This window comes from Nesoenas mayeri, assembly GCF_963082525.1.
Source record: "Nesoenas mayeri genome assembly, chromosome: 4".
In the NCBI taxonomy this organism is placed as follows: domain Eukaryota; kingdom Metazoa; phylum Chordata; class Aves; order Columbiformes; family Columbidae; genus Nesoenas; species Nesoenas mayeri.
The window spans coordinates 39755045-39827133 of NC_137540.1; the positions used below are offsets into that span (position 1 = coordinate 39755045).

The 72089-nt window shown below is 36.8% G+C and overlaps 1 protein-coding gene across 1 annotated transcript; it reads right to left on the bottom strand.

Annotated features, from left to right (window-relative positions):
• Positions 1–26090: 26090 nt before the first annotated feature.
• HPGD (15-hydroxyprostaglandin dehydrogenase) lies at positions 26091–50606 on the bottom strand (the record flags this gene model as incomplete). Its single annotated transcript, XM_080343591.1, has 7 exons — positions 26091–26265; positions 27361–27524; positions 29465–29541; positions 37393–37489; positions 46100–46206; positions 50238–50361; positions 50514–50606. The coding sequence occupies 7 exons, from the start codon at positions 50604–50606 to the stop codon at positions 26127–26129; spliced, it is 801 nt and encodes a 266-aa protein (XP_080199717.1). The 3' UTR covers positions 26091–26126.
• Positions 50607–72089: the final 21483 nt, after the last annotated feature.

The following is a 72089-nucleotide window of genomic DNA, read 5'->3' on the forward strand; positions in this document are numbered from 1 at the left end:
CACTGGTATGTGCTTCAGCTGGCTTTTGCATACAGTGCTTAGGAGTTTTCAGTTAAGGTAAGTGATCTTATTTGTAAAGTGTGAGTTGTTTAATTTTCTTGACTTTGATTAAAATATGCTCCCCCACCCATGTTCCCAAGTACCTGAAAAGGCAAACATGCAGCTGGAAGAGAATAAAGGTCAAACTATGGTCAGTATGCCTTGCCCAAAAAGGGCATTAAAAGCGTATTGAATCTCTAGTGAATTGTTTCTATTGTTTTCAGATTGTAGAATAAACATAGAAGTAGAAGTGATAGAAAGTTTCTTGAGGTTTTTTGGTTTTTTGAGGAATGGATGAGAACCAGATGATTGCTATAGAATGCAATCTGACAGTCTAACAGAAACTCAACTGTGTTTTAAAATCCCTTTAGTTTGTTAGGAAGCTGTTTTTCTCCAAAATGAGTGTAGTAGTAATGAAAAACCAAAATGTGAAAACTTAGGCTTCCTACAACTGGATTTGAGTGCAACCATGGGAAAGTGGAAAAAAATTGAAGGGAGCTTCAGTAAGAAGGAACCATCTATTGTCACCATGTAAAATATGATGGTGTTTATATGTATTGAATACCTTGCCATGTGGTAGCAATGCCCAAAAACTGTGTGACAGTCTTGGAGACCTAACAAGTTTTTATTTGTCCTTTTGGCCTGTTTCTTATCTGGTTGGCGCAGCCAAATCTGTGTGGGCTTGAGGGAAGTCTTGAGGCTTTTAGTGCTTTACACAGGTATGTTACTGATTAGCCCTACAGCTGTTTTGTGTGTTATACGTCTCTGTAAGTGTATTGAGATATGAAGGAAAGAACATCTTGCCAGTGTATGGAAGACCGCCAACAAAGAATATGCTTGGTTAATCCAAACAGCCAGTGATTTGGTGCAGATATGTTTACTATTTTGGTGCTTAGTAGGATTTGTGTTGTGTTACTTATGTTATTGAACAATTTCAATATGCTGCTTAAATTTCTATCAGCTTCTGAAGCTGATACAATGCTCAGGAATTTCTCTAGCTGGCTGGCAATTGCTGTAGTGAAAAGTGTTTGGCAGTCAGTGAAGTCATGGAAACTTACTGTACAGGTAACTACTGGTGTTTGTTTAGTAGAATTCAGTACCTTGTTGAGGTCTCAGTCACTGCCCTGAGGAATTTGCAATCGAAGATATGTAGAGATAACAAACCCACATTGAGTTTACTTGGCTGAAAATTGCTAGCCAAGGCAAACATGATACGTCAGGCATGACAGATACTATATACCTTGCATTCCAATATTAGTGAGCCAGAGAAAAAAAATTGATTATTTAAATTAAATACAAGAGGAATTAAATTGGAATTAGGACTGGAGGAATACAGTGGAAAGTGAAGTAACTTGCATTGGTCAGTGAAAGCTTTAAAAGGGGTGGATTTTTATGCATAAAAATCATATGGAAGTTGGAGATAGGATTATTTATTCTTCAGAGCAAACTGTTTACATAGAAAAGTGACACAGGAAGGGCTGAGCTTCCATATTGTATATGAAAGTCAGGGTGAGAGAAATAGGGTTTAATCCTGGAATATTTTCAATTACTCTTCAGCATTTTGAAGACGAAAGAACAGATATGAACTTTATGTGGGAATTTACTTATCTGACTGCCTTCAGAATTGATTTTTTTTTTTCTTGAAAGCAATTTGTTTCATTTGGTTTATTGATTCAATGACAGCCAGGTCTTGAAGCTGAGTCACCAAGTGTGTCAATGACTTGGCAAGCTCAGTGCTAGCTGGCTCTATGCTCAGTTTTTGCTATTTCAAAACACTCTACTTCGTCACGTCAGTGTCAGTACTTCATCACGTCAGTGTCCATATTTTGTCACATTGGTGTCAGTACATCACTGAGTCTTTTCTGAAAAAAAAAAAAAATCAGCTCTGGTGTATGCAAGGGGGAAGGTGAGGATAAGAGGCATGTTGGAACTGTCAGAAGGGCAGACACATTTATGTATAAGTTATAGGAACCAAAACCAATTAAAAAGCCAAGGTCCTGAGATTTCATGACTAGCACTTTAGAGTATGAAAATATTCTCTGCTTTGAACAGGATTTTACCTTGGTTAATTATTGTGTAGATTATTAACTCACGAAGTAACATGAAGCATCCTATATTGTAGTTTCTTTTTGACATGCTTTCTAAGGTGAAATTTTCTATGCAAAAAATCTGCATAAGCAGTTCTCGTGTCTGGATTAGCCTTTGGCAGGCCATAAAGAACATTAAAAATAAATTATTATTGAATGATACAGAGCACGAGAATGTATGCATAGGGTCCTTGCACAGAACAGTACATCAGACTCAGTGATGGTTATTTCTTAGAATAAAATAAAATTTTCTGGTTTTGACTGTGAGAGGGAAGAGGGCTGATTACCAGTAATCAGGTTTATCCTCTATATAACTATGTTTGTGAATATTGAGTGTAACAGTGCAGATGAACCATCCTGTCTGGTAATCACACTTTGTGTTAAATACAGTAGGAAGTTTTTAACATTTCGTTTACTAAAGGGAGGTAAGAGATGTAGGAAAAAGTATCTTTTTGTAGTTAAGAATAGAAGTTATTTATTCTCTCTATCTTATCCTTTCCAACTCCAAGTTTAATAAAAATAGAATTACTTTCTTTTGTTTTATTTGGTTTTTTTTTTTATTTTTTTTTTACATTGAGATAATTTCAATTAGAATAACACTTCCAAGGGGTCTGTGCTTTACAGTCTAAGCAAGCTCAGGAGTATCTTTTAATTCAGATGAACTCCCCAACTTATGTATTGACAGACCCATGGATTATTCTCCTGTCCAATTTCCTAGTAGCAAAAACTAGACGGAGGAACAGCAAAGGTAAATGTCACTTGAGGGAAAACAAAACAAAACAACACCCCCCAAAACAAACAAACAAACCAAACAAAATCAACCAACCAACCAACAAGCCCCAACAAACCTCCACAGTAGTGGGAAGCTGCTTTAGAGTAGAGGCAGCAGACCACATGATTGGTTTGTTATAGAGCTGGGTAGGAGTTGGGTCTGTGTTACTTGTGACCTGGATACAAACTTTGTGCTGATGGGAGACACAGCGAAGTATTTGTAACCTGAAGCTAAACAGTCCATTAAGGGATCATGCTACTGCATTATTACTTCTACTGTCTCTGAAATCCTTAGGAAAGGTGTATTTAACTAATAGGTTTAATGAATAGCACCTGTAAAATATTGCATGTTTCTAGTGAGGTAGTTCTGCAGTTGTAAAGACTACACGTGAAGCCCAGACAATCCTGACTTGCTCTGGATCTCACTATAAGCACCAGTCACATATGACAATGGGAAGCTCATAGCAACATACTTTAGTGGATTGATTACCAGGTATGCACACATTTAAAATAGGATCTGGAAGATTCTGAAGGAACCTGAATGAGGAAAAGGTCCCTAGATGACAGAGTTCCTTTCCTCTTTTTCTCTTGTGGCAAGAACACAAATGAGGAAGCTCTCAGTCAATGATGCGCTGCCTGCAAGTGAATGATTTCCTTAGGGCTTCATAGGGCTCTTGTACCTTCTAATTTGATCTAAATCACCCAAGCAGTGATGTATTGTTGAGAGCTATCAAATGCCTTGTCCATTTGCTAATTTTTAGCAAAAATATTTCAGATTTCTGATTTTGTATTTCCATTGTTGTATACATCCTGGGATCATACTGTGCTCACTGGCAATATGCTGTTTGTAATGAATCAGGTATGTGTTATGGCACTAGTAATATGGACCGGAGTATCTCACTGGAGTCCTCATAATAATAATAACAATAATAGTGAGTATGAGTCAGTGCAGGAGTGGCTAAGATTAACTCAGAGTTTCGGGGAGCCAAGAGATGATTCATCCTTTGAAATAAAGAGAAGCTGCTAATAAACATTAATGGACATTTTCGGTTGTGTTTGCAGCATACCAGCACTTGCTGTAGATATTGGGGAAGCAACACGAGGAACTGAGAATAACATACCAACAGCAGCTGTGTAAGCAATGACTCAGTGGATGCACATTGACTTGTCACTGCTGTGGATTTTGTACTCTCTAGTGCCAACATACAGTGACAAAATTTACTGTTTTTTGCTACTGCAGCAGCTGACTTTTTTTCCCAGTCTTAGTGCTGTTGTTTCATCCTTGAGATTTGCTGGTTATTTCCTTGAATTACTGTATCTAAGTGAATTTTGTCAATGACAAATATGTTTAATTTAATGTATTTACAGTGGCAATTGACTCAGGAAAGCCCCTCTGAAGTAGATTAACTGGGCAGGAGAATGATTTTGCTCTTCATAGCATAGATGTGTTTGCTCCTCCAGCTTACAGGAGTTGCATATCTGCCAAATCATTTTAACTGGGACCTCATGCTACACTGCCTGCTGGGACAGTCACTCTGAACCCCCTACTACCTTGAAGCCATCTTCACAATTCAATGCCGAACCATACGCGCCTTTGTCCCACACACTTCCAGCTCATGGAGAACTCGCTTGCTTCTGGTGAACAACAGTGTGACACTTATTTTGCTCTGCTGTCAGACAATTTCTTGGACTTCCTCACTTGTGTATCTGCTACTAGGAGAGCTTGTATGCTTTCTAGTTGCAGCAGATGTTCAGGTTGTTTTTATCTGGTCAAAGGGAAGAGAGAGGTGAGAGTCAGATTCAAAAGTATCACGATGAACTTCTTTTGGTATCCAATTTGATACAGAGCTTTCTGCCTTCGGGGATTTTCTTCCTCCCTACACGTTGCTTAAAGCGGAAGCTAACCTGTGTGTCACAAATTGTTATCCTTTCCTGGCATTCTTAAAGCACATACAACTGCTACTTTTGTTGTCTGTGCAGTGCCTCAGGCCATGGTGGCCACTGCTTTTCCTTTGTCCAGCCAAAATAGTTTCATCCTGTGAACTAAGAAGTTACATTTATTTCAGGAGCAGAGACAGCAAAGCAAGCTCCAAGGATACTTCTATTGGCCATGTTTGTTCATGTCCTTGATTTTTTTTAATTATTTATTCATTTTTTTTTCCAGTATTGGATGTTTAATTGGGCCAAGACCTACTTCACAGACATTTCCAGAAAAAAAGCTTTGTCAGGCACTTTTCTTAACACACGTACACTCCTCTCCTCTGAGTAACTGTAAAATTAATGTTTTCGATGCATACTCTGAAACAGCATTTTTTGCTATTTTTTTAATTGAGAACAAAAAATACTTAATTTTCATTGCAATTTATCTTCAGTATTTTTGGGTTATCATTGACCTTCTACCTGCTTTGAGGTCACCATTCACACAACCAGTCCTCCAACATTTTTCTCAGCTTTCCTATTTGTCTTTTTGAAAAGAATATTCCTGTACACAAGAAATTGGGAGGAGACACAGCTGGGACAGGTGACCTCAACTGATCAAAGGGATATCCCACACCATATGATGTTTGCACTCAGCAATAAAAGCTGAAGGAAGAATGAGGAAGGGGAACATCTGCAATTCTCAGTGTTTGCGTTCCCAAGTAATCATTACAAGTGATGAAGCCCTGCTTTCCTGGAAATGACTAAACAGCTTCGTGCTGATGGTAAATAGTGAATTAATTCCTTATTTTGATTTATTTGCACATGCAGGTATTGTTTTACCTGTTAAGCTGTCTTTATGTCACTACAGGAGTTTCCCAATCTTGCCCTTTTGATTCTCTCCTTCGTCCCACTGTGGGGGGTAATGAGTGAGTGGCTGCATGGGGCTTGGCTGCCTACTGGGGTTAAACCGTAATGGTAAGTTGTTTTGCTCCAAACTTTTTGTACCCATTAATGAACTTGGGAGTACTGTGCTGCATGTAAAAATTTTATTGATCTGTCCTTCTTACCTATTCAAAAGTGGATAATCCTTGACTTCAAGTGAATAATCTGCTTATACGGAAAACATTGAGATGACACTGTATGGATAGCTACCACGTGAGGCAGCACAATGGCGTTGTCTAAAAGACAGATGGAATTAAGAACATGTGTGTTTACATTGCATTTTGTTAAATCAATAAGGCAACTGACTATTTATGTCTCATCTAGCCACTCCTCTGAAAAGAGAGTTGTATTATTGTAATAACGTGTAATCTCAGTGAATTTCTATCCACCACATGCACCAGGAATCTTTCTACCTTGGAAGCTGAATTATTTTGTACAAATACTTTGTTTTTCTTTCTCACACTATGCGTTTATTACATAGTACTTCTATGACATTCAAGGAGATTAACTTTCCTTTCAGATTTGAGTACACACACATAATATTTGTCTCTTTCCCAGGTGGAACTGGTAAGCTTTGGATAAATCAGATACTTCCTAAAACTGAATGTTACTCAAGAAAACTACACAAGTTTTCCCAAGTCGAGACATCTTTCTCCATACCTTACAAAAGTTGTGTGAACTCTATTTAATTAGCATTGACGTGATATCAACTGACGGTTGTACAGGTTGTTCAGAGACCTTTGTGTTGCAATGCGGTGTTCCTTTTCATTGCGGAATGACTAGATAGCTCTGCAGTAGTGGCCTCCATCATAACACAATAAAATTTAACCCATTCATGTTCTGGAAATACTGAGGTTTGCCAGATACCACTACACTCCTGTTCAGTGGTAGAAACCTTCCTTTGTGGAAAGCTTGCAGCTTGAATAATTTGATAGGAAAAATTGTAACCATTTTAGACGGTGGTTAACAACATCTGTATGTACAACAAAGTTCTGATTGTTGGACATGGAATGAGAAGAGAAAGAAAGGGAAAGAACAGAAAAGGCAGATGAGAATCTGTTTGTCTTTATGCTGAAGCCATTTCAAGTTCTTAGTAAGGTAGAGGAATAATTGAAAAATTACGAGATAATTTACTATTGAGCCCAGTATCCTAAAAAGTACTGAGATCTCAAGCAGACGAGGTCTATTGTGTTTTTCTTCTACTCTAAACAGCTGATGAATTAATTCCAATTAAATGTACATTTCAGTGTAGGAACATTCCTGTGGCCTTGCGAAAGCCAGCCCAACTTGAGGTGATTCATAGTAACACTCTCCTTTGTTAGGATCCTGAATTAATCAAAATACTATGGAGAAAATAATGCAGATATGCAATGTCCCAAAAGACCGAACAGTTTTGTTCAAATTCTTTTATACGGTCTGCTATTTTAATTCATCTAATACTACATGTACACCATACATAAAATGATATTGCTACATGGAAAGAATGTAAACATTATGCTTTCCCTCTTCCTGTTGTGTAATAAGTCTTGACATTGTTTTTAGCTTGAAAAATTAAAGTAGATTAGTCAGTTAGTAATTATTTATTAATCAGAATAGTTGGCAGTGTAAGTTATTTTGAAAGTTTGCATCTCTGTGCTGGCTCACAGTGTATCTGACACTAACTGGGAGCTATTTCCCTCTACTTTAAGAGCACTTGATGGCCTCTCTCTTCACTGTCCCTCCTCTTTCACACTCAGCTGTGACATGGCCTTCATCTCTGTCCTGATATTGATTTTTAGTTCAGAAAAGTGGTGGAAAAAATAAACAAAAACACCAGAAAAAAACAAACAAATGAACAAACAAAAATCAACTTGTAGTTGCTTATGTTTTTGCATGTACAGATAAAAAGAAGAGGAGTTATTTACTATAATCCACTGAGCTAGAGAGCAATACAACAGGATGAAATCTGTAAAGTAAAATTAAGATTTGACTATGTGAAAGCTTCTTAAGAATGAAACCAATAAAGAAAAGACATTTGATAGAAGTTGTGGAAATACCAATGTGGCGGATATTTATAGAACAAACTACACCAAATCTTGTCTGTAAAGAACCAAGTGTATTAAGATATGCTGGAGGATCTAATCCAGCAGTTCTGTCTAGGTTTTTTTTGAATGGCATAGAAGAACTGGATGCCAGTGATAAAGAAGAAGAGTTAATTTTGTAATCCTATACTAATGTTCTAATTAGCTGATAATAACCAGCAACAAGAGGAACATAAGGTGGTATTAAGGTGAACTGCAAAACGAAAATTCACTCCAAAGTTTCATCTCAATCCTCCTACTAGGTCATTTGTTTCCCACTCAATACAAGAACACAGTTTCATTGTAACTTTTCATTATCTCCTTTGAAAACTGTAACTTTTTCATAAGAAATTGGATTTATGTGACTTCAGATGTTAGAAAATAGCATTTTTGAAGCTTTTGATTGAGCAAGTTAAATGAGTTTACAAAGGACAATATTATTGTAAAGCTTATTTAAACTTATTTTATGCTGAATTTTCTTTGCAGTTTGCCCAGTGGGAATATTCAACACTCACACTGAAAAAGCTCCTTTTTCGATTTTCTCTTTCAATTCGCATTTGAGACTACTTTGAAGAAAAACATGACTTCTTACAGGTAAACAGAATACCAGAGCTGTGGAAAAAAAAAAATGGAATCATCCTTTTGATTGATTTCACAGCGTGTCTTAAAAATCTGAAGCATTTTAGGAAGGTCAAAATGACTTTTCCCAATTATGTTGTCTGATGCTGAGAAACAGCACTAGGTTGACTAAAGGCTTGTAGATAGTTACTGATAAACTAAAGAACGTAAGTAAAACTACTTGGATATTGCTAGTACATTTCTGTAGAAGGTTGCATAATAATTCATTCTGAATTTTAATGATGACCAAACACACTGTGTAATTTGAACCACATTGATATATTTTTGAGGTTGGTTGTAGAGAAGAAGCTGTACAATTTGTTTCTGTTGGCTGCCATTGGCAATCCTGCACTAGAAGCGCGTGTGCTTTGGCTGGGAAAAAGAACGATCTTCTATCATTAGGCAATAGAATTGAGCAAGAGATGGGATCTTGTGCCGTGATGGAGAAATGAGATGTTTTCTTGGAAATGCACCAGAAGGTCAAGTACTTTTATGTAACTTCAAAGCCAAAGGAGTAAAGAACATGCTGCTGCTTTGTAGAGGTAACAAGATTATTCATATTTTTTACAGTTATTTTGAGGATAGGTATCTTCTAAGCATGAATCAATTTCAGATGGTGGGAACAGCTTTCCATGTTGATAGGGATAACTTGTTGTTGTCATCTGCTTTCTTCTGTTAGCGATAGCGGCTGCTATCAGAGACAGGATGTGGAAGTTTGACAGTTCCTGTGTACTCTCTGATACAGTCACTGTTTACATAAAGCAGAGAGAAATACTTTCATTCTACATTGCTTTTAGTTTTAATGGATAAAACAGATGCAAAAAGATGAGATGAAAAGTCTGTGTGCCAGAGAAGTACTTCATAAAACATGCAGGAGAAGCTGCATGCATTTCAGACATGTAATTTTTTTATTAATTTTTATTTCCTCACCCTGTCGGCAGAAGGAACAGAAAATACTATGCTGTCCCACTTTTGAGGCTTTCATAACAATTTTAATCCCTGTTTTTCTGACAAAACACCATAAACCAGCTATTGAATGTTCCCAGTTATGTCATCTGCCTGACTACAGTCAGTTCTGGGGTTCAGGATCTGCTCTGCTTACAGTGACTGAAATTGATAGATTTTCCTAGTTTATTTGATTTGTTTCTAACAGTGAAAATACTCCTGCATCACAATCCATTTATTTTATGTGAAGTGTTTTAGGAAAAAGGACAAGATTAGAGTTATCACTATACAAAGTGTTCCCAAAAAGCCCAGCAAACAAAAGGAAGCCAAGATTGTGACAGATAAGGAATGTCTTTACGAACATAGTTTGGGACTGTTATGACTTGTGGCCCTAAATGCAGGAATTCATTTTCCTCCTGGATCTTTTTAAAATATAGGAACAAAATAAGAGTCTGGTGATTGTAGGTATGGTGCATGGGAAATACTGAAAGGTCATGTAAATGCCTGGGCAATAGAATGGAGGTATCCTCATATTTAGGTATGTCCTTTTGGAAAGTTGAATTGTTTTTGTTTGCATGTATATGAATTCATAACTCCTGTTAATTTTTTTTAGGATGTTAGTAGTAATATACCAGCATCTGAGACAGAATGACTCAACTTCTTAACAGCACTTCCTTTCTTAACAATCAAATAGTGTGGTAGGATGTCCCCTGTTCTTATGCTCTGAACAGTATGTTCACAGAATTGCATAGAAAACCTTTTCACTTCTGTTTCCATTATGTCAGCTACAAGAAGTACATGCAGAAGCTTTAGACATTTCAGTAATTAACTGGAGAACTGTTTAGATTGTTCCAAAAGCCCAGACAAATACCACGTATATGAAAGAAATTAAGCCTGCTAGGATAAGAAATCAAATAATTTAATTTCCAGAACGTTACCTTCTTCTTTAGTAGAGATCAAATAGTGTATATGTTTATCTCTACATGTGTTATTTTCTATGATTAATAGGTAATTTTCAGCTTTTATTTACAGTTCAGCTAACAGTACTTTCACTCTCTCAAGACTTTATTAGTATTTATATTTGTATATTATACACATGTTCTTTACTCCCTCTATACATGTATTCTTCATAAGGACTTTTTTTGGTGATAAAGTTCAGCTAAGTATCTTGCTATTGGGTTTTTGACTCAACCACGTTTTTCATATTGTATTTCAAAGTTAATTCTTGTGAACTCACCCTGGTATAATGTTCAGCAAAAAAATATAGTTTATTGCTTATCTGGCCATCTTACTTTCTAGCTGCATATTTCCTGCACTTCACTGATTTTTCTTGGATATTCTGAAAAATGAAGTGTTATCTGTAAATATTCTTCCCTTACTACTTGTTTTGCATTAAATTAATTCTTCCCCAAATCTTTGTTTGTACTGAAACTTGAGGGTTACACATTGCAGGAACTCTTCCTTTAAAATTCAATCTGGAAATCCAAGTTCTTAGAATATGAAATTACAACACTTGGAGTGAAATATTCTTCTGTACGGTAGCTAGGAATGGGGTTGAGGTTGGTGGTAATCTTGCAGGTTGTTTCATTTCATGGTGTTCCCTAGAGAAAGTGTTATTTTGCTTTTCTCCACTAGTGAAATGTTTGGTAGATACAATGGGCAGCACTGCTTTGTATAAAAAGGACAGGTCAAGTGGTTAGAGCCACCCAGAAGTTTATTTCAAGGGCACTGAGCCGTCAAGTGCCCATATGAATTTTGCCATACAAAATACTGTCACCATTACAGAAAATTGTAAAATCCCATAGCCCATAATGGTTTTAATATTAATATTAATATTTAATATTGAATAAAGTCTCCCTGTTTCAGCTGTAGATTGTAGCCATTCTTTACTGCATGATGAAGCATATAAAATAAAGAATATTCTTCATTCATACAAGAATGGGAACTGTAGTAAAACATAACATACCATTGTGGAATGTGATTGCAAGACTAGACTTTCTATAATGTATTTCATTTTGCTTCAATTTCTCTCTGTACAGATCCCCAGCAGGATTATTTATAGTGCAGAGAAAAACCATGAAGTAATCAGCATTCCAGAAATCCTGCAGTGGACAGTGAGGAAAGCATGGAAGCAAATTAAGTAACACATATTTCATTTCATTAGTGGTTAGAAATTATGTTGATTTATAACAATACAAACAAAAGCGGACAGTTGACAAATTCTGTGTCAAAGGGAACCTAATGTTTAAGTAGAAGTACTTAAATAAAAAAACCCTCTTATTTGTTGAAAGGAAATGTTTTAAAAGTTACACTTAAAACATTTCATTTCAATTTTTTTTCATAATTTATAAATACTTTTCCAAACAAATAAGCTGACAAAATTAATGTTTTCCACACATTTTTATAGTACCCCTATCAAATTCTGTGGGGAAAATTTAATTTGGGTCTCAATGTTAAAAGGAGATAAGGTAGTTTACAGCAAAACCGTAAGTCAAGATTAACTTGCTAAATATAACAATGTAAAGTTAACATATTCAAGGTCTTGTAGAAGTGGTGGTAAGTCTTCTGAAAACTAGCCCAAGATGCTGCCTTTTGGGAAACTTGCCACTGGACTGTAAAATCATCACTAAAAGTTTTACCACACTTCTTGTGAAAAGATTTGCTTTTTTCCTCTAGGCTGCTTTTCCTAGAAGATGCTCACCTGCAGAACCCATATTCAGCAAAAGTCAAGTTTTTGAGAGAGAGGTAAGTGTTTTGAGAAGCATTTTTTGTTCTGCTGTGGTATTAGTCATGTAAATATTTAGAGACTATGTCAAAACAAGAGCTGAATAAAAGTTGAAAACAGAAAACATTGTGTAATGTCTCAATTGTATCTTTTTATTATTTGGAATGTCAGTTTTATTTAGTATGACATTTATTATTAATTCTTTGGTTTCCAGTTTGATTTTTAAATCCCTTTGTCAATTCCAGCCATAAGCTGCTGGGTACTGTTAACTTCTGGAAGTCCCTCTTCTTCAGTGTGGGCAGTTTAAGAGGTTTAGGATCAAGGTCAATGGTTTAGTGGACTCAAGGACAGAGTAAGAGGCTCCAAGAAGCTCCTGGATTAAAGAGGCATTTGAGTGTTTTCTAGCAAGGAACAGAAGAGAAAGAATGACGTTCAGAATCACCTGCCCCTGTAAACACAAACCATTTTTCATGTTCTTGTTCTTTCTTTCACTGAGAGGAGCAAAACCACTTAGTACTTCATCAGTTCTCCCTGGTTTCCCCCCGCCACATTCTAAGGCCTTGTCTGCAAACCTTCTTGTAGAAGGAAATCAGGTCTTAATTATAACGAATGATTTTTTTTTTCTGCAGCAAACTTTCTCAACTAAATTAGGGCTACTGATTTTACACTGTACTATTTCTGCTGAGAATAAATTTCACATAGAAGTGTCCCAGGAAGTAGAAATTTCACAGGGCATTTTACTTGCAATGTTTCTCTCCATCTTCTCCTGAAATTTGGTTCATACACATTTCATATTCTTCTGTAGCACTGGCTGGTACAAGGTTTCTAGTGAGAGAAAGGACATCCATATTTATTGAAAAATGGTTTCATAGCATGCCAGAAATCACAAAGTGTTTGGAAAGGACACATGGAATCCTATGATTCAAATCATACTAGTGCAGAGAAACGAAATAATTTTTTATAACAAACTGGCAACTGACAGCTAAAAGGCAGAGAAAAAACATGAGCCAAAAGAGAGAAAATTATAAAGGTACAGTTTAATTGCCCCCAAAATTCAGCAGCTGCACATTGGCAAGTGCCCTCTGTGATTTGGAAGTTAAATATTATTTAAAAAGTTAATCCAGTAGGCTTTCCTCCTCAGGCCAAGTGTAAGAAATAAAAGCAGAACATGCATGCCTGGTCATGTACCCATGAACGTCTTCCTGCACAGCCAGGATGTGGACTTGTGCATCATCCTCATGCCTCCATTGTCCCACACCAGTCCTGGTGCTGATAGTCCCTAGTGGTATGAACTGTCTCAACCTTCTGAAAGCTGAGTCACTCATATTGTGTGGTACAAAATACTGTGGACAAACTCTTGGACAACTCGTGTTGCTTTATCAGCAGCTGACTTGTTTACAGGAACATCTCATTGAGAAAGGCTGTAACGTGACCAAATGGGATGAACGTCTGGCAATGAAGGCACAGGGGCAGCGTAAGCATAGTCAGGTTTTTGATTCTACTTTCTTTTCCCTTTTAACTTGTCATCCTGATTTTCAGGCCTATCTGTGTATTTAACCGTGACCTCCAAAGCTGTGGTATTTCAATAAGCTTACTTTTGCTACTCTTGTTTTACACAAGAAACAGAAGGCAGTATACATTTGTTCCAGTTTTTCTCATGGAGCCTGTGTAGTAAAAGTGATTATAAGTAGGTTGGAAAAAAAACCCAAACCAGTAAGCACACACATGGAGCTATCTATAGGGTGTTTATTTTAAAAAAAACTTATGAATTACAGGATCTGTGGTACAGGTCACCTCCTTGATATTACATATTGCCACATGTGATATCAGAAGCATTGCAATTTAGCCTTTTTCTGGACCTTCATCCATGATAATGTGACCTTCAAAAAAACCTACCTGGCTACTTTGTGTTTACAAGAGAGTAAGGTAGTTATGGTGTGCCCTATTATACAGGTGTTTTAAAATATATATATAATAATATATAAATAAATGATCTTTCAGTTCTTTCCCAATCAGTTTCTTCCTTCTAAAATATATTATACATTGAAGTACAATCTGTTTGTAATGTAGTATGATAAATGTATGACAACTAGTGTTCATGAGAAAATAGAAGGCTTATTTGAATATCAGTTACTAGTTAAAAACCAAAATTGCTACCACTACTCAGTAGGGTAGTCACAATACCTATTTATCCAGGTTCAAAGTGAGTTTCAGTTCCAAACAGGTCACATATTCTTGAGAATAAATAATATGAGCTCTGGCTAGTAATGATGGAACTACTTTCCATGATGTTAGCAGCATATATTGTCTTTGTCATAGAAATATTTTGCCCTGAACTCCCTCCCTGCCAAGGAAAATAAGGTAAGTACATCTAATACTCCTAGTCTCAAATAGACTGAACAAATTCAGGATTGTGTTTGTCACTGACAACAAAGTTTTTGTATGAAGAATTTTTTTATGTTTTGGATAAAATGAAACTTCTACTTTTGCTTTTAATGATAGCAAATATTAAAAGTCTTTTGAACGTGATGCTAGAACAACTAACAATGCATTCTGAGAAATAAGAGGTTACAGGGAAATTAGAGGTATGAGAATGTTGTACTAATTAACAATTCAATCTTTTTATGTGAGGAAGCCTGTCTTACTAAAGTAATCCCATTTAATTGGCCTTCCATCTTTAAAACTGCCTGTTTTTGCAAAACCAAAAGGTACTGTATCTCAGTAAATGCTGCAGGCAGGGACCTGTAAGTTCCCTCCCTGGCCTTTCAGGCTATTTTGCCAGCTTGTTTTCTAAGCTTGCAGCTGTGTTTCTGACATAATTTGCAAGCTGTAGAATTAGGAACAGACACGAATGCACTTCCTGCATACTCCAGATCAGCTGATCAATTATTGCTGGTGCACAGGCCAAGAAAGGAAGGCAGGTTCAGTAACGTCCCAGACCTCCCCTGGGCAGAGCTGATGTTGGAGGGGTATATAAGCATTCAGATTATTCTAGTCCATTCCAACCTGTCAAGTCTGGAGTTTCCTTAATGTAGCAAAGTATCACTAGCCAGGAAGCCCTTTGAAATGCTGGGTACCTCCTCTTCACAGCTGATTCCAGGCCAGCTTAGGAAAACAACTCCTCCTTTTGTCAAACTGAATTAGATGTGTACTTTCTGTCCATCAAGGGTAGCTCAGAAAATATGAAGGCACTGTGCATGGTGTCCTCACATTGCTAGCAACACTTTTTATTTTTTTTTCTACCATAAACAGAAGTTTCCCTTCCTTCACCAAGATGTGCACACAGAAGCAGGACTCTACTGTTTCAGGCAGTGGCCATCCTCACAACTGGTTTCAGGTTGGTGTGGTGGTGTGGTGTTGTGCTGTGGTGTCCTGTTACACTACAGTTAGCACTGTTACCAGTTCCTTGGTATGAGATAAAATCCTGCAGCCCATTCTTCTGTGTATAATTTCCAGACCTCTAGATCTAGCACGGGAAGTGGAATTTTGCAGCCACACTCAGTGATTGCAAGAGAAACAAAGATCTTTGCATGCAAAAAGGCATTTTGCCCTTCTCTTTCTTTTGACCTAAAACCTAGAATTTAGTACTTGAGAAGTTCCAGAAGCACCGTAGTATGGCTCATGTAGAACGTGTTAAAGAAGTAATGTACAGAACCACAGAACAGGCCATGTTGGACAGGATCTTGAAAGATCACCTGGTCCAACCTTTCATGGGAAAGGGAGTTTAGATATGATTATTTAGATGATCTAGAACATCATAGAGTTCTCTGTCCCAGAGGAGATGCCTCTAAGAAAGCTTTCCTGAGCTTGAGTGGACTTTTGTCTGTCTCCTTACCCTTTACTCTTTTCACTGGAACTGGTTCATGCTCTTCCCCAATAGGAATTTTGACACTTCATCTCTTGGACTCTGGACCGATCTCCAGCCAGTGGGTAACAAGTTTCGGTTCAAGTTTTCTATTTAGTCATCTTGTAACTGTGCTTCACCAGAATTCAAGTGAAACTAACCCGATACCAGTCTGATTCTAAATATGGGGGGAAACACTCCAATTCTGTGTCTGCTAAGGTGACCCCAAGCTTTACAGATTCCCTTCCTTAATGACTACCTTTACTTCACCTTCTCATCCTTGACCATCCGACACCTAACCTCGAAGGGTAAAAACATGAAGTTGCAGGTGTGGAAAGGTCAAATATGAAAAATAATAATGTAATTTCAGCCTGGCGTTAACAGAACATGAAATTAAAAACAGTGTTTTGCTAGATAAGGAAAAATTGATGCATGTCGAGAGGCCCCAGTCCTCAACTATCAAATCTTCCATCTGCCTCTAACCCACATCATTTAGAACGGGAAGCCCAGAAAAATCTGTTTCCTCCAGATCATATTGATGTAATGGTATACAAGGTAATTAATATTCTGGATTTCAACATGGACCACTGGAATCCTCAAAGGCAAAATGAGACAAGAAAGCAAACAAAACATTTCCTTTCTTTTCCAGAGAAAGATAAATAGAAACAGCTAAGCAAGCTCTGACAAGCTTTAAAGTCTGATATGAAACTGGATTGTATTATACCACTCCAGGTGGTATAATACAATGCTGGATGTCATCAATTTGATAAGAGCTTGTTGTTCCGCTAAATAAACCCCTGTTTTAAGAGGAAAAACAAAACAAAACAAAACTAACAGTTGGTGACTAGAAAGTCTCTTCATCCAGAGCTGAAATGCTGTCTATAGGACTAAAAGCTGATGGTTTTAAAAATCTAAACATTTGCTAAACAGTAAAGGAAGCAAAGCAAATAATTTCTCAAAACTTTTTGTTTGGTTGATTTGGTTTTTTTTTTTTTTTTTTTTTTTTTTTGGTACTATCAGAGAAGATACAGTATCCTGGTCTATTTTAAAGCTGTTCTTTTAATCAAAAAATGTGATGTGTGGCAAGAGGTTTGCTTTTCATCAGCTTCAAGTTTTTCTCCTTTCTTTGGCCACCAGGTAAGAGGGTGGTGCAGAACGTAAAAAAAAATACACTGATCTCCACTGGATTTAATGAGTACAGTTTTAAAACTAATTTCAAACAAATTTATCACACCATTTCATTTTTTTTGATATGTGAGTAGAGTTATGTATCCAACAACAGATATGCAAAATCCTCAAATGCTGCCAAAGAATACAAGTTATACAAGCGGGCATGTCGCAGGCTGACTTAGTGACTCAAGCCTTGGCAGCTGGCCTATAAACAAAGCTACTGAATTGGTTTGAATCTGTCTAATCATAGAGCTTCTTATGCAGCTCACTTTCAACGATATGCTTTAAAGAATTACTAGAGAGTGAAAATTTGATCAAAATGCATGAATTACTAATGAGTTGAAAAATTAGAGTCAGCTTTAGAAATCCAATTATAATAATTGTGTTTCAGTCTCTGAGTTTTAACCAGATATGAATACATGCTAAATTTAAAGCAAAGGTTTGCAAATCAAAATGCATTATCTCTATTACTATAATTTGCATTATTGCTTTGGGACTCAGACTCCAGCTTCTGTACCAAACACCACTGTCAGAACTGCTGATCACCTACAAAAACTGATTTTGAATATCAGTCAAATGAGGATCCAATAGTGTGGGTTGCTGTATGGATAATTGGAGGCCTGTTCATACATTCTAGATATACAGAAAATAACAGCATGCAAGGAGAAAGTAAAGTAAGTAATTAGAAACCAGTAACTCCGATTCTGCAGGTCAGAACTTTCCTCAGAATTATAATTTTATAGAGGTAGCTGAGTTCCAAGAGAGTATAGTCATGCTGCTTATGATTGTTATTTGGCAGTTTATAAAAGTGTAAAATGTATTTATATTCCAGAGTTCCATAGCAATGAGTGTTAAGTATTAATATTTGAGGATACTTCTCCTAGCATAAAATTTCCTGCTTAACAGATAACAAGTCCTCTTAAGCAAATTTCTATAAATACTGAAAATGTAGAATGATTACTGTACTAGAGTCTTTATACGTAGATTTGTGCTAATCTGCACTTGTGACTCCAAAGTCTCATGACAGCTCTTTCTATTTTCATTTCTTCTACTACATTATTTGTTGACTTCCAGAACCGGGAACTCTGTCACCTCTCCCTGTGGAGGAGGGAAAGAGTATTAGCATTTCATTTAGAAAGGGAACATGACATCTCAGTTTATGCATATTTTCAACTACTATTAGCAAATCTGGATGGTTTGTCACATGTTCTGGAGCAGCATTTACAGTTTGTTAGTGCCCAAGTCCATGTAAATTAGCACTTTCTTCTGCATTTTCTCCAGAATTGTGCAGCTCAGAAGCTGTGACCCAGTAGATTTGGAGATGAACTTTAGTTTTCTGGTATAGACCAAAAATTACTTTTAACTGAATCTTTCTCTGAGTATCCAGCAATTAAGGGAAGCTGGAGGCAAAGAGTTTAACTAAGACTAGGACAGCTAACAAAACCCGCTTTTCTCTAGAAGGTGGAGAGCAATGTCACGCAGGATGTGTTGGAGTGAGGCAGAAAATTCCAACTATTTTTTTTTTTTTTGGGAATTCTTTGTTGTTGCCTTCCTTGCTTACAAGTGCTGTCCAAAATGCTTAGTCCTCACAGGAAGCTTTGGCAAGGAGGGGCAAAACTCCAACCCTGCAGGACATATATGCAGTTAATGCCCCAGTGCTATATGCTGTCTCATAACTTTCTGTCTACAGCACAGAGTTAGGCTCTGATTCAGTTGACTAGTATGCTGGCTTCAGTCTCACTGAAGTGGATAGGATCTAAGCATTTCCCTGCTGAGCGTGCATTTTCAAATATTGCTTTACATACAGATCTTTCTGCAAAATGACTGATGTTTCAGTGCCAAAGTTCCATTTAATTTGAGAAAAAAAAAATGTAAATGCAGTACCAAGGCTTGAGAAATTAAACACATTTAGTTTTTTTAAACAACTATGATTGCTTTCAAACTGTCACTAATTGAAAATGCCATTAACAAAGTTTAATATGCTTTTAGTCCCTGTGTCTGGGAAACAGACCCTGCAGATGTTTTTTTGGCAACCTGTAGTGTTTTAATTAATGCTACCGACATATTTTCCTGGTTAAATGTTCTAAGAAACTCTCCTTGGAAATGACTTTTGAATTTCATTCCTATGTGTAGAGTGATTAATGAACCATTTTTCTTCCTTAAGCTGTATAAATATTTTTTCCAACAGTTTATGGTATGATGACAACATGAGGGAAAATTAGTGGCCAAAAGCAACCTTACTATTCATTCCAATATGTATACAGATTCTTTGTTGCTCATACAAATGAATCTCATTCTTTTAGCCACAGAGTTTGCACCATAGACAAGTATTCTGGAAGAAATAGCTACTTATCTTCAATTCAGGTTAGTAATACAAACTTTAATTTATGGAAATGTTTTTTACCTCTTTTTTTTTTTTTTTTTTTTTGAATGGTTGACATATTAGACAAAATGAGGAATGGCAGGGAATAATTAGACTACTCAGATGATACATACGATGATTTTTCAAGGAACACAGTCTCAGAGATGAGCCTCCTGAATACATTTTTGGTTTTGGTCACATTGTAACATAATCATTAGTTTAATTTTTTTTTAGGCAGAACTCACTGTGGCACCCAGTGGACAGTTCTGCTTTTTTACTTACCATTTTTCTTTGGATGGGTAGCTTTCAAAGGGGAGTTTGGTTTTGGAGGGTTTTGGTGTTGTTTTGTTTTGTTTTTGCTTTCTGCTAGTAAAAAGTAATACTAGCAGCTCAGATACCAGGAGGAGAAAAACCCATATAAAAAAAAAAGGAAATTCCTCCTGCCACAAAGACTGTCATGAAATATTCAGGAAATGTCCTGTGCACCAAATCACAAATATTTCAGTGACTATGAAATTGATCCATCTATGATAAAATATAAAATAAGATATAAGAGAGGCAATAGATTTGCCTCAGCAGGTGGAATTTTAGAGATGCATAATATGTCAAAGATTATACACCAGTTAGTGTGTGAGTGTTTAAATGAAAGACCAAATATAATTTTGGTATAATTTGGGAACTGAGTCAAACTGCAAATTGGAATTAGACTAGGTAAAACCTGCTCAATGACATGTAGTTTATAGAGATTTAAGCATATTTCATGAACTTCACAGAACAGATTTGGCAGATGAACATCACTGAAAAACAGTGCTTTAAACTTAAAAGTAACTAGCTTCAGGTGTGTGCATACATAGTGTATGTTGCTGCAGAACAAAACATAATTTTTATTGTATGTGTATTCCGTGAGTGTGTAGATATGCATATATGTATATCCACATGTATATATATAGATATATATATATAAATAAAATAGTAATGTACGAAGAATATAAAAATGGAAGTGTAGTAGTCCTTGTATGAAGTCAATATGTACTGTTCTTTCTCTATGAAAATGTGAGTACAAGTCAAAGTGCTAGTGTCGCATCAGGTGTGTAGAATCCCTAGCTGCGTTTTCTCTAGCCTTGCATTAATACATTTGTGTGTCCTTCCTGAGAGCTGCAGCATTCATGTGTACATGAGGTTAACTGCTTCTAGTGATAATTGCAGCAATACCTTTTCAAGGTCAAACACTGTACAAGATTCTGAAGTGTTAGTCGTTTATGTAAATAGGAATGGCTAGATGAGCTAAAATACAACTATTTTTCTGAAGAATTTTACATTCCTATGTTCCAAAAATATCTTTACTTCCTCTTCTGTTTTGTGGGTTTTGTTTGTAGCTGTGGGAAAGTGCACTCGAAGCTGTCTTTTTGCTTTTTTTTCTGAAAGCAGGCAGAAGTGTGCTTGTTCTCATGTCTACAGTAAGGAGTTCAAAGCCATGTAACTGAGAGCCTTATTTCCTATTCTTCTTTAATTTCTCAATATTTCAGCTGCTGAGGAAAGCTCACATTGCAAAGATAAAAATGCTACTGAGATACCTTGGGCCATTTCTGTGGAGTGGAGCATAATCTGAGCTAATAAACTGGCCTTACAGTTTGTCTGAAATTAGTGAAATGAATGATATATCTAGTGAATATGCTCTTAGTGACTGCTGAAGAGGTGCCATTGTGTTTTGGTGTAACTGGAGTATTGTTCATTGCTGAAGTGCTTATGTTTAAGGTAGTCCAATGGAAACATGCAGAGGAGGTGGCAAGGTCCGGTTGACAGGTAAGGGTTTAGGTAAATATTTTGCATTCTTCTTGGATGTCACTACAATGAATTTCTGTTTCATGAGGCTAGATCTAGAGCCTTAGATCATCCAGAAATCCTGGACCAGATGTCAGATCTTTCACTAGATGATCATCCTGTCATATGTGGCCTCTCTTCTGGATGAAAGCTGAGGGCTAGAAACCCTCTGATGAAAGTAAAAGCTGAAGAAGTGCAATTCTGAAGCAAGAAATCAATTCTTCCTCTGCAATGGTAACAACCTCTTTGAGATTTTTCCAGCAGATGCTAGCAGTGAATTAACACAGATTTGTGGAAAAATAAAAGGAGCTGAATATGTAACTTAAAATAGATTATTTTTTTTTTCCTTGGGGTTAATTTTTATTCTCTGAATCCCTGAGCATAGTGTGTTAGACTGCCTCTGTATACAAGTCAGAAAAATTCAGGTTTAGATTTGGTCTACAGTTCCAAATAATGGCCTTCCAAATAAACAACAGGATCAAGTTGCTTATTTCAAAGGTGTTCTAGGTTTAGCCTTTTTTCATCTTTTATATTTTTACTTGACTGATTCTCTTCCTGTTTACTGTCTTCTTCGGAGTAAGAGCATAACTCTTCTTGTTTACTGCTTGTCTCAGTTTAAATTACAAATTTGACCTGACATTAAGCTGTTCCTTTTTGTACTGGAGGAAAAAAAAATAAAAAATTCAAAGTCGTATGGTATTATCCTTCACTTCCATTGAACCATCTGGACTCCTGGAGCCAGCGCTGAAAACTGTCAACATCTCTTGATGCAAAGCAAATAGACTGAGCTAAAAGGGAAGTTCAAGCTGGAGAATCATCCTGTAGAAAGTATAGAGCAGTTCAATACTGGAGGAAGGAAATAATTATCTGTCAGAAAAGCCCCATCCTGCCCAAAAGCTGTCGCATTAGATATCTAATGCTGTTCATTTAAAGACTAGGCTCATATTTAAGATTTCAGTGGAAATGAGATTTTGGTTTTACTAAAGCTTATTTTTGGTTTACTGTTTGCAAAACTCATGTTCCAAACAAGAGGAAGAGGTCTAGTCTGTCATATCAGAACTTCCTTAATTTAAGGAAACTACAAGGAGGACTTGTTACTGCATGCATCACCCCTTCAATAATAAAATTGATACACATATCATTTTATGGTACACATAATACAAGTCAATCCCAGGTCCTTCTGAACTGAACAGCATATATTTATATTGTGTTATCCTCATAATTATGCTGATGATTGTGGTTATGTACCTTTTTTTTTTTTTTTTCAGAAATATTTCCTTGAATCAAGGTGTTAAATAATATAAATAAAGTAACATACTCATGTCACAATGCAGTTGAAATGCCTTAAGATTTGAGCTTTAACATAGAATCATAAACTCTGAAAAAATGGAGTTCACTAGTAATATTTATTCTTTACCCTTAAAAAATTCCTCTTTGAAACTGTAAAGACCCACTGAAAAGTAAACTCATGTCACAGGGAACTGAATGCTCCTTACGAATAATGGTCATTTTATGAGCCTAGATTATTACTTCTCATGTTCTTGGCAATTAGAATCTCTCATTTAAAATATTTATTTTTCCTTTTGGCTGAGTTTCCCTACAAAACTGGAACCTTTGTCTTAAAAATGATGATATCACAGGCAAAATAAATTAGGTCTTGGAATTATGTCAAGACTTTTAACTGAAGATGAATTTTCAAAAAAATCTTTGTGCAGAAATAAAACTTGCTTTCTCCTTTTAACTTGTCTTGCTACCTACTGCTTCTCTGGGTGTTTCTTTCTGTGAATCAAACATATGCTCTTTTTATTGCTTTCTGGAAGACTTCCAAAGGTTGGGGGGAAGTCTTACAGGAAAGCTTTCCAAAACATATTTAGGACTTGTTCTTCCTGTGCAGATAAAACCCTCAGATGTGCGTTAGTATAGACTAACTGAAACTTGAATCTGTAATATTAAGTTTGGGGCTTTTTTTTTTTTAATTAAAAGGTGGAAGTTTGATGGTTATTTTTATCATTAGAATTTCCACAAAGAGTTTTACTTCATTGTTACTTCCTTGTTTCTTTCAGTGAGTTCCAGATGTGCTAATTATTTGAGATTTGTCTCAAAATAAAAGTTTATTTGATCAAATGAACATGTATTGCAGTCTGAGACTTCCTTATCTGATTATCAGAGGGAAGTGAATGCAGTCTCTGCCTTTCATGAGATTTTCTGTATGGCTTTGATTTGAAAATGTCTTTTAGTTACAAAAATAATCTAAAATAAAAGAACTATACATACAAGGAAATTCTTGTTTTAATTCTTTCCCAATTATAGGTTCAGATTTTCCAGGTGTCCTGAAGTCTAATTGTATATTTTATTAATCTAATTTTGTCTTGTGTGACTATTGATATCCCACATAAATGGAATCCATTCTCTTCACAGAATTAGAATTTTGTACCAGTGCAATACTACAAGCTAATTCTGTGATGTCTAAAGTGATTTGCTCTAACTAACTTTACTTTTCTTTGTGTCTTCCTTCCTCCATGGAGCATATATTGGACTTCTGACCTGTTATTAATAACATTCTTAAATTGTATATTCTTACGTCGATCCTTTGGAAAACTCTCAGAATCACAATGGTTAAGGTTCGAAGGGACTCTTGGAGATCATCTAGTCTAACCCACCTGCTAAAGCAGGTTCACCTAGAGTAGATTGCACAGGAATGTGTCCAGGTGGGTTTTGAACGTCTCTAGAGGAGACTCCACAACCTCTCTGGGCAGCCTGTTCCAGTACTCTGGGGCCCTCAGAGTAGTTTTTCCTAATATTCAGATGGAACCTCCTGTGCTTCAGTCTGTGCCTGTTGCATCTCACCCTATCATTGGGTACCACTGAAACATTCACCCTTGAGATACTGATAAATTCCCCTATCAGCCTTCTATTCTCCAGGCTGAACAGACTCAGCTCTCTCTCCTCATAAGAAAAATGCTCTAGACCACTAATCATCTTTGTAGCCCTCCACTGGACTCCTTCCAGTAGTTCCTTGTCCTTAAACTAGGGAGCCCATGACTGGATGCAGTACTCAAATCTCCATGTTGAACAAGTATTTCTTTTGGGGCAGCAAGGAGTAGAGAAGAACAAAAGCAGTCAAAACAACAATATATCCTCAATATACATACTGAAATTTGCAATATTCCCATTGTTATTTGAAGTACATTATTTATAGAAGCTGCTGAGTTATCTTAGTGTGGTGCTTGCTAGTTACATGGTTTGTGTATACTGTCATTATTATTAATCCTTCCCTTGTTTATAAAGGACGTTGAAATACTCCTTAACAAGGAGAGAAGCAGAAGTAGATGATTATCAGTGGTAGGACCTAACTAAAGCAGCATGCTGACTTTAAATTTACACCACATCTTTTGCACTACTCTGTCACGTATTCGCAAATGTTCTGATTTTGATTACGCAAAAATAGAAATTAATACAATCGAATCAGGTAATAGTTGTTACTTGTGAGGGATATACAGATGATTTCAGGGGTGCTGATGGTGTGGCTAGCATTGTGTGTGCATTCCAAATTGACTTTAAAAACAATGTTAACATAGCCAAAAATGGAGGCAGAGGGAGACTGATGAGTAATTCAAGGTATGTATGTCTGCTTCGTTTCTTCTACTCACAGTCTTATTATTCCCTGACTTCCATGGAAAGTGAATAATAATGTTCCCACTCTTTCAGCGGCAGTGCTGAGAAAAACAAGCCTTACATAGGTGAAATTAAGGTCAGTACTCCTCAGGAGGGTATACATTCACTTTTCTCAGATTTCCCAGGAGTTATTAAATCTTCTTATGTTATGAGCTTAAATAAATTACCATGCAAAAAATTTATTTTTGTCAGGCATGTAATTCACAGAGTACCAAGGTTTGTTTCATAAATGGAGCTGAGGGCTGACCTAGATTCAGAAGGTTCAGTGGCGCCCAAGAGGGAGAAAGCTCATTTTTTCTTTTAGTTGTCCCTATATGTCGCGCTCCATCTAAGAATATGTATTATGGTACCAAAATGGACGTGTATAAAACATGAAAAAACCCACAGGTTATTCTGGATTTAATAGAGGTTTTAATCAATCAAGGCAAGAAATTAAATTTAAAGGTTTAGAAAATGAGATTTAACAAGTAGATATTTCAATCAATGACAAAGTTTTCATCCTTATATATACAGAGAGAGAAAATTCACATATATATATATGAAAACAAAAATATTTCTGAACTATTTTATAAATAGCTAAAATCCAAGAAGATAAAAATCTGTACTTCTGTGATATGCAACATATTCAGTTGCATATACAAATGAGGAAATAACATTTTGCCTCTTGTTTTATTTTATATTTCTTAAGAAAATGTAAATTCTTAACTCCTTATTGGTAGATTTATGTGCTAGTTTGTCAAACTGAATTCCTGCTCTGAAAAGTTAAAGATGTAAATATGCAGATGCTTATGACAGTGAAAAGAATTATACAAAGTAAGTCGGGTCCACCAAAATACACTTGGGAGTATGTAGATCAGAACTACCAGAAGGAAAAAACTGGTTGCTATTACTACATAATCAAAAGTATTTAGAGCAGTCTGTTTATTCTACTGAATAAATAGTATTATTAGTACTTATAGAATAAAAATAAGATGGTAACTTCTTCCCACACCAAATTTTCTTGTCCATGTCGTCATTTTTAGGATGTGAATATCTGAACAATGCCACTGTTCTAGGTACAACACTAACCTTTTTTTCCAAAAATTGCTCTTTTCAAAATTATTTAATATTTAAGAAAAGTAAAAAATGATTAGCATAAAACAATTCTTTATCTCTTTGATGTTGTAAAAGGTGTTTGGTTGTATTGTTGAAAATGAATTCCTTGGGATGCTGTAATCTTCATAACTTCTCCATTTAGAGTATCGTCTTCAATTATTGTTATTAGTCCCTCAGCAATTCTTGATGGGCTGTAAAAAAAAAAAAAAAAAAAAAAATCTTTCAAAATCATGATGTAATAGAAGACGTGAAAAGGACAAGAAACTCAATGTAAATCTACCTACCTTGAAAATTAAACAATCTGGTATTTTAACACACTTATTTTCAAGAAAAGCAGAGATGGTATGAGTGTTTCAGGAGAGAAATTCACTCTCCTCAGTCAGGACATCCAATGTAAAGTGGCAACTTTACAAATCATCATTTGTTTGCTCTAGTTACTGCAAAATCCCTGTGGACATCCAGCTGCCACTGGGCTTCCTATCAAAGTGTCCTCTGTTAGGGCAATGGACAGAAGTAATCCTTAGACAATGCTCTGCAGCTCTTAGCTGTTGATTTATCCTGTTTCTGTAGCAGGACTGACATACAAATTAGTGTAAGGAGAATTTTGTCACATGAAGTTTGTTGTGGTCAATAGGTGTAATATATTTTATGCATTAAAAAGTATGGACAAAACAACACAGTTATACCACTTCCTTTGTGCAGAAGTATATGAGCAGCTAATTGCTAGACACCAAGAATGTATTAAAGAAATCACTTTATACTTGTCTTGTTCTCACACTCTTTCCTGGCTGTCTGCTTTTGGCCTTTGTTGGCAATACCATAATGGGCTGGGTAACTCTGTGATCTGATCCATCATCATCACTACTGTGCTCTTATGAACTTAGTCCAGTTTTGTCAGTTCTTGGTCTGATTTGTATCTTGGTTCACTTCCAAATTTTGTGGAAGTTTGATATAAATTATATACTCCATCTCACAACATGTTTGATTGAACAAATTTATGGAAGAACATCAAGGGTTATTAAAAACTAATACAGCATCTTTAACTTGGAAACTGGGTTTGCACTTTGCTGGAAAAAGGGGAATGCATAAAGGAAAACATCACTGTGTAGGTGATACTCTTAAAATAACCTTAAATATCTGCCATTGTTCATTCTATGTAGGATAACACATTGACAGTCTTTCATCTGAGGCAGCATTTCCCTTTTATTTTAATTTTGCTGGAAGTGCTATTGTGTGTGCGTGTTCTTCATTAACAAAAGGCAAAAAAACCACTCCATCTGACTTACTCCATCACGCCATAGAACTGCATCATATTTTTTATCTCATCCTTATATGAATAATACTGTCCCATATTCTCTTCTTTATCTATTGACTGAAGAATTGGTGTGTTGACAAATCCTGGACAAATTGTGTTGAGTCTCACACCGTAGTTTTCCATATTAGCAGCTAGCTAGAAAAGAGAAAGAGTTAGACATTCATCATCAACATTTTGAAACAGTATTGTTAAAGACATTTTTTAAAGAATGAGGTTTACCACTAAGTGCTCTTCAGCCTTGCCTAGTAAGCAAATTTTGCTGCTACTGATTGTTTTGTTTCAACAACTAAGTTTGAAGCACATTTTCTCTAGTAATAGTACTAGATTACTAGAAAGAAACGTTCATTTTGCTGGGAGAACAATTCTACAAGAAATCAACACTGCTCCTTCCTTGCAGGTTTTTTTTTTTTTCTGAATAGGTTTGCTATTAGTGCTCTTGGCATGTCATTTCCAGTATTCTAGGTTGATGATATGACTCATAAGCAAAAGCAAGTAAAAAATATCTCCCAAATTTATGCTTCAGATCTTATAGAAACTTTCTTATTAAAAGAAAACTATCTGAAATCAAATAATGATTGAACTCTAAGATTGTTATTTACCTCCCTCATGTCAGCAGAAATAGGATTTGGTCTCTACCCTTAGAACTGTAATATTAAACCTCTCCAGCTGCTCTGTTGTACCTGCCAGGGGATGACTCTCTCACTGAGTATACCCACAGGAAAGTCACTGTAAACTCCAGGAAAGAGGCAGGAGTTTTTTTCAGGAAGCAGTTCAGGAACATGGCGAAAGCAAGCAGCACAAACTGTGCTGGGAATGGTAGGACCCTTCATTCATAATGCTACCAATGTACGTGTGTAGCAAACAAGTCTGATCAACATCCAGGCGTTTGTTTAATGCTGGATGAACTTTCTTAGTGATGAAATCGAACTTATGAACTAAACATGAACTATCCAGGAATAACCATAATTGTTCAACACTGAATTCTATTTATTTTAACATTTAACAGGAATCCTTTCCGGTATTATGTAAATAATGGTAGCCTGCCATTTTGGTCCAGAGAAGAAAATAAACTGAAGTCCTAGATGTTTTGTATCATACCTGCCAAGTGCTAGGCTGTACTGCCTTTCCTGGTGAATATAGTGATTTGCTGTTGTTATTCTTTTTCTCCTTGGCATTCTCATGTTCCACAGAGACAATATTTCCTCTAATTTTCTAGCAGACCCTTTATTTTTGAACTTAGATGGTGATGTTTATGTTATCATGAGAAAACAAAAAATGGAAAAACAGGTGTCAGGTTTGTGCTGTGGTTAATGTGTTATATGCAACACTTATCCATACTATTCCGTTTTGATTAATCTGAAAAATAAGTTGGCTAAGTGGGGGGTGAGGGCGTAAAGTATGGATAAACTACCCAAATTATTATTTCAGGTACTTTATTCTGGAAACTAGATTGGAAAGCTTGTATGAGTAGACTGTCTTTAAACTTAGCCTATGAGAGTGTAATAATATTTGCTCCCTTAAAATTATTTTATCTTCCTACTTGTTCAGTTTAACTAGAAACTTTTGGAGTCAGAGGTTAAGACATGTTATATGGCCAAGTAACATCTAACATGTCCCATCGTGAATGTGACATTTTGCATTTTCAACTTATTAGGAGCTGGTAAGAATAAATAATGGTAAACATTTTCATGTTCAAGTAAATTTTTTTTGTATACTTTAGTGCATATTTATCATTAAAAAAGTCATCAACCTGATTTACAAATAATGTTAAACGACCGGGAGAGAGTTGTGAAAAATATTTTTAAAGCCTCGATAAGAATTGTACTTTTGAGCTACTCCTACTGTCCTTTGCAACACCTTTCTCACAGAATCTCAGGTTGGTCATAAATACATATATGCCTTACTTATTCCATCTTTGGCTTCCCTTTGTGAAAGGATGGAACCTCCACTGCTTCAGACACTTTGTTTTCTTTAAAAAAAAGTAGTTCCAGTTGGGTGACAATAGAAAGAGAACATGAGAAACCTCACATGTTCCCAAGGAGCTGCTGATACTCTTTTCAAAAACACATACTTACTGCTATTGACCGTGTGAATCCAATTACACCATGCTTTGTAGCACAGTACACAGGCTGGAATGCAGCAGGCATGAGTCCTTTAAAATAAAAAGGTAGCTGAATGAAGATGGTGGGTACTCCTATTTATGATTACCTTAAACACACTTATAGGTCCACAATGTAAAAAATATGTGATGCAGTTATAGAGATGCAACAAATTAGTAAAAATGTGTAAATTATATTTTGTAATCTGAGAAAATATATGAGTTGTATAAAAATAAGAGGAGGGATAATAAGAGTAGTAAAAAAAGTACAACTTTTCCTCTTAAAAATTGTATCTATAAAGGATGACTTAAAATGAAGGACAGGATGTAGAAGAAAACATTCAAGGGTGAGAGTTTTTGAGCCGTCTTCTATGAACCTGTAAAGTATTTAAAGTATATAAAGTACGTAAAGTATTTCAGATAAACTTTGATTGCTGACACTCTGGCTGCCGCTATATAAACTGGATGCCTGCAATCATTTACAGTGATTTCAGGGAGGAAGTTTGGGAAAATCTAAGGGAAACATCAAAATCCATTTTGACTACTGTAACTGATTTAATATTATCTTCATAATATATCAAAACATAAATATAATGTTTGATTTTAATCCCTTGCTTCTGTGGAATAGAAACAGAACTCAGCCTCAGATAAAAACTTTTCCCCTAAAACTAATGTGAGAAGTAAGAAGGAGTGTGCTTCACAGCTGAATGAAAAGCAGTCAGCCTATACATCTGCCTGGGCAATATTGCTACTGCTTATTTACTTGACAATGTACTTAGTACTATAAGAAATACATACTGTTTGCACAGTGGTTTTTGCTCAAATGAGCAACTATAAACAAAGTAATTCCGTCTTGATGCACCAATACTACTCTGGTAAAATTTCATAGGTGATAGTTTTCCTAAAGAGATTTAAATGAAACAGGGAAGGCATTTTGCAATAAGCATATGGAAAAAGCACTAAGAAGTGAATGCAGGACCTCAGTGCACAGAGAGAATAGAGATAAGTGAGTAAACACTGTGAATTGAATGATAAGATGAAGGTGTCAGATAATGAGCAGAAATAAATTAAATAAGAGATGTGGATAGGAAAGCTTATTGAAGCACTTTCTGGATTGAATTAGATTGGCTGAAAAGGAATTCACGGTATGGTACCTCCTACAGAGGGCCCTGTTCTGGAATAAAAAGCCAGGATGAAGATTTTTAGAAGGGAATTGGAAAAAGAGGTAACGCTCCTGTATATTATCATTGCTATCCTCTGTAAGGAAAAGGAGAAACAAAAAGAAAAATGACTGTTAATGTTGCAAACCTTTATGATAGGAGTGGGAGAGCATAAAATCATCATTTATAGTAGATGAAGAAGAGAGAACAGAGTTTTTAGAGCAAAATTAAGAACTTAATTGTAGAAAGACTGAGTTTGATGGCAGAAAGCTGGTCAAAAAGAGACGACAGATCATGGTTGTTTATATGTTTCTGCCCATTATGCCAACAAATTCCACTATTCAATGACAGCTGAGTTGGAACTTGTGGATGCTGTAGTTCCACATGTAAGCTAGGGTCTTGTGAACAGCAAACCACAGCCCATCCTAAAGGCAGAGGATAAAAATCGTCTGTGATCCCAAATGCAATATTGGAAAACCGCATTCTGATTTTGATGCATTAATGTTTGATTCTAATGGAAGTCACCCCAATTAACCACTCAGATGTGTTTTTCCATTTTTTCACATTTTCATGGGAAATGAAGGACTTAACCTCGTGGCTGGTTGTTCTCTTGAACTTGTATTTATCTGCTTAACTTGGAAAATGTGTTATGCTTCTGATTGAGAACTTGCTTCATGAAAAATGTTTTTTGTGTTGTCTCCTCTGGGTTGTGATCGCAACACATTCTCTGTTTGGTGACTTTGGATGGTCATCACCATTCTTCAAATAATTGGAAACATTGGAGTACTGGAATATTATGATACTATTTTTTTAAACTCCTAAGTAGTTTTACTTGTTTTAAAGAAAAAAAAAACCAAACCACAACCCCAAAACAAAACAACGAAAGACAAAATCTCCAGGGAAACACAGAGGGGGAATTTTATTTCTTTTTTAAACATAGTAAGAAAAATTACTTGTTACTTCAGAGAGAAGAGAAACAAAGTCAAGAAAAAAAGTAAACAAAGGAATGGCACAGCTCACAATAATGAAGTGGAATATGGTTCAAAGACTTACTTGAATGTCAAAAGACAGTAGGAATAACTAGGCAGGAAGGGAAGAATAACTAACTTTTTTTTTTTTTTTTTTTGAATCAAAGCATTATACCCCGTTCTTTTCTAACTGAAATTATTATTTTTAATAAAACGGAGAACCAAGAAGAAATCAGTTTGACTCACTTTCAGCCAAAGCAGCAGCAATGAAGACTAGCTCTAGCATCCTTCACCCAAAATAATGACAGTCCTGTCTCACTTTTTTTCCTGAGTTGGGTATTCAGCACCATTGTGCGGGATTTCCATCTCTGAGGCACTCCCCTGCCTCAGGGAGTGTGGAACCTCTGGCTATTGGCAGTGTGTCCTAGGTGCTCTGCTAGCACTTGTTTTGGGATCAGCCACTGTGTGACACTGATCCTGCTCTGCCCGAGTACTTATTCAAGCAGTGAGCAAAGATGAGTTTGCAGCATACTAGTTAAGGTACTAATTTGTTAGAAAATCTGGATTCTGTTTGCTGCTCCTGTGATTAGTTAATTATCTTATGTAAAGTGGAAAGATGAGGAAACAGGCTGGAGAACATTATACACAAAGCAAGGTGGAGAGGAATGGGAGGATGTTCAAATGGATGATGATGGGGCAGCATACTCCTGCAAAGCAATACAAGCAATTTTCAATTTCTTTTAGCAAGGGGAGGAAACTGTACCTAGGTTTTCCTCTCTCTGGGTGTTGATGCATCACTGAACAGTTATATGAAAGGGGACAGGAATCTTCCTTCTCCTCACAAACGATCTTCATCGAGAACTTGTTGGTGAATTGCAAATGATTTCCTGATGACTGAAGGTGCCCTTTGGTTTACCAAAACCAGATCAAGTGGACCAGCAGTAATTCTGTGTGTTGGTGTTAACTGTGCTCTTTTTTGTTTTTCTCAGCACCTGGCAGGTTGACCAAGACAGCTCTTGCCCCTGGTTATACTCTAGTCCCCTTACTGTTACAGTGTCAACACCACTCTACCATTTGAGAGGTGGTGTCAGGCTTCTCACTACAACTGCTTATTTATCATGGTCAATAGTATCAAAATCCACATTTCGAGAAATTAGTCATGGAGGATTGTATCAATAAACTTGAATTGTATCAGTAAACTTTGTTGAAACCACTATTTCCTTTCAGTCCACTGAAGAGCTTTGATGAACAAACAACTAAGCATTTTTACACCAGGTATGCTTTTCCACTGAAAACATAGCCCTCAGAGACTTGCATAAGTCTCCTTCTATAAGATTTATTAGCTTTTAGATGACCTTTCAACCCTCTGTTTTCTCCATGGGTGCACTGCTAGGCACCTTGAGACAAATGTATTTTCTGTTTGATAGTATCTTTAAGTTTCATTAATTCTTGGAACAGTACTCTTCATGTTTGGATGTGTGTGGCACAGAGAATGCAAGAACTGAAGTCTATTTTCTAATATGGCTGTTGATCTCATGGAGGCTCTGGGCTCATCAGAAAGCAGTGCTTCCACACTGTGACTATTCAGTGATTAAGCTTTATTCTCAGTTATACTTAAGACAAATACATTCACTATTAAAACATTTAAATATTCCATTAAAATATTTCAATTTTCTCTCACTAATGTGATAATCACAGCACCATGTGGCATACTAAAACTCTCAATTTTCTTTCTTTATGAAAAAGATATGTGAAAATGCTGAAAGGTAAGTCTTGGCAAACCAATGGAACGTATTCAAAAGCAAACCAAAAGTGTGTTCCTTCATATGTTGGGAAGTATCACCAGAGTAATTTGTTTTCCTTTCTATTTTAGGTTTGTTTTATAAAATATACTTAACCAAAGACTGTTGCAACACATATAATACTTAAAAATAAATAACATCACAAGATTTAACCATATTCATTTAAATTAAACATATTTCCAAACCACATTACAGAAGTTTTCTTTGTTGCCCTTAGGCAAAAGTATAGATAAACAATATGGAATACGCTTACAATGTTCTTTGAAGGCTAAAGCTTCTTTTGAAGAAGTAGCTAGGGAAATGAGTTAAGGGACTACAGAGTGATGAGAGAACTGATTCTCTCATTCTTTAGAATAGGGCGGGAGTACAGTTACAACGCTGTGATCTGTGTCAAAACAGAGGAGACACAGAAATCCCAGCAAAAATTCTAAGCCGTATCATTTCTATGAAATTTTTTAACAGTGAACTGAAGTCTCATGAGACTAGTTACTAAATTTTCTGACCTAATTTCCGTGAATTCTACTCAGGATCTTCTTTTTTTTTTACAAAGAAGAGACAACAGAAGCTTTTTCATGATGCCTAACTGAAGGTGCCAGCTGTGCAGCCATTTACACGTTTGCTCCACTGTATCACTGTGATGAAGTCTTGCCTTTATCCAGTGATGTTAACCGTAAGCTGAGCTTTGTTCTTGTTATATCTATATATATACACACACATATATATATATATGTATAAGATCAGGTCCTAAAGAAGCCTGTTTGCTGTGAGGAATACTTTATTTCCTTTGGCTAAAGCTTTCTATAGGAGGAGGACAAACTGGCTGCTTGTGGAGCTTGAGGGCTTGAAGTTCAGTGTAACTAAGCCACTGATATGGCTGTATAGCAGAAAGGTATCCAAATACACTGCACATTGAACAACCTCTCATAAAGAGCTAGCATGATCTGATACTAAAGATTTTACTAGTTTTTAAGCGCTCTACAAATACTTTGATTTTTTTAAAAAATCTGATAGAATCCAGATAGATACAAATTCAATTTTACAGAATACTTTATTGAAAGCATGAAGGCTATCAAAACAAAACTGCATGACACACATGAATACTCTTTTCCTCTTGCTTAATAAAGCGTATAAGTACCAGCCACCAAAAGGTAAGAGACAATGCCAAGTTTAGTTATGTAAATAATCTCAGGAGTTGAATTCAGTTTTATATGCTTTTTCTGTTGCTTGTAACTGTTCTGTTAAACAAAATTAAAATGAATGTACATAGTCTCCTACAGAAGAAATTTCAGAACGTTTTACCCTTTAAATTTGAGATGAAGTTTATTACAATGCAAAAACCTGCAGCCATTGGCATTACCTGTTATGGGGACAAGTTGGCAGTAAAACACATTTCCCGTTATCTCAGTTGTTTAGCAGCATTACTTCCTCTTGATATGAATGCATAAATCCCATAAAATTAAGAAAGTTTTATAGCTTTGACATGCAGTGGATTAGGAGTCCAGTGCTTGCTACATGTCCTTACTTATTTCTCTCCTTTTCTTATTTAGTTCTGTCTTGTGGAGACATTAAAGAAAGGGAGATTTAATACTGGAAAGAAAGGGTGGACGCTCTGGCTTTCATCCCGCTGAATGAACACTTTAAGCATCTACTTCGTAGGAAGCATTTAAGTAGTTACGTGGGTGTTAATAAATATAAAACAGCAAGACTTGCCTCTGTCCCTAGTTCAAATCTTTGGCAAAATTCCCATGGTGAAGAACTGGAAACTAATTAGTGGGTAAAGCAAATATTATTGAATGTTACGTAAGCACTAAGTATAACTCTTCTTGCTGCTCAGCAAGACATAAGGATATTTACTTTCTGCAGAGTATATCTGATAAAATCTTACAGCAGACTTGGACGTGGGGATCAAAACCACTCAAAAGTTTAATGATCAACAGAAGCTAGCTCTGAGAAAACACTAGAAGAGAATGTTAAACAAGCCAGTGGTAGCTTGCCTTTTGTGTATGGAATAAACTGCAGGACTTAGACCTTCAGACTGGAAAGGAGAACTAGAGTCACAAAGCACAAATAGTAGTAAATAAATAAACTATAAAAATTACTGTATGTCAGCTTTTCTAATGTGTTTGTTCTTTTGACCTTGGAAACAATTGATAAATACAAACTATGTAACAGGAAACGAAGCAAAGAACATTGTTTTTGACAGTTTACCACAATAATTATGGCACAATGTTGATGTTAAAAAACTTAAGTAAATAAATGCAAAGTTTAATAAAATAATTAAAATGGCTCTTATAAGTTCTTACCAAACAAAGAAAAGCCAAGCTCTTAGGTCTGAAGATCAAAATAATTTTGTTTTCGAGACTAGTTCAAAACAGAAACTACTTGCTACCGCTGCCCTTTCTTAAGCACTGCATGGGCATCTGCACTTCTGTGAAAATGTTTAATCTTTTACCTGTGTTGATGAACCCTTGTACTGCAGTAGGCGTTTCCTTCAAGTTAATTTGCTCCCACCACAATGTCCGTCTGAGCCAATAGAGATGAACTTATTGGCATCAGGAGACAATGTGCAGCATTGCAAGTGCTGACTTAAAGGTACATGGAGACTTTAAATAGTGGACTCCTCGCTTATTTGAGGCATGTGTATATATTAAGTCAGATCGTCAAGAATCACATGCGTTATGTCAATAGGGTGAACTGGACATCATCACAAAAGCCAAGGCTGTCAGGAGAATTTAATAGTACTCAGAACATTCACACCTATTGAGCACTAATCCCCATTCACATGCAGAAATTATGGCCCCTGCTTTCTAACTGGCTTTTTTTTTGTTTAAACACATAAGGATACCCCAGAATAAAATTACTATTGTTTGATATTCTGCATAGATCCTGAAGAAAGCACTGACAGTCCAAGTGTAAACCAGCATATGAATTATTTTTCCTAGACATTATGGCAGTAGCAAGAGAGAACAAATTTTTCAAGCAAACAAGAGAGAATGCAAGCATTTCTCTACAATTTTTTGAGGAAGGGCTTCAGGTGACATTGTTCTCTATTTACCATTTCCTTTACAGTTCTGCTTTTTTACTGTGAGCCCAGTCACTGCAACATGCATAGCTACAGAAAAGGGAAAAGGATTCTACCTCAAAACTGAACAGGAACAGCAAGAACCCTGACTTAGAAAACATATAATTCTATTTTTATGCCAATAAAATGAAATACAGTTATAGCATAGATAAGTAGAGAGCAAAGAATGTGTTGTCTTAAGCTCAGCAAAATATGAGTGTTAATTTTATGACTTCTTCAGCAGAGGCAGATCACATCTGAGAGCACTTGGAAAATGAACAGGGTTGGTGTGTGACAATCTTCATTAACACAGTAGTTACAGTCTAATCTTAAATATTCCTACAGCTGTTCTCCTATGGACTTGAATGGAAGACCTGCTACTGCTTCCTTGCTTTCTGTGGAAAAAGATTATCTGATTTTCTTTTTTAATGCCATATAAATAGTTTATAATATAAAAATTAATCAGATTTAATGTAACCCTAAATTCAAATTAGATATATATGTTAGACTTTGTTTCTTACACACAGTGTGGTGTAAATATTTTTTTTTAGTTCATCTGTGTTGTTGAATAGTGTTGAATAAGCATAATGAATTGAGGCTAGTTAGGTTTTGCTCAATGTGTGGCAGTACTGAAACCTGAAAAAAACCTATCTACATCAAACTCAAGATTATCAAATATGAGACTGATGGGTTAGGAAAATTACTAGGAAAGCTTTTCTTTAACTGAGTTTTAAAAGGCAAATGGAAGTTGTGGTCTTTTGATATTACTTTGGTTGTTATGGTGAAAATCAGGTCGAAATGGGAATAAACAGGGAAGAGCCATAAGAAAGAAGAAGTGTGACTGATCCGTATGATTAATTTATTTCAGAAATGAATCAGTGAGTAGAAAGTCTTTATACAGAAAATATTCTTACCTGCCAAAGATGAGATATTAATAATTACTCCTCCATCGCCTCCATTTCCTTTTCCCATGTATTCTAGGCCGAGGTAGGTTCCTCTAATCACAGATGTCTGATATAGGGTGGAAAGGGATGTTCATATTAAAAATATGTTTCTTTTGTGGTCCTAAAATCTGAATATTGCTTTAATTGTGGGGTCTAGAACCTGTATTTCTTTACCAGTGATCTTATTTATACTTGGAAGATTATGAACAGGGATGACATCCCATAGCAAAGCAACTCAGTAACTCCAGAAGCACAATTGCAATGCATAGAAATAATAACAGATCAATTATATTTCTTATTGAGATATCAATAATCAAACTAAAATATTACAATGTGAAATAAATGCTAATGAAGGAATTGAAACCCAGAATAAGAAAACAATTTAAAGATTGAAGAACACAATTTATCTGAGGATGTAAGTGGTGTATGAACTGATAGAGTTTCCAATGTTTTTACTGAGACAAACTGCTCTACATTATAAAAAATGTACAGACTGAATCTGAAGATAACTGTAACACTTGTAACTCCATTTGGCTCAAGGCATGAGATCCCTTTTTAGGTTTGAGTTATATGCTACATTTCTGGTCCTGAGTTACTGGAATTTTACCATTCCTCTCAAAAAAATGTTAGCCCAAACAGACAAATACAGACAAGGTACAAAAGCATTTGAAAAGGTGTGAAAACATGGTGTTACCATAATATTAGCTGCAGCATGTGATTTTTTTTTTAAGGAAGATCTTTGAGGAAGAAAATTTTACTGAGGCCCATATAAACTTGATTCCTTAAAATCTGTTTTTTGAACCCTTCTGCAGTCAGAACTTCTGCTGGGATTTATCTCACCAGACTTCAGACATTTAAACTAAGATGCCTAAAGATACACTGAGCCTGTGGTTATCAGCCTCCCAAATGAATCAAGTGGTTGAGTCTTTCCCGGGGAGTAAGTCACTTCAGCAGACTTTAACAAGAGCTGATAGAAAGGCAGCAGACAGTGCTGCTGGTGGGAGATACGAACTTTAGTGAAATGTTGCAATATTACTGCATTAGTGACGAGTTTCATAATTATTTACCGATTTTTGTTAGATCTCTCCAGTCAGTTCACATTTGGTTTACAATTTCTACTTAAAATGAACATATGTATTGAGTTACTTTAATTTTTATGGAAATATTATTTCAGTTTTTAAATCAGTACTCTATTTTATTACTGTTTATTGCTATTTATTTGACCCAAATAAATTAAGATGTTCAAAACATGAAGTGGCCCTATAAATATGTTCATGTCCACACGCAATTATTTCAATGAGAGTTTTGGTCACGGAAGGTATACAGAATTGTGAATCATGGAAAAGGAAATCTCCCAAAGTAATAAAAACCGCACCGTAAAAAAAAAAAAAAAAAAGTGTTTAAAGTGTATATGATTAAAATCTAATGGATAGTGGCTAGGTGTACTGGAAAGGAAAAGCTTTTAAAATGAGAACGTTAAGTATTTTTCTACCACTATCTAAGTTCCCAAACCAAAATTGGAATAATTTAAAGACATGTTTTACATTTTGTTTTTGGTAGCTGATAGTTTTAGACATACTTGTTATAAAGTATAAGTACTAATTCAAGTTCAGTTGCCCTTTGCGCTTATTGGTTTTGACATAAATCAGATTTGGAAGACTGCATGTCCTACTTTATTAATATTGCTTGTTTGTTGCCCAAGTAACATGAAATTAAGCTGCCCATTGACAGAGATACAACCACTTCATACCTCATTATTATGTTTCCTTTGGAATGTCAATGAATACTCAGCTTTTTTTCATTTTCTATAGTTGCAATATTTTATGTGATATTTTTAATATCATTGTATTTTCAGTATAACAATTTCCTGGAATAATGTAAAAAAAATCACAAAATTTGAATAGTTTAAAATTATGAAATAACATTTTACAGTTTTCTTAAACAAAAATTCCCATTAAAATGTGGTGGGAGTTTTTTGGTGTGTTTGTCTGTTGGTTTTGTTGTGTTTGTTTGTTTTGTGTTTTTTGTTGTTGTTGGTTTAGTTTTGGGTTTTTTCCTCTCCTGGAAAGTTTTCTCTTAAGTGACATACTTTTAAAAATTTAAAAATGCTATTGATTAAATTTTAACAGAAAATTTCCAAAGAACTGTCTTCAGTGGCTTGTAAAATACCAAACTAAGTGTGATTTCTCTCACATGTCCTGGAAAGTATTGTGCCAATACTCAAAGCATTTGCAGTTGGTTTTGGATGTACCATATCAGTAATCAGTAACTTATTTAACAAATCGTTAAATGGCAATTTAGGCATCAGTGTCAAAATCAGAAACCAAACTTACAAAATTTATTGTATTAATTGTATTAATACAATTAATTGTGTTGTTCTGAAAGAAATCATATATTGAAACTCTGATTCTAAGAAGACACCAAGTCTTCAATAGAGATCTATTTTTTTTTTTTTTTTCTGGCATTAGAAACCAGTGTTAGCCAGTGTTGTACAATATTCTCGTGTTCCAAAATTACATCTGTAAGTCAGTTTTCATACTCTGTGTTTCGTTTTAACTAGCTCTATTACAAAAGAAAAAAAAAATGTTCTTCAATGATGGTGCCCAGAACATCATTAGATGTCATCCTTTGTATGTGGCAATTGCTTTGGAAGTAATTTAGTGCATAGTGTTTTTTTTATAGTGTTTCAAGGCAGATGTTCAAACTGACACAGTTTCTTATACTTATTTAATAAGGTTTCCCTTGACACTTTTGTCTGATACTTCTTCTGTCTCCTTATGCGCTGTAATATTTCAGGCTGAGAAACTATACCTGCATTCCTAGAGCTGAAGATGACTACCTTATTGTTATCAAAGTGATAAGGCTATATTAATTCCTTTGAAATAACAAAATAGTAATCAGTAATCAGTCCTAACATTATATGTAGGTTTCTGAGCTAATCTAGTTCAGTGCTAGGGATTCTGAACAAAAAATAAATGAAAGAGCCATTGACTTGTGGTTTCATAAAGCAGGTTAGCACAGAGCTGGAATTTGACCCAAGATCATTTGACTTTCATACTGTGATGTTGTAAATTGATGGCTATCTATAAGGAAACATTTCAAAGTACTTTATGAACTGTGAAAGATGAACTTCAAAAGTATGAAACTAAGTGCTGCCAGTGATATCTGTGGAAAATTATAGGATTTTACTGTTGGTCAGGGAGGTGGGACTGATTTTTTTTTTAATGCAGATTTTCTAGGAAGCAAACAGGTTGTAGCAAGCATGCAAGTCCCTTGGCAGTCCTATGTATAGGTCAGTTTACTTGCTATATGAAAAGAAATTGCAAGATCTTGAGTTTGAATTTCCATCTCAAACTGTAGAAAACAAGAACCCTCAGGAGAGAGAGGCATAAAGGTATGTGCAGCAGGATTTGTTCATTTTCTAGAAATCAGTAGCTTTTGTACAATGTGGGAGTGATATACTATATTTTAGTTATTTACTGTGCAGTCTTCTTTACTTCCCACTCCCCATATTCCTGAAGGACACAGGAATAGTATTGCATTTTGCGTAGCTGGTCTTAAGTCAGTCTTAGTTCAAAGAAATTTGCTTTTCATTATACTTCAACATTGGTTACTTTAAAACTGTAAGCTAAGAAGTTCAATGACTTGCTGTGCAATTAAGGTAAGTCTGTGTCCTTTCTAGTGCAATATGAACAACAAAAATAATTATAATTATACTTACAGGCTTCTTTATGCATTTAGAGGATTGGCCCTTGTGCCGCTTATTTCAAGGTAAGTGGTATTTCTCACTTTTTGGTGGCCACATCTCTTCCTAGGCAGTCAGTCCTCTTTCTGACATTGAATTATGCTGAAGAATAAGCAACTAAGCCATTGAACAGCAGAGTTGGTGTATTTCTGGTTGTCTTAGAATGCAAACTTGATAAACTAGTTACCTCTGCTATTTTGTCTTCTACAGATAGCACTGTTTGTTTTGTTTTCTTTCTCTGTTGTTTGCATAAAGAATCAGTGCTTGCCTCTCGCTGTGCTGTGGGACCTGGTAGCAATTCCCAGGTGCTGAATCCAACTATGTATCCTGGTAACATTATTTTGGGATGAAAGTTTAGTCCTTGTCATTTCTTCTGGTACACTGGGAAAGGAGAGCAAGGTGTATGGACCAGAAGCAGGTTGCAGCATACTCCCAAGGCATCTACTTCATGGCTTGCGCAATGGAACAACCTTGTGATGATCATGAAATCTTTGTCCCAAAAACAAATAAAATGAATCATTTCTGAAGTTTGCCTAGTTACCCTTTCGGTTTCTGCTGAGACATTATTTGTCCTTTTGAGGAATAGTTCCTTACTGATGAGTTGATTTTCCAAGGTTTGCTAGTTGCTGGAACATTTGTTTCACCAAAAGCTATATTGAACAGAGCCACACATATATACAGTGTTGCATTCTTTTCTCTGTAGTATCAATCTAAGTATTTTGCAGGGACAAACCCTGAGTTAGGTAGACATCATATTAGAAAAAGAGTTTTCTAAATTCAGAGAAACTTGTTACCTTTGTCATTTATGGAAATAAATTATTCAAACCCATGAGAAATGCAAAAATTTGGAACTGTTGAGTACTGCCGCATTTTGCCTGGTAATGAAGGATGAGACTGTCATGCACCTGAACAAATTTTATGTCTGTATTTCAATTCTGTTTCTTTGGCAACATTTAAATAATTGGAACCCATATGACTGTGTGGGGTTTTTTGTTGTTATTGTGGTTTTTTTGTTGTTGTCGGTTACATTTGTTTGTTTGTTTTTGACATGCCCAAGTTAAGGCCTGCAAATTAAAGTTTTGCCAGAATAATGTGTTAAAATGTGCAAAATCATTGCATAAACAGGAGAGCAGAGTGATTTTTCTGTCAAATTCTTTAATGAGTCTATTTAATTTTGTTTTGGAAATTACAGAATCACAGAATGTTAGGGATTGGAAGGGACCTCAAAAGATCATCTAGTCCAATCCCCCTTTCAGAGCAGGAACACCTGGATGAGGTTACACAGGAATGTGTCCAGGCGGGTTTTGAATGTTTCCAGAGTAGGAGACTCCACAGCCTCCCTGGGCAGCCTATTCCAGTGCTCTGTCACCCTCACTGAGAAGAAGTTTCTTCTCAAATTTCAGTGGAACCTCTTGTGTTTCAGTTTGAACCCATTACCCCTTGTTCTATCACTGGCTGTCACCGAGAAGAGCCTGGCTCCATCCTTGTGACACTCACCTTTTATATATCTGTAAACACTAATGAAGTCACCCCTCAGCCTCCTCCAAGCTAAAGAGCCCCAGCTCCCTCAGCCTTTCCTCATAAGGGAGATGCTCTACAACCTTAATCATCTTTGTTGCCCTATTGGTTTAAACATACCCACAAAATAATTAATTTGTTGGCTTAAGAAAATCGCTATGTCAAGTGCTTAGCCAAATTGTTATGTAAAGTGCTTCTGTACCTTTGATTCAGGCAATATTTAAAATGTAAGTATATGTGATACCAGTACTGCTACATTTAACTGTATATTGCAACCTATGTCAGTTTTCAGAAACCTCTGATGTAAGCGTATAAATTTTGGGATTCTCTTAGTGTAAAATGTGCTAAGTGAATTTGTAAAGATAAAAGATACTGTCATTATAGCAGGGACTATAATTACAGTGGTTCCAGAAAGCCTACATCATCAACACAAGATAAAACTAGGGAAGCTTCTTAGAACATCAAATTATTTTTATCTAACATATATTCCAGACTCATAAAAATGTGGGGACTCAAAGAGAAAAAAAGTCAGATTTTTTGGATTCTTCAGGCACAAGTTCTTACGAAGCTGGATACAAGAAACATTGTTCTTGTCAGGCTGGAGGACTGTAGGTAGGACTCTTGATAAGAATGTATGTGTCATATATCCTTGTGCTATTCTGTGCATGGGTATGTGTGTGTGTTGTAGACTCTGAAACTACACAGGTAATATCCATTTAAAAAGAAACTCCTGTATGGTTGCCAATATATATATATTTTTTTGTGTACCATAATACCATAATAACATGAGTGTACCTTTGTATAACTATGAGTAGTTGAAGCCTCTATGGATCAACCTGATGTTGATCAAGTCAACACTATCAGCATTGGAGTTTTGAGATGAGGAATGGATGGCATTGCTGGAATACTTAACTACAAAGGTTAATAGAAATATTAATAAAGTAATAAAAAGGTGGATGTTGTTTAGCACAAAATACAGTGAAATGGTGGAAAGTACTGCAATTTTTTAGCAGATGATACTTCCCCCCTGCCATATTTATTAAGCTGTCTTTTCTCAGTCTCAGGAAACTGTAGTGGATACAAGTAGGAATTGCATTTTATTCCCTCCTTTTCCTACTGAATTAAGTTCCACTCTTTGAACCTGCTTCTTCATTTCTTCTCCTTATGGTTTCTTAGGCAGTGTTGTCAGAGAATTTCCTTGCCTTCCTTTGAAAGTGTTCCCAAAGACCAGCCAGTTCTGTGAATGTTTCAGCCATAAAGAACACACCCTGTATGTGTTTGTTTTGATTTATCTTGTTCTGTACCGCTCTACTTTTGCACTTTGTACTTTAAACTGGGGCAGGGAATATTTGTTGCATCAATATATAAATGATATCAGTAAATTAAGGACTGGCAAGTAAAGGGGGGTTTTTTGTTTGTTTGTTTGTTTTTTTTAAGTAGAAAATATTTGCATGATGTTTATCAAGATGTGTAGCCATAGAAGTTACTCCTATTTTTTGGGGATAATACAAGGGATACTTAAAATGTCCAATTTTGAGGAAGGAGAGACATTTTAAAACCATGTATTTTATACACGTTTTGTATAAACTATATAATCATCCTGTTTATTTTTTTCTTTTTTAGTTTTTAGGAGCAGTGGCTTCATAGATTTGTAAGACTTGGATTCCAGTTTTTCTATTGCTTGACAAAAAGAATAATAGAAGGAGGTTCTCAATGCCTGCTGTTTAAATATTTTGGCATTGAAAAATTGTTTGGACATCACTTTAAGTTAAGTTATTTACCTGGAGTTCAAATATCTTCAAGATTTTCTTATCAGAAATGCCTTCATTTTTTGAGGTCAATTTAAATGTGAATCACAGACAAATGCATTTCTCACATGGACTTCAATTTTTCTGGTGATGACTAAGTATCTGTGCTTGCAAATTTGACAGGTGGATGACTGCCTACAGTAATTTATATCCTGCATTAAACCAGGCATAAATATAAAGAGAGAGAACTCATCTAGAATACAGGTAAAGTCTTATTTCAAATTCAATTGATCTGCATTAATAGATATTGATGATACATAGCACTGAGGACGTCACACTTGCTGTTACTTCACAATATGAAGTTTCCTGATGTCTAATTTGCCAGAGTACTTTAGAAATGAAAGAGGGAGGAAAAAATATGTGTAGATAAATCTTAAAGAAGATGTAAAGAAAAGGAAATTGAACAAATATATGTATCTTATTGTGGAAATTTTCATCTGTGGTTTCAGTTCAGTCCCTTCCAAGAATAAGCAAATTTGACTTTGGACAGATATAAAAGATCAGAAAAATGTATTATTAAATAAGTTTTTTATTTCAAATACATATTTTCCCATTAATTTTTCTATACCTTGCCTCATGTACAGCTTGTGTTAGTTGTGCTGAGGTTTTTTTGTTAATTTGTTTTCATGAAGATGTTAGAATTCAAAGACTCGGGTACCTTTGTCCTTAAAACTTTTGACAAAAACAAGTCTCTACTTCTCTTATTCTGAGCTTATTTGTCACATTGACAAATTCCAAAGGACAGATTGGAGAAAACTCCACACTGCAGTCTTCCAGACTTCCTTTTGCTACTTACTTTGCAAATTTAGATTATAAAACTTTGTAAGTATGGTCATAGGTGTGACTTGCTGAATCACCATTGAATTAGAATTTCACAGGTGGTAAAATACAAGCTGGTCAGAATTTTATTAGCCCAGAAAGCTGGTCTTTTCTTTGGAGTTTAGATCTCCTAACAGTGTACTCTAAATTAAATTTCACTGAGAAACATATTATGGTCTCATCCAGACATACCAGATAATAAAGAAGTGGTAATAGTCTGCTTGAAAATAAATTTTACAGGCTTGTTGAATGTACTGGGTTTTAGCAAGTAAGTGCCCTGAAGTGGTGTGCTTCTACCAGTGTTGGTGGTGAAATGGCCTATATTAAATGTACTCGCTTCATTGATGAAGAACATGTGGAGGTCTTGGTTGAACAAGTTCTCTTGTAATACCAATAAATGATATCTTACTCTCTCATGCAGGCCAGCTGAGTCTCACAACTAAATAAAATGTTCTAGAACATTCATATGAACAGACTGGCCTCCTGTAGATGCAGCTCTACCACTTTGGGCGCCAAATTGTTACACTTACCTTGGATTGCATCGAGTTTTATAGAATGTTATCTGGTGCTAATCCAAGTACCTCTACACAACTTAAAGGACGCAGCGCACACACACGTTGATTGGTCAGTACATATGCAGTTACATGGTTATTGTTTCAATAGCTGTGTTTACCAAACCAATAATTCATTTGCTGTCACATGGCACACACTGAAAAGCCAAGGGCTGTTAAGTGTGTTACAGCATTACATTTTGAAGTATGAACTTTTGAAAGGAGATAATGCTTACCAAGTTAATTTGTATGGTGCTTTCCCAGTCCTTCTCGTTGTTCACTCCAGCATTATTAACTACAATATCCAGCCTTCCAAAATGCTCAATTACTTTTTTGAAAGCACCTATAGTAAGAGCCAAGGGTGGAAGTAAGATATAAAAATAGAATGCATGCATACAAATTTTATTAGTATACCAAAATATCTTCACTGTTTCAACCACTAATGAGCAACTTGAAATTAAATTTTTTATCTAACCATTCACCGATATTATACATATTCAGGAAAACTGAAGGGATTAAGATACAATAGTCACCTTTTAATTTAGTTTTATAATGCCTGATAATGAAAGTTCTTAACACCTATACATTTTGCATTAAACAGGATGTTTGGCACCCTAACTATATGTATTTATAATTTATAGCTTAATTTGTTACAGTGTGATATAGGTGGTGAATTCAAGATTTGGCACCATCTATTTTAAATTAGAAATAAAAGCTTCATGTGTTCAGAACAATTTTCAGATTTTAACCTAAGAACGCCATTCTTATTCAGTGATATGACTAATACAAATCTTTCAACTACAAATAATTCATCCTAAGTCTTGTTTAAATTTATCCATTTGTGAATAAATTGTTATACATCTTACTTGTCAGGTAACTTTAATAATGTGTTTCTTAAATTCAAATCTTTTTTCCTTCTGTTGATAAAAACAGTGTCCTGTCTTCCAAAGAATTTCAAAATAAAGAACTGGAAAACTTCCACAATGACATTGTGTTCTCCCATGTGACAGTGTTCTAACTAAGATAAAAGATGTGTATGGAAAACCATGATGATGTCATAGTGATGAGCAAACTCATCTAAGCTGGCTCTGCTTTGACAGGATAGTTGGATGAGATGACCTCCAGATGTTCATTCCAGACTGAGGGTTTCCATGACTGCAGATGTTATCTGACATATATATAGATTGTTTGTTTTTCCCTCCAAATATTGTTCCTCCTCATTAAATATTTATTGTAATGTAAACCACCCACACCACCCCCCAATATTATTTTAAAAAACATTGTTTTGTGACTGACTGAAAATCTAGAGTATTTTAAGTACACTGAAATTATGCTTGACAGGCCTTAATGAAACCACTTCACCGAAAAATGATCCCAGGACCACCATAATTCTCTGATCTTTAGCCTTTGGCTATTAGTGCCAATCAGGAGCATAGCAGCAGCTTTGAGATATCTACCTTTTTTCTGCAGCAGTTGCAGGGGTTTACAGACTTTTTTTCTTGCACCAGATGGTCGGTACTGTTACGGCCTTTTCTTTGCCTGAATGCTGTAGGTCCATCACAGTCATCATCTTGTCATCAGAACAAGAGCTGGGCAGCTGGTGGGAAAGGTTTTATTTGTCCAGCTGCCTCTACTGTACAGATTTTTCTAATATTCCATATTCAAATTTTATTTTAATATTACTAAAGCCATTATTTTTGGCCATCTGCCTTTTTGGCTTTTGTTATGTTTGTTTCTAATTCATTCTCTGGTTTCTCAACTTAACTCTTCAGTCACTTCTCATCATTCCAATTCTGCATCAGCAAGTGCAAATGAAAACCTTTGGCTTTATTAGGAGCAGAACTGATTATTTACCTGAGTTTCAATGAGCAAAATAAATACAATTTGGGTCCTCAGTTAGCTTCCACATTTCAGAAGCTCAGTCTCCAATCCTCTTTTAAGCCTTCTCTAAGTAGCATCTTTCACCAACCTTATTCTGATTAGAATCTTTTGCCTTCAAAAACCACCATGGATAATAGTATTTTGCCAATTATTTGTTTATGAAATTCACACAGTCCTGACTAATTGTAGTTTTCTAGTTTACACATTGAGAAAAGAGCTAAATGCTTTTCAGTTCTTTGCATATCTATGTTAAAATAGAATGACTACCAAATTTGGAATATTTCTGGTAAAAGTTTACCTCCCTACAGTAATCCCATGTGTTACCTACCCACAAAAAGAAGAATCTCATTATAAATTGTTAGTAAAGTTATCACCCACAGAATGTAAACTGACTTTTTATTCCCTTTTTGAATATAGAAGAATTCTGTGTTTACATTACACTCTTGTTAGTGCTTATGGAATCATAAAAATTAAAAGCAGATGATCATAAAAAATTGAATGAAGAAAAATGGAAAATGAAGAGAAGGATCTATTTTAAAGAAAAAGTAAAAAAATCAGTTGAAAGTAAGTATAAACACCAGTTATATGTGAGCTTCCTAAATATTCGTGAAAAGCAAAAGTAAACATAGGATTTTTTAAAAGTGGGACAAGATAGGAGGTTTTTGTGGAGGACTGTGTGAAAGAGAATAAAAGCACAGACAAGACATGAAAGTATATTAAGCAGCCGATTTCCTACTCATAAGCTTTATGTACCTACAGACAGTAGTTCTAGGACTGTGACTTATTTCATACCAAAAAGACTAAAGTTAAAATAAGAGGAACTTCACGGCCATGACCTTTAACATAAAAAGCAAGTACAGGACTTTACATATCCACTAAGAACTTTAAACACTAGGAGTGAAATTAATCTAAGTTTATGAAGTGGTAGCTTGCAATTACAAGTGAAAAAATAGGAAAATAAAGCAGGAAAAAAACCCCAAAAAACTCACAACAAAACAACAAACAACCAAAAAACCATCAAAACACCACCGCAACAACAAAAAACACTAAAAAATATCCTACAAACCTCAAAGGATTGTAAGACATGATAGCAAATTTACACTAAGAAACCTGCAGCATGAATAATGCAGTATCAGAGAAGCATAAGCAGCAGTTTCCTGTTCTTGCTCCTTGTGAGAGCCCATTCTGATCCTACTCTAATTGCTCTTTTCCTATGAACTTGGTTCAAAAACCTCCCTTGCTGCCGTGCCCTGCTCACTCCAGTTCCTAGTGCACACCTTGTTGGTCCTGCACTAGCCTGTCATTGAAGAGAGGAGGAAAGGACACTGGGGTGACACTCATGCTACAGCACATGCTATTCCTACCCCTTGGATGCTTTTTCTTGCTCCCAGGTTACTCCTCCCACTTGGAGAAAAAGTCAATAATCAACCTAGCTGATAAAATCTTTGTTTGCTGATCAGAGCAACTCTCAAATTTAAAGTCCAGCATCTCACTTACAGACAGACAATGTAAATGTTTGAAATTGGGCATAATCACGCTAGCTCAGAGTAGTGAACAACGTTGCTGAATTCTGGACTAGCTGCCATGTTTTCTGAAAGAGGAATGGAAATGCTCAATCACCACTGTTGAGAAAGTGGTCAGTAAAGTGTTATGAATAAAAGCAGAACTAAAAATGTCCACATCCAGCCTGACATAAATGAATCTGAGGAAAGGGCACTGACAAAAGTAATGTCCAAATCTGAACTAGAGTCACTCACTACCTATGAATGTGTCTCTTTAATAATGAAACTTTGATGAAGTAATGTGCTTGCTAAGAAATATTGTGAAGGGTACATCAACATTATATGATACTCTAAGAACTCAGTAGGGAACATGATTTATTAACTAAGTGAAAACATAAATGCAAATCATACACAAGGGAATCTCCTTGCCATTCTCTGCATCTGCAAAATGTGCGCAAAATGTTATCAACCTATCGTTAACAATGCGATAAAGCAGTGTGCCATCTTTTGCCAATTCTGCTTTCAACGACAGCAGCACACATTGAAAGTATGTATGCTGTATGGAAAGAGCACTGCAACCCAGAGCAGAATTTATTACTCCTGTGCTGAGAGAATGCAACTTGGAATCTGCACTGAAACCTCATAAAAAGCAAGTCTGTGTTTTAAAGTTTATATATATTACTCATAAAACAACAATTATCTTCTGCAGAGGCTTTCATGCAAAAATATAACACACAGCACTCAATGGAAATTATTTCTTTGCCTTTTCTTTACGATGTGCCAAGTAACGCGGTGAAATAGACACATGTTGGTAGTAACATTTCACATCTGCAGATTCAGAAACAAGTCCTTTTTGAGTCACTGTCAGAAGCGGTTGGGAGTAGGCTGTCCTCCAGAAACCTTAATTGCACACGTATTGGTGGAGCAGCCTGGGCTCGCTCAGGTTGCTGCATGTTAAGCCGGAGCTCAGCGCTGGCCGTTTCCTTCTTACCTCTCAGCTGCTCCTGGTCCGTAACGTCGCACTGGATGAACACCGTCCTCTGCCCTTCGAACTGCTCGTCCAGGGCTGCCTTGCTCTCCTGCCCGGCCTCTGAGTTGCGGTCCAGGAGGGCTACCTGGACGAGGAGGGAGGGAGAGGCTGAGCGGCGGACGGACAGACAGACGGACGGCTCCCGAGCCGAGCCCAGGGGACTGCCGCCGCCCCGCGCCGGCGGGCAGGGGCCGGAGGGGAGAGGCGGGAGACGGAGGGGGCGCTTCTCGGGCTTACCTTCGCGCCCTTGCCCAGCAGCGCCTGGACGAAAGCCCTACCGATGCCCTGGGCCCCGCCAGTGACCAGAGCCACCTTCCCATTGACATGCATGGTGGCCGCGCTGCTGCCGCCAGCCCCTCGCCCGCCGAGCCCGAGCAACCTAGCACGGTGTCACCTGCCCGGTTTCCTCCCTCCTTCCTTCGCTCCCTCCCTCTTGCCCTCCCTCCTTCCCTCCTCCTCCTGCCGCCGCCGCGGCTCATTTCCCCCCGCTCCCCTCTCCTGTGCCCGAGAGCCTCCCGGAGCCGCCTGGGTGGGGGGAGCAGGGGCGGAGCAGGTCACTAAATCGTTATCCCAAGTGCCCGGACGAACCCCAGCGATCAAGGGCCAGCGAAGACACCAGCTTCATCCCCTCTTCAGATCCCCCCAGGCTTCCTGGTGAGGACCGGCCCTCTCCCAGCGGCCCCCAGGGAAGGGGTCCCGAGGCAGGTACAGCTCCCCGCAGAGGGAAGGAAGAGTCTTTGCGCTTCCATAAATCGCGTGAGAAGCCGCTACAAACTTTGATAAGGGTTCTTGGCAGCTCCCAAGGCTTTGTGCGTTTTGCTTGGCCCAAGCTGTGTGAGCAGCGGGGTAAGAAATTGAAAAAAAGTTCAGGCTCGGAAAAAACCAAACATAGAGCCTTTTTCACGCTTCAGAATACCCCGCCAGCCTTCTCTCTCTCATTCTGCCAGTAGGTAGAATCTGTTTGTATGAAAAAGCAACACAACAATTAAACATAATGTATATTAGACATCACAGTAACTGCTTTCTAGAGTTTTTCAGGTCTGTGGGTAACATAGCTTGTGTCTTAATGTTTGTCCACTTTTACAGTTTATAAGCCAAATTCTGTCACATATAGGCAACTAAAATTTATCAATACTAAGATATATCCCCATACAGTAGAACTAAGAGCAACCTTAATGATCTATAGCTGGAATCAGTTTTCTTGTTCATTAACCTGTTGCTAGAGATTAATAAATGTTTTCCCATAGAATACACAATGTTGTGGAGTGTTAGGTAGATGAGAAAAATCCATTGTTCCAGTCCTAAGCTCTATAAACATATGTACATCATGTATGTGCCTGTATTAAGACACATACTAGTCTTTGTATTTTGTTTTCTTTTTGCCTGGTGTATCAGGTTTAAACTTTTTGCTTGTGCTTTCAAGGCCCTGAAGTACTCTGACTCAGACTTCATCTCTGTTGTTAATGTCTGTTGTCATTTTTTTCTTGCTTTGTAGTAACAGTGTGCCTGTTTTGCCCTGTCTTCTTATCCCAGTTGCTTGTTTTCTACTAGTCTGCCTTCAAGTGTGGAATTCCCTTGTTTGGTATTACCTAGAAGAAGCAAATTATATTGCTCCTAACACCAGCAAACTGTTACAGCACCATTAAGGTAACTACGTTACCTAATTGAGTAAATTAAGTAACATGAGATCTTGTTATTATAACCTTTGTCCGTAAAAATGCGAACTAATATAATCCAGCTGCTAAACTGGATAGCAGCCATTTAGTTTTCCTAAAGATCATGATTCACAGTACTTCATAAAAGCAGTCAGAGCTGGCCCTGGGATTAGTGATTTGTTTGAATATGATACCTGTGCTTCTGGGAGAGCTCCAGATTGCTTTGGAGCTGTGAAATTTGTGCCACCTAAACTGCCATGCTTAATGAGCTCCTTCCCAACCAGCTGAGCCAGCTTCCCTGAGCTGTTGAGAGGCAAGTACAGTGCCAGGTCAAAGGCACATCATGAGAACAATATTACCACACAAGGACCTAACAATAGTGTCACAGTGGAGTCTTTCACCCTCAACCCAATCCTGATAAATTCCCCCCTCAAACTTTGGCCAAATTATGATCAACATCTGTCATGGCCTTCATTTCCACAGCCTATTAATATTTTTTAGAAGTGCTATGCAGAGGAAAAGATCAATAAACCCCTCTGTGTTTCCAGACAGATGTAGTCGGAATGATCTTTGGCAACTGTTTTCTAAATTGTTGATAACTTGGCATGAATGTTAAGAGCAATCTGGAATCTCCAGAAATGCTGGAATGCTTTAAGCTCTGAGTGTACACACTGTTTCTGTAAAACAAATCTTATGAATCTATGTCCCAAAGATCAGCTTGGTTGAATATGATCCTGAATATCATACATTGAAATCATTTAGAAGTATTGTGATAAGCTAACCCAGGGTCTCTAACTCTGGTTTTGTTGGCTGAATGGACTAATTTCAAAGTGCAAAGAGACTCCCAGGTCATTTTAAGAGACTTCCAGGTGGTGGAAGGAAGAAGTATGATCTCTCTCAGACATACATCACCCTGTTCATTCAAAAACAGCTTCGCGACATACTCTGCAATGTGTTATTCAAGTTGCTATGAAAACCCTGTATTCAGTCTCACACCTGTGAGTGGATTATCAGGCAATTAATTTAGGAGGGCATTCAAACACAGTTACTGAAGCATGTGTACTTTGTTATGTAGTTTAGTGCATTTCCTCAACTTCTACTGAGAACAATGGGTGGAAAACAAAGCTAGAGAAATGCCCCAAATACCTTCCTTTGCATGGGATAATTAAAACACGGATTTCAGGTCACATACTTAATGTGGTATTACCAAACCTTCCTTAACAAGAAACTGAAGTGTTCAGTAAATATAAAACAGTTTTCCATGTCTTAGAGTTTTTCTCATAATGTGATTTCTGTATGATTTCTCTGTATGCAGTAAATTAGAAAGGCAGCAATTACTGCATAAAAAGATTAGGTTATACAGCTATGTTTTATTTCAGATATTATACCAGGCTGTGTATACAAAATAATGCAAGACAGATAGACTAGCTGCCAGAAATGTCAAACTAGGTTAGAGGGCAAGAAACTGAATGAACAACAGGCTCAGAAATTTTCCAAAACACATTTTTACACCACAACATCATGTCAGCCCATGCTGTGTCAGTGGCTAGATTATTTTGCTCATCCAGGACAACTGCAGTACCTGGACAAAAATGTGATGTACTTGGGGAAAATAAGAGGACACACCAAAGCAGAGTATAAGAAAATAGTTATGGAAAATCTATTACTAGAGCTCATACTGCATGTGTTATTCAACGTATCAAGACTCCCATGATGAGATTTGGAAAAAGACACTAAAACAAACAGCTCTGTGGTTGTCTGTATTTTCAAAAATAGCAGGCAGGATAGGAGAAAACATAGTGTGCTTTTTATGAAATATGGGAAATAGCAATCGAATTTAGTAGTATTGACAGAATAGAAATGGAAGTTAATACCTTAGAGGTATATGACAACAAAAAGACTTGGTTTAGCAGCAAAAGGAGGATAATAAAGACCTGATCACTTTGCTTTATCAAGTAGAAAAGGGAAGTTATTGAAGACATTCATAAAGAAACAAGAAACTTGTGCAGTGCAATTTCCTGATTTGTAAGAATGCCTAGAAAGTGTCCAGTTTTTGTGAAAAGATTTGTCAGAGCATGTGGGATGTTGTTACAGTAAATGAGAGGTGAGAGATGTGATGACTGTATTTTAGATTGCCTTTGGTATTAGAGAAGAAGGAATGCTAAGAGTTAGAGATCTTCCTGTCGCTTTGGAAACATCCACTATGACTGAAAGAAAGGGTTTGGAGTAAAGAAAACTACCTAGTGGAAACTATCTGGTGAAGAAGGGTAGGAAATAGCTGCCTAGGAAGCTAAGAACAAGGGGATCTAGGAATCCAGTCTTGGATACCTATTCGGAGAGGCTTTCTAGCTCTCCAACATGCCTTTCCTTGATCAAAATCTTAATGTCATGCTCAACATCACCACAGCCTGCCTCTTAGGCATCACCATGGTAAGGTCCATTGTCCTGGACATAGGTCAAATAACGGGGGAAAAATGAGCTGCTGGTGTTTCACCTTAGATACTTAATGCTTTTCAAGAAACAAATCAAAGGTAGCAAACAAACTCAAAGCAATGAAGGTAACATGGTGCTCAAGGAGGATATGAGTAGTATTACTTAAATCATTTTTTGAAAGTCAATAGATAACTTAGGGAATATGGGGTTAATTCCATGCCTAAAAAACAATAACACATTTATAAAAATTATAGTCTACTGGAAGAATGAGAACATAAGCACTAGTGTGTGCTGTCAGGGCAGTACAGGCTTTGCTAGGAAGGCAGTTCTGCAAGGTGTTAAACTTCCCAAGGCTTGAGCCAGGCTCTAAATGAATAAGAAAGGATTCAGAGTTAAAGAATGCCCTGCCCTCTCTCTATCTGATATAATTATAAGAGAACCTTTAAAGCCCTGCATTTGGCACTGTCTTTAAACACCACAGCAGTATGGCAGCTGGCAGTAAAAACAAAACAAAAATATGTGAACCCCTCCCAGCCTCTTGCAAGTTTGGCAACATGCTATATGATGGACTGACTGTCTACCCAGTTATCAACTCATTGAGCAGTGCAAGTATCTATACATTAGAAAATAAATTGTTGTAGGCTTAAACTCAAACTGTAAAAGGCTTCTTAAAAAGCTAGTGAGTTTTAGTCTGGTCAACTAAAATCAGATCAGACACCCAGTAAAGCAACTTGTGCTTCTTAGAACTGTATAATACCAATGTAACTGAAATGTTACCTACTTCCTTAAAGGATTACCACCACTTAGATAAAACTCATGGGTTTTTATATTTGTTGAAATGCTGGAGTCTTATTCATTATCTTATTTGATAAATACTGCTAATGTCCTTTGTTTGACTAATATCCAGTTGAAGAGAGAAGGAATATGTTTTTTGAATATGTTTTAACTTTTAGGAATTAAGAATCTAAAAAGAAGAGAGAAATCCCAGAAAACCTCCATTCCGACTTTGAAAAATAATGAATTAGCAGGTAGCTATGAATCCAATGAATTTTCCCTACTCTGCTCTTGTAGAGCCTGATGGTGATAGCTGTCTTTCAAGCTAATGTTTTAGCTCCTCGCTCCCCGCCCCCCCCTTTTTTTTCTCTGCGCATAATTACTGTCTATAGGTACATCCCTTTCTGAGTGTTCTATTTTAGGACAAAAAAATCACATAGAGAGCTTCTTTTTGAGGTAAGGCAGAGTATTTCGTGCTGCAGAATGCTTGTTATGTGTGTGTTTTAGGGAAGTCAGACAACTTCCACAATTGTTTTGTATGCAAAAAGCTGGAAGCACTACAGAAATACTTGTACTGTACTATAGATTACTATACGATCAGAAGAATGATGTGGTTACATTCAGAAGTACTGTGAGAAAGTGAAACAAAACTCAAAGAAACTCAATGAGAAAGAAAACAAAAGAACTGATAAGTGATGTACTTAATAGAAAAGACACCTATCACTTAAGATGCAGTTAATAAATTAGTTGAAAAACTCAAATGACACTTTTTCTTAAAAGGAGTTCGTGCTTTTAAATAACTTTCTATGCTTAGTGTTATGAAAGACATGAAATTGAATCAGAAACTGAGTAAGAACAACCAAAAAAATTATATGAAACTACTAGAATTGAGTTCTTAATTTCTTAAGGAAATGTAACTGCTGATATTAGTTGGTGAAAATACAAAAACTATCCAGAAATCTTTATTTCAGACACAGTCAATGTGACCTTAAAAGTAGAAATTAAAAATAACAGCAGTTGTTTTAAAAAAAAACTATTGAAATGTGTAATAAAGTAGTTCTATGTCAAAGGGAAGACCATAGCTAATACTTAAAACTTAAGCCAGCAGCCCGATTGTGAAGTATTTTAACTATTAGAATTTACAGTCAATTACTTGATATTATTTCTGATAACTTAAAATGTTTATAACTACAAAATCAACTGTAGTTGCTAGTCAATTGAATATAATGAGCTTTCTAGTTGAGAGCCTCAGATGAATCTTTACTTACGAAGTAACGTTCAGGATTTTAAGGAACTCATCCATGCAGCTTGGGAAAAGGAACATATTATGCTGGTATAAGAGCTGTGTTTTAGTGGTGTGGGGTTTTTTTTGTTTTTGTTTTTGTTTTTGTTTTTTTTTTTTTTTTTGTTTTTTTGTTTTTTGTTTTGTTGTTGTTGTTTGGCTGATTGGTTGGTTGGTTGGTTTGCTGTTGCTGTTGCTGTTGTTGTTGTTGTAATGGATACAGCCACACTCAATCTTCTGTCCAAATTAAATATCTAGTACAAATCTGTGTGGAGATCAGGTATCACCTGCACACACAGAATTCATTTGCTGAGACCTATTAAGTAGTTCCTGTTTGTTTAATAGTGTTTACTTCATATGACAAATAGGAAGAAACTGAAATCCTCAATGTAATTATTGAGCTAGGTTCAGATTGGCCATTATATTCCAGTATATCTGGAAATCTTAGTAATAAGTACATTCCTCTAGGATTATAGAAATAACTAGATATCACTCTTCCAATTTATACTTCTGCTATTCAAATGTAGAAATAACCGTCCATTTTCAGTATGAAAGACATCTGAAAACCTTTCTTGCTACTGGAAAAAAATTAACTTCGACTATGTTATGAAACTCAAAAGCTCCTGACATAGTTTTGCTGGGATGGTAAACCTATGATGTGTTGCAAAAATTTTTATGGGAAGCCATATAAATAACTCTTCCAAGACATTTCAGAAATCATATAAAAACAGAATCCAAAGCCACATCAAATATGGTAACGTACTTAGGTATTCAATAAGGTCACCAGTATGTCACTTTAAATGACAACACAGAAAAGCTAATAAAATAATTGTTATGAAGTAAGTGAGGACCTGGAAAAGGTAGTGCATAACACACCATTAAGACTGTGGTCTGAAATTAAAAAAAAAAAATCAGTTATAATCCAAGAACAGATTCAGACTAACATAAAGTACCATTGCAGTTGACTATGAACCTTTTTATTTTTCCACAATGATTTTAATAATGGTGAACAAAAGGTGAACATATGTCAGCACTGTGCCCTTGCAGCAAAGAAGGTAAACAGCCTCCTGGGCTACATTCAGCAGAGGATCACCAACAGGTTGAGGGAGGTGATTCCTCCCCTTCGCTCAGCCCTGGTGAGATGCATCTGGTGTACTAGGTCCAGTCTGGGTTCCCCAGTGCAAGAGATGTGAATGTACTGGAGCAGGTTCAGTGAAGAGCCACTAAAGTAATGAAGGGTCTGAAGCATCTAACATATGAGGAGAGGCTGCAAGAGCTGGGACTGCTCAGTACAGAGAAGAGAAAGCTGAGGGGGATCTCATCAATATGTGTAAAAACCTGACAGGAAGGTACAAAGAAGACACAGCCAAAGTCAGTGGTGCCCACTGACAGGACAACTGGCAATGGGGAAAAACTGAAATTTGGAAAATCCCGCTTGAACACCAGAAAAAACATTTTTCCTGTCAATGTGATTCAGCATTGGAGCATGTTGCCTAGAGAGCTTGTGGAGTCTCTACCTTTGAAAGCAAACAAAATTTAAATGGGTGCAGTGATGAGCAATCTGGTCTAGGTGACCCTGCTTTGAGCAGGGGGGATTTGACTTGAAAAATGCATTCAAACATGTTTTGTTTAATGTTTAATATGAATATAGGTATGGTTAGACTATAAATGCTTCCACTATACAAAAGAATTAAGGCAATAAATATGCAATAAACAAGCATAACTGATTTCTTCCTAGAGCTCATTAACATAAGATTATTCATTTGCATTTGCAGAGCAACCTGGGATCACTTTGCAGAAACAAAGAAGGAAAGCATATCACTTTGCCACCTTTTTCAGAAAATGGCTTTTACTGAAGTAATACAACTGTACAAGGAACTTTTGAACATGCATCACAGTGACTAAAAGGTGTTCAGGAAAACAATACACTTCAAACTACAAAAGTTATTGATTACAATGGTTTAAAACCCCTACTAATAACAAGGTATGCTGGGTTACATGAAAACTCCATATGAGATTTCCTTAGAATCGTAGAATATTTTGGGTTGGAGAAGACCTTCAAAGCTCATCTAGTCCAACCCCCTGCAATGAGCAGGGACATCTGCAACTAGATCAGGTTGCTCAGAGCCCCATCCAGTCTGGCCTTGAATGTCTCCAGGGATGGGGCATCTACCACCACTCTGGGAAACCCAGTGTTTCACCAGCCTCATTATAAAAAATTTCTTCCTCGTGTCTAGCCTGAATCTCCTCTCTTTTAGTTTAAAACCATTACTCCTTGTGCTGTCATAACAGGTCCTGCTAAAACATCTGTCCCCATCTTTCTTATAGCCTCCTTTTAAGTACTGAAAAGTCTGCAATAAGATCTCCCAGGAGCCTTCTCTCCTCCAGGCTGAACAATCCCAATTCTCTCAGCCTGTCCTCATAGGAAATCTTCATGAAAGAGAACATAATATATTTTCTTAGAAATTATTATATGGATAGCTTTAAAAAGGGTTGGTAGCACAATCTAAGAACTTGTTTCACCTTTGTCATTAGAATTAGTCCACTTAAAATTCTTCATAATTCTACCATGTCAAAAGTACGAAATTTTCATATCAGATGTTCAAATTGGAAAACTGCAGGTAAAGACAAGTTAAGTAAGAGCTGAGACTAGTAAGATTTGTTTGGTTAAGTCCATTGAATGGTAGTGGTGAGTTTGAGTTGGCTCCAGTCTGCCTTGGACGTCCCAAGGGGAAAAGAAGCCTTGGCAGCGTTACAGTCCACATTGTTCCATTGTTTTCGAACAATTAATGTGTCATTACCTTTTTCTGCAAAGTAGAGGCTCCACTTTTTCGCTTGTTCCTCCCTTTGAGCCCCAATACCAACTTTGTGCTTCCATGGTTAAGCAGCTGTGTGAAAAGGTTCTACAGTGACTGTAAAAAAAATCTTACAAAGGATATTTTCTCTGTTATACCAACATATGTCTTACGACAGCTAACTCAAACCATTTTCATATTTATTAAATCTGAAAAAAATCTTTAATTTTCTAATATAACATTGATAATTATTTTTTACTTTCCAGCTCAGCTTTGTTTTAGTTATTGTTTCCCTGCAGCATTGAGAAATCTGGTTGAGTTTGAACAAGCAAATCAGGAAACCCCCTTTTGGGAATAAAATGCATGAGGTAATAGTATTCAATTTCCTAAAGCTTTCCTTTAATTTAACATTTTGAAAATGACATTTAGTGCTAAAACTGCATATGTAGGACTGTGTTAAAAGGCTGATGATTAAAATTAAAAAAAAAATAATAAATAGGGGAATAGATAAGGTGAAGATAGAACTAATGTACCTAGACACATTTGAATGGAAAATAGTTTAATGTAGGCATATTCCATTTAAATCCAATAACATTTGTTTTGATGGTGGGATTAAGTAAAGAATATATCAATGTTGAGATTATGAAGCAGTGGTTGCCTTGGAGAAAATGAACATATGTGAACAGGTAAGGACATTGCCAGACATGTTTAGATGGATTAAATATGTTATCTGGTATACTCAAACTATTAATGCAGCATAGGGCAAGATAGCTAAAAAGAATTCCTAATTCTTTTGACCTTTAGTAGATTTAAACATGGATAGATATTGTATTTCTCTGTCAGCTGCGTGCCTCTTGTGTACTTTGGCTGTGTCCTGCAGAGCTACATCTGCAAAATGACTTCAGTAGTTTTCAAATGTGTGCTCAGCCACTGCGCCTTTTAGATGTTTTTGTTTATACCAGCAAAACTGTCTCACTGACAGTCTTAATGTGTAAAAGTGTAAATGATGTGTTAATCTTTGTCTGCTACATGCATAAACCCGTTCGTGTAAAATTTTCCGGTCTCCTGATCAGTCCTGATCAGTCCAATATGCTGTGAAGTGAGCAGTGGGCACAGGCACTGATTTGGGCTTTGTACATAATACCATGGCAACACATCTCTCACCAGATTGTGTTGTTGTGCAACTCCTACTTTTCAAAATAATTTCATGGCAAAATATTTGCCTAGTCTGTTGTTCTTTTCCTTTTCCTATTGGGCAGAGGGTAAGGCTCAAATCCATATTTTTCTCTTTTGAGAGGCATCATTTACCCACCTAAATTTAAGCTGCTTTAGGGCTTAAGTGCTTGTAGTGTTCTGGTGGTACAGAGTGACAGTGAAATTTCATTAGGCCAGATGCAAAGCAAAATATAAAGCAGGGACACAGCAAATACCTTAATTTTATTATTTATTCCTTACTGCCTTTGAACATATTTAAAAATGTGTGCAGTGATTGAGCTGAATAATCTTGTATTGAGCTCAGCACACTGTTTATCGGGATACATAGTTTCCCTCCTGTGCTTTATAATGCACAACTGTTGATGAAATTAACAGGTCTATATAAATGAAACATACACATAACTACTGAGATACAGACATCTTTTTTACAGATCTAGACCTTCATCCTTATGTGACTGAATTTAATTTATTGGAATGGTAATTGTCAATACCTTAGCATTATACTATTAAATAAAAGGTTTTAGTTTTGTGAAATGCTTTGTCAGTAAAGAGAGAAATATTGCTCTTATTTGAATAATTTCATGGCCTGTAACATTACTGAATAACAGCATACTGTTTGAGATGTTAAAGATCAGTTCTTAGTCTTTTCAAAAGACAAGGAAAAAAAATCCTGAAAACAGAGGCCTTAAAAATCCAAAATAAGAATACAAAGACGAACACAGGGAAATAGTCTACTAAAACTCTGTGAGTCATGAAAGACCAGAATGAGTTGGTGATGACCTGAGTATTCTGAGTATTTTTGTGAAGGGAATCAGAGTGGATCATTCCATCTTTCTAGCTCCCTGTATCACATGATATTTCAAGTCACTACTCTCTATGAATAGTGTATAAGTAGTGATGTTTAGTGCTTCAGTGTTAAAAAGCTCAAATATTTTATGAAACCATGTTTATGTTGACAAGTTTCAAAGAAAAAATAATTAGAACAGGATTGTTTTTATTTCATTAGTAATGATAAGATTTCTTTTGGCAAAATAAATGTGATTAATTCTGAGTTTGTTCTGTTACTGTTTATTTGGGCTTTTGTATTCTATTATTTGTGTTATGGTATAATGTAGTTTCTTTTATGTATAGTATTTCTTTATATGTTTCAATTTCCTAGCATTTTTTTTCCCTAGAATTTTCATACCACGAATAATTGTGAAATTTCCTGACTGTGAATTCCTTTACAGTGATATAAGTAATTGTGAAATGTAAGAATTTTCCATAAAATTGATTTTCAAATTCTCTGCCATTCTAGTTAGGGTTTTTAAAGACTTATTAGGAAAATGTGTTTTGATGGATTGTCTGCCTGGAGAATAAAGCTAGTATTACTAAACTTCATTCCCATGAGTGAAACCTTCCATTCAATTCCCCTATATATTTTTTTTTTAATGTCATCCCATTATTGCCTTTTCTTTTGCTTTAAATCATGAAGGTGCCACAAGATATTGAATTGTGTGCAGTACAAACATTTATTAGATATATGAAGATATGATAAAAACATCATTCTCCCAGTTTTCAAAGGAAACTTTGTGTTGGTTTGTGAATAGCACCCTAGGTGTAAAGAACTACGTAACCCATTTCTAAGCAGCTGAGACAGCAAAATCTATAAGGGAATTTACAGTGTTGCAGCAGAAGTCTTCAACAGAGTTTAATTAAAGTGTTCTAGTGATCTGAAGATATTAATAATCCAGTACTGAAATTAAAGAAGTCCACATCAACAGAAATTTTTCTCAAGCTCATGATGCCAGTTGGCATTGTTATGGATATATATATATCACATATAAAAATCTACAGTTAATGACCAAAATACCGAATGGTTATTCAACCACCTCCAAGTAAGCGATGCAATGCTAAGATATCAGGCACCTAGTCCCAGCTGGTTGTTTCAGATCACTTAAGTGAGGCATTCTGTACATAAGCTTTCTATATAGTTCATGGAAAGAAAGAAGTGGGTGATCTAAGGGGGAAACTTTTCTGCTGAGCTGTTTAGAGTTTGTGAGTGAAAATGCTGAACATCACCTAAGTCTGAGCCCTGTGCTTTGGGTGTCTGTTCATTTGGCTCCAGTATTTCTTCTCAGCATCAGTCTAACTAGAAAGGAATATTTGGCTATTTAAAATATAGATGTAAATGCAGGTGGAATAATTGCAACATGCACAATGTGGTTAAATTGTGGAGCCCATTCCCATAGGATGTTGTGGTAATTTTACATGCATTCAAAAAATGATCAACCAAATTTCGGTTAATTAGACACCAAATTACCATCATTGAAGGTGAAACAGCAAAATGTGGAAGAACTACTATCTATCTATCTATCTATCTATCTATCTATCTATCTATCTATCTATCTATGTTCTGTTCTGGCTACTGTCAAAGACAGAATTTTAGAATATGTGGATCTTTGTTCAGAACAAGTATAGTCATGTTTTCAGTATTATGGCAGTACTATAAGGTCTACTAAGTTAACTAGATCTATTTCATACATTTTTTAGAACATTTTTCAAGAGGAAATGGAATATTTCTGAACAGTGTTTGAATTTTTAACCTAATTTAGGTAGATTCAGTTCTTTCCTCTCTATATCAATATGCATTCAATAATCAAAATATATTTTTGTGTGTACATATATACATAGCCTGCATACCTTTCCATACCCAGGAAGCAGTCCAGTTCTCCATGTCACTAATTTCTATTTGAAAGATAAATTAGCCCATTACGAACTCCCCAAACTGGTACAACTTGGCAAAAGGGCAACAGTATTTACAGAGTGAGTTTGTTTTTCTTCCTGGTTTAGGTGATATTAGGTGGGGCTGATAGAGTTCAGTGCCAAGAAAAGCATATATATGTATCTTAAAGTGCATTTTAATGAACTTATTTGATTCTATACCTTAAAAAAATATTATTGTTTAAATAAGAAGAAATTTCTATATGTTATATTTTCAACACTTTTAGAGTAATAGTTTTTCTTCTCTCTCCATGTTTATGTTGACAAGTTTCAAAGAAAAAAATAATTAGAACAGGACTGTTCTTATTTCATTAGTAATGATAAGATTTCTTTTGGATTTTGTGAAATTTTGGTCAAGTCTATGAATTTGGAATTTGTGAAATTTTGGTCAAGTCTATGAATCCAGTTTCTGTGTGATCCTAAATTAATTTCAGTCAAGCTGGGGGTATTTAACAGCTCTTATGTTTCTAAGGACAGAGAATCTTGTATGATCATGATTGCACACACTAAAGACAACTCAACCACAAAGTTTATAATATGGTTTAAAACAACAGGCAACCAGTATTTTATAGAGGATGAAGGAAGACAATAACAACATACTATTTTCACAAATTATAGAGTTACAAGACATTAAAAATATTTTGCAAATATCTTCTGTCTCCATAATGCCTGTTGACCTACTTGAATCGTGTAAACAAGCAAGTGTTCTTCATAAAGAAAGAGGAGAATCACATGAAGCCTCTTATTATAATTGGATAGACTATTCCTGAATATATGTATTTATTTTATTTTGGACTTTTTGCTTTTACAAGTGCACATGGTTATTTCTTTTTATTTCATTCATGTCTATCTCCTCTAAGGTAGAAAGATGTTCTCTTGAAATCAGTTATGTAGAGGCTTCCCAGGGATAAGGTACAAAAGTCAGCTCTGTATATGTTGAATCAGAGGTGAATCAGGCTGGAGCTTTCAGGCTTTCCTTTGGCATGTTTTGAAGTCATTTTTTTGCAGTGTTAGGCCTGTGGATGGAGCATTTGTTTGCTCAAAATTTTCACAGTACCTTCTACACATGAAAAGTGAGGGTGGATCTTGGCACCACTGTAGGTTCTTTTTCTGTGTCTGTGTTGGCTTTTTTTTTTTTCAGTTTCTGGGCTCTAGCTCAAAGTTACTAACCACATCTGGCATCCAGAGCATGGAAAGTTCAAGGCAGGACGTCTCAACAGCTAGCAAAGATGTCAAAAAATTTGGAAGGTAACTATGTGCAAATTCAAAATCATACACTAGGAATCTAGGAATCAAGACAAATAAAATATTGCATGACTAAGTGTAATCCAATAAAGCTAAGGCACACATGAATTATTTCCCGCTGATTCACTTAGGTATATGACTAATCCAGCAGAGCTAACAAAGTCAAAAGGGAGAATAAGCTGGAGAAATCAGCAAAGTTGCAGAAAATACCAGTAACAGGGAAAACACTGTGCTTAACACTTTTAGTTCATTGCACAAATTCATTGCATAGCTTCCTTTTGTTGCTCTGAGAACAAATAATCCACCTACACAATCAGAGATGTGTCTTTGCTAGCCTTTGCCCTACATCTTTCAATCATGATGATTAGTGAGGAAGCAGTCCTGGTGGCAGCTGATACAGCACTATTAGCACAGTAACTCTTGGCATGCCTGACTGCAGACAGCGTGGGGGTCAAAGGCAGTAGTGACTTTCCCATAGTAGACCTCTACAGTTTCTCGTAGTACTAGAATGATTCTAGTTTAACTCAAGGCTCAGGGAGTTTCAGGCAAGATCCACAAAAATATTTGAGTATCAAAAGTGGATCTGTAGATGGTTTAAGCATCTAAATCTCAAAAGCCTCCCTGAGCAGTGTTAAGGACTATATTTTTGACAGTAAAACTCCTCTAATGCAGAAGATTCCACTTTTTTTTCAGTGACTGCCATCTTGTTTGGATTAGGACTGTCAGGTTTTTTTGAAATTTAAATCTGATTGGAAGACTGAAAATTGGCATTTCTCTGCTGAAGTATTTACCTGTCCTGCTTGACATTAAGTTCAGACAAAATATGGTTGTTTTTGCCATTTCTTTAAAATTTACAAAGTAGGTAGGAGAGATGAGCTGTCTGGTTTGTTTTCTAAACCTGAATGATTAGAGTATTCCCATAGAATATGGGACCAAGAGGTTCAAGACTTTCCACAACATCAATGAAGTGAAATCCACATCTTCCTAGAAAGTGTCTTAATGACAAGGCTGTGAGGCTGTAAGGTGGTACTGTTTTGGTACAGGGGACTGCTACTCTCTTGAAACTAGGGCTCTTTAAGTAGTGCTTCCTAAACTATGCCCATGTATTTTAAACTAAATGATCATTTTATGTAGCTGCAGAAATGGCCAGACTTATGTGAGGTATTTTTGCTGTTGGTTTTAAGATTTTAAATTAAAATCTATACCAACATGATTAATTTAAATTCTAAACTAAATAATTCCTTGCAAAGGCTGCTTCCTCACCCTGTGGGGAGTAAAACAAATCCTGAAATTGTTGACTCATAACTGGGGATTAATTATTGCATCTAGATATCATTAAATAGTCTTCAGGAAGAGCATGGAATGAAATAGGAGGGATAGATGCAGAAGTGAAGTAAAAAGATCTGTGAGTCTATTGAATTTTTATTTGAGCTTGTCCATTTAACCTAGAAGTTGTATCAGCAGGAGGTGTCTGTTATCATGACATTAACTAGTTGTGACTAGTGTTTAAAAAGGGGGTTTTGTGGAGAAAACATGAGATAAATAAATGCAGCTGGGTATCAGCCTAACTGAGATAACTGTTCTCTCTGTTTTTCTGGAACCAGATAGCACTTTTTGGTCACAGATTCCAACTAAATTTTCAATGCTGTAATTATAAAAGGCACATGGAGTCAGAACTAATGTAGAGTAAGCAAATCAGAACTAGAGAGAGACAGAAAATGAGAAAAAGAAATAAACACACAGTATGTGGTAACCACAATTTAGTAAATCATAAATACAGATGGAATATCCTGTGATGGGAAACATGCAACTAAACATCTGTTTTGTCTGAATTTCCAAAGAAAAATAGACTCATGTTTTATGCCCAGATGTTTCAGCAACTAGACTATGCAAATACATCAAAAAATGTGAAATTCATATGCAATTTTTAAGAACTTGGTATGTTTATAAATTGTCTCTAGCACAGTCACTGGCAAATAAAAAGTAGTCAGCAAAAATGCAGATTTACCCCTTATGACCATTTTTTTTTCTTTAGTTCAGAGATAATAGAAAGTATGTCAGGGGTTTTGTCTACAGGTACTAATAAAGAAGGCCAATATCTTGATTTTTGAACAGTGGCTATTCTGGTATGATCTTCTGTTCCCTAAGAATTCTTGACAGAAATCATCAAAATAGTTATTGCGCAAAGGTCAGGTGCTGAACTTAATCTTTCACCCACGGTCCACTCTGTAATGTACCCTTTACTTCAGTTTAGAGACAATAATGGGAAGGATTCTGCTGCTTAAACAAGCATCCACATCCTTTTAGATGCTTTAAGGAATCTTAGATACCCATTGACAGATATGACATAGGGCATTCAAGAAACCCAGATTTTCTAGAGCAGCAGTGAAAATGTAACCATAAACATAACCCTGAGACACAAGTCTGCCCTGATGCAACAAGTGGAAATTTCTTGTAAGTAGATGAGTTTTTCTGTGGCATAACGACTGTCATATCCTGTTTGTAGTCCTAACAATCATGAGATCCAAGAATTATGCTGAAGTGACAGAGCATATACGTGCATGTGTATGTGTGTCATACATATGCAGAGGCGGAGACAAAGAGTTAATGAGTTTACGGTAGCACGAAATGTTTGAGATCACATAAATGATTAATTCTTAATCCATTGCAAACTAATTTTACATTAAGCTTAGTGCTCTCTCATCTCAGTGCAATTCATGTAAAAGGTATCACAGTATCACAGTATCACAGTATCACAGTATCACAGTATGTTTGGGATTGGAAGGGACCTCAAAAGATCATCTAGTCCAATCCCCCTGCTGGAGCAGGAACGCCTAGGTGAGGTCGCACAGGAACATGTCCAGGTGGGTTTTGAATGTCTCCAGAGAAGGAGACTCCACAACCTCCCTGGGCAGCCTGTTCCAGTGTTCTGTTACCCTTACTGAGAAGAAGTTTTTTCTCAAATTTAAGGGGAACCTCTTGTGTTCCAGCTTGATCCCATTACCCCTTGTCCTATCATTGTTTGCCACCGAGAAGAGCCTGGCTCCATCCTCATGGCACTCACCCTTTATATATTTATAAACATTAATAAGGTCACCTCTCAGTCTCCTCCAAACTAAAGAGACCCAGTTCCCTCAGCCTTTCCTCATAAGGGAGGTGCTCCACTCCCTTAATCATCTTTGTTGCCCTACGCTGGACCCTCTCCAGCAGTTCTCTGTCCTTCTTGAATTGAGGGGCCCAGAACTGGACACAATATTCCAGATGTGGTCTCACAAGGGCGGAGTAGAGGGGAAGGAGGACCTCTCTTGATCTACTAACCACCCCCCTTCTAATACACCCCAGGATGCCATTGGCCTTCCTGGCCACAAGGGCACAGTGCTGGCTCATGGTCATACTGTTTTCCACCAGGACCCCCAGGTCCCTTTCCCCTACACTGCTTTCTAATATGTAATTTCCCAACTTATACTGGAACCTGGGGTTGTTCCTACCCAGATGCAGGACTCTACACTTTCCCTTGTTAAATTTCATTAGGTTATTCCCCGCTCAACTCTCCAGCCTGTCCAGGTCCCACTGGATGGCAGCACAGCCTTCTGGCGTGTCAGCCACTCCTCCCAGCTTAGTGTCATCAGCAAACTTGCTGATTGTATACTCTATTCCCTCGTCTAAATCGTTAATGAATATATTGAATAATACTGGCCCCAGTACTGACCCCTGAGGCACTGCACTAGATACTGGCCTCCAACTAGACTCCGCACCATTGACTACCACCCTCTGGCTTCTCTCCTTAAGCCAGTTAGCAACCCACCTCACTACTCTATTGTCTAGACCACACCTCCTCAACTTAGCTGTGAGGATATTGTGCGAGACTGTGTCAAAGGCTTTACTGAAGTCAAGGTAGACCACATCCACCGCTCTGCCATCATCCATACACCTTGTTACATTCTCATAAAAGGCTATGAGGTTGGTCAAGCATGACCTACCCTTGGTAAAGCCATGCTGACTGCCCCTAATAACACTCTTATCCTTGATATGCCTTGAGATGGCACCAAGGATAAGCTCTTCCATTACTTTCCCAGGGACGGAGGTGAGGCTGACCGGCCTATAATTACCTGGGTCCTTCTTCTTGCCCTTTTTGAAGACTGGAGTGACATTTGCTTTCCTCCAATCCTCGAGCACCTCTCCCATTTCCCAAGACTTGGCAAAGATGATGGAGAGCGGTCCAGCAATGACTTCAGCCAGCTCCCTCAACACCGGGGGATGCATCCCATCTGGACCCATGGATTTATGGATGTCCAGACAATTTAATTGCGCCCTAACCCAGTCCTCATCAACTAAAGCAAACTCCTCCATTGACCTGGCTTCATCTGGGGTCTCAGGGGTACAGGACTCCCCAGGACAGCCTCCGGCAGAGTAGACAGAGACAAAGAAGGCATTCAGTAATTCTGCCTTCTCTGTATCTTCTGCCACCAGGGCACCCACCCCATTCCTCAGTGGGCCTACATTGCCTCTGGTATTAGTTTTATCTGCTATGTGTTTGAAAAAGTTCTTTTTGCTGTCCTTGACCCCTCTCGCCATCTGTAATTCTAAGGAGGCCTTGGCTATCCTAGCTACCTTCCTACATCCTCTAACATCAGCCTTATATTCTTCCCAAGTGGCCAGCCCCTGCTTCCATGACCTGTAAACTCTCCTCTTCTGCTTGAGCATACCCAACAGATCCATATTCAATCACACAGGCCTCCTGGCTCCCTTCCTTGACTTCCTACGTGTGGGGATGCTCTGATCCTGAGCGTGGAAGAAGCAATCTCTGAATGCAATCCAGCTCTCTTGGGCCCCTTTTCCTTCAAGCAGTCTTGCCCATGGGATTTCCCCCAGCAATTGCTTGAAAAGGCCAAAGTTAGCCCTGCTAAAGTCCAGGGTTGCAATTCTACTTGCTATTCTGTTCCTGCCACAAAAGATGCTGAACTCCACCATCTCGTGGTCACTGCAACCCAGGCAGCCCTCAACCTTTACTGATTCGACCAGACCCTCCTTGTTAGTGAGGATGAGATCCAGCAGTGCACCTCTCCTAGTCGGCTCCTCCACCATCTGCATGAGGAAGTTCTCATCAACACACTGGAGGAACCTCCTGGACTGTGGCTGGCTGGCTGAATGGTCCTTCCAGCAAACATCACGGAAGTTAAAATCACCCACAACAACCAGGGCCTGTGACTGTGAGGCCACTCTCAGCTGCCCACAGAAGGCCTCATCAACTTCCTCAGCCTGATCTGGTGGCCTGTAACAGACGCCCACAACGGTGTCACCCCTGCCAGCCTGCCCCTTGATCCTGACCCATACACTCTCAACTCGCTCATCATCCACTCCTGGGCAGAATTTAGTACATTGCAGTTGCTTTCTCACATAGAGAGCAACTCCACCACCACGCCTGGCTGGCCTATCTTTCCTGAAAAGGGCATAGCCATCCATGACCACATTCCAGTCATGTGAACTGTCCCACCATGTTTCTGTAATTGCCACCAGATCCCAATCTCCCCACCGAACACAGGATTCTAACTCCTCCTGCTTATTCCCCATGCTGCACGCATTGGTGTACAGGCATTTCAGGGAGCGAGCAGAGCACACCAATTTCTCCCTAGGGGCATAGGAGGCCATCCGGTTTTAGAATGCTGCCCCACTGGGACAAGCCCAGCTACAACCCCATCCCCCTTTGAGCCTAGTTTAAAGCTCTCCAAATGAGCCCAGCTAATTCCTGCCCCAGCATCCTTTTGCCCCTGTGAGATAAACCTTTTCCGTGTGACACTGTCCAGACTGGTGTCTTCTAAAACCAACCATTATCAAAAAATCCAAAGCCCTGCCTGTAGCACCACTCTTGGAGCCAACCATTTAGAGACTGAATTTTCTTATTCCGTCCCACATCGTCACTTGAAGATGGAAGGAGTGAAGAGAAGATCACTTGATCTTAGCCATGGAATAAGATAAGGTAATACATCAAAAATAAATTAAATATTTTCTCTGTCATACCAGTATGTTGAAAGCTACAGAGTATGAAAGGAATTATTACCTCAGGATGTCTCCAAGAAGATATTATATTTGCATTTGAAAGCTGGAATTTTTTTTTTAAATGTTGCCTTTGGCACAGGAGAGTCTCTTATTCATTTCGGTTTCCTTAATGGATTCATTACTAGCATTTAATTTAGCTGTGGTGGTTACCTGCCAATAGTTGCTATATAGAATCTATACTGCACAAGAAGAATCAAGCGTCTATTCACTTGTTTCTTTAGCAGGATTTTAGCTCCTCAGCTTGTTCCTAAATGCTTACACTGTTGTGTTATCACCCTTGAAGAGAAGATAGATTTTTCAGGCAGACAGAGAATATTATGAAGATCAGGTATCTGAGTTTTTATTATCTATTCTGCACTTTGCATGACATTTTCACTTAAGTTGATCCAAATTTTTCATTAATGACATTTTTTTCCACAGAAAATACTGGTAAGCTGCAGCCACATAATTTTGTATTGGTTTCAGTATCATTTCTATTGATTTTCAGTATCATACTTGAGCTAATTGAAAAATGTCTTTCCTATTTGGTACCATTGTGGCTTTTCTATTTCATTTTGGTTTGATTTCAGGAAGCTCTTCTTCTGTTACGTGTTTTTGTGTGTCTATTGACTGTGTGAGTTCACACTGATGATATGCATGGCTCACTGTAGAAAACTGAGATAACACTTGAATTCTGCTCCTTTTGTAGTTTGTCCATTTGAAACTGTGCCTGTTTACAGTTAGTTGTGCAGGGAAGAGAACGTCCAGAGGAAGAAAAGTAGAAGCAGCAGTCACTGGAGGGGATGATTGCATACATAACTATATGTCTTGAATGACAAAAAAGAGGTTTAGGACTTATTTTCCTAGTTCCAAGGAAGAGAGAGAATTAGCTCTGATAATGCAATATTGCTGCTTGATCTGGCAGCTTCACAATTCCTAAAGCCAAAAACTGTGTTTATGGTTCTAGGAACAGCAGTACAGACTGTTCACAAGCAGCATTACTCTGAGTAATACTTCAGAAGGAGAAACAGAAAGAAGTCCTCTGCTTCTGGGAGCTTGCTAAGTGGAACAGCTAATCTGGAGGTTTTGCAACTTGAATCCCAAGAATCAGTGAATATGAACTAGCCTAAGACAAGCTCTGACCTTGAGGCACAGCCCATCACTTTGAGAATGCTAATGATGTGGAAGAAGAGGAGCATCCCTAATCAGTCTAGAATCACGTGAGACAGCTTCTTTCAAGTCTCAATAATTGCTGGCCATTTGCCAGACATTATCAGTTTATTCTGCAGCAGAGGTCTAGTGGTCTGCATTCCATTCTGGCTTTTTTTGTTGTTGTTTTGGTTTGTGTGGCTTTTGTTTGTTGTCTTTTTTGCTTGTTTTGTTTGTTTTGTTTTGTTTTTTGTAGCACCTAGGCAGAGGAGTTCCCTACTAAGTGACTAAGAGACTAAGTGACATATTACTTGGTAGAGACCAGCTCCACTTGTAATTGTTTAATTCTGTCAGCTTTTGAACCCAACATTATTGAATGACATAATCATCATTTGCTGGCTGTGCAGATGATTTGGCTGTGATCCCATAAGGGTGGGGACACTAGGCATGATAAAACAAATTTAAA